Here is a 72,089-nt window from a genome sequence, read left to right on the forward strand (position 1 = left end):
AAAATTGTCCCCTTAGCGTTTCGTGGGATGTGTTATGGACGAGAATTCGACTGAGTCAGAATGGGGAGTCTTGCTCGTTGTCTGCTGTGACCTGCTGCAGAAAGTGCATCACTGGGGTGGACCTTAGCAGGAAAGATGACAGGCTTGGCGAACACAATTAATAGAAGATAGGCTGGGATATATGTCTCAGTTGGAAGAGGCTCAGTGGTGATTTCAATCACGACGGTCTTGCGGTTGAATCGACGTTGGTTGAACCCTGAGTGCGATATTATTTACGTTAATAAATTTGTCAATCGGCGATAGAGGAGACTTAGGCTTTCCGGGAAGCTGTGACCGATTGTTAAGATCAATAGCTAAGAAAGCTGGTTTCAGTCTTTCCATTGAAATGTTGACTTCGCGACCATTGGGATTGGCTCTGTAGATTGGAGTTAAAATACGCTTAAGGGTATCACCTCGTGTGACACCGAGTTTTTAAGCATTTCGTAAGAATTTTTTAGGGAAAAACAAGAAAGATAGAACTTTGAATTGTTTTATGGCTTTGACCTACAATAACTTTGCTAACAAAAGTAGGATTTCCACCATGCTATTTCATATTGAACCGCGTATTAGAGCAAAATTTTACGGATCTAAAATCAGCTTAAGTGGGGTTCGCAGTATATTTCCAAATTTTAATAAGATACTATTATTTACTTTATTTGAGCAGATATAGTAACGGAGAGTTTTTCGGAGCCTAGAAACCATGTACGTGGATGACCCTTTTTTCCGATTTTTCGATTCACTGGCATTGCGGTGTCCATTGCGGGAAAATAAAGATCGGGTGGACTATTTGCGAAATAAGGCGAAGGGCAGTTCCAACCCGCTGTTTTAAATGTTGGGCTTACGGACATACAGCAGGGGTTTGCGAAGGGCGGGACGGAAACACTTTGTGTTACAAGTGTGACGAACCCGAGCACAAAGGAGTGGTATTGTTTATGGCAGGTCTAGAGGAACTAATGGAATAGCGTGGGATAATGCCTGCCTTTTGGGTTAGATACGTTGATGATATACAATCCGCTGTTTAATGAATTGCTAGAAAAAATCAACCAGCTCCACAAAAATATAATATTCACCATGGAGACTGATCAAATAGGAGAAATACCATTGTTGGACATCAAAATAATTAGAAACGGGGAAACTTTCGAGTTCGATATATATTAAGGAAGCCATTCGTATCAGTATAAATTCGCGGTTTTCCACAGCATGATACATAAAATGTTAAACATCCCCCTAATCAGATCAAGATATATTAAAGAACTGGCTTATCTAAAAGACAAAGCGAGAAAGAACGGATATAACACCGACATTATGGACGCAAAAATAAGGAAGGAACAGGCTGTCAATATCAGTAAACAATTGACGATCAACGACGACACAACAGTGAGATCGAGCATTAAATACACCTATAATTAGACCGGAAACTTTTCCTTTTAATGGTGCCATTTGCTTGGGGTATTGGAAAATCGTTTCCACACTCAAAGTTGCCTATTGTGCATATTCAGGGACTATTTAAAGGACCGTGCCCAGCTCTACGAGACCAGGGATCGACAATGCAGATTGAAAGTAACATCGAGGGCGGCTCAGGGATCTATCCTTGATACAAACCTTTGGAACGTCTTATACGACAGTCTTCTACGACTTGAAATGCCTTATAAATCGCATCTGGTCGGATAAGCACGGTGGAGCAAGCTCAGAGCACAATGGGAATGGTAATGCGGCAAGAAGCAGATGGATGGCTAAACATGGATAGTTATACTGATAAGGAGAGGGGTCCCACAGTTCTCCGTAATCAAGTTGGTGAAACCATAATGTCGAAGTCAACGTGCCAACGAAATACCTCGACATCATGATAAAGACGTAAACGAGCTTCTAGCAGATACACAATCAAGAATGTTTGCAATTTACTGACTGATATCCATTGTTAGAGGTCCCCTATCCAACAGGTGTTGCCTGCTGATGAGTGCGGGTTAGCCCGTCCATTTTTATGGTTTCGAAGTACGGCCTGGTTGCCTCAGTAAAGAAATGTGCCGCAAGCTCATAACGCAGGTACAAAGACGAGGAGCTCTGCATGTTGTGTCCATGTGTCCGTCACACCGTCTCGGAGCTAGCAGTGAAGGTGATAGCGGTAGTTATTCCAATCACTCTCCAAACTACCGAGCGGAGTACGCCTCAGAAAAGGCGGGGGGAATAAGGATGTAATGAATTATGAGTGCCAAGCAGAAGATGGGAATGCCATCGCCATCTCTTTTCGATGGAAGAGTGTCCTGCACCTCCAGATACCTTAGTAGATGCCATTGCGCGAAACCAAGTAGCACCTTACACTCAAGGCATTTTTAAGTCGAAAAAGAAGGAAATGGATAGGCGAGATGCAAGGGAGGCTCCCTAAATCTCCAGAGTTTGGCTCCTGTACTGAATAGCGAAGTGAGGGTGGAAGTGGTCCAGATTTTGAAGTTTTATTATTTAATGTAAATGTTGTGTTCATGTAGGTACAAATTGAAGGAAATGTTATTGATTATATGTACACCAAATTTCAACTCAATCGGACAATTAGTTGTAGTGACCGCGGCTGCGCGACGGGAGCGGAATTTCATTCGGCTCTTTCTTAATTAATTTGCTTAAACAATGCATTTAATAGTGTGCAATTGCCTTAATGTTCGCCGCAGATTGCACATTATTCAATGCATACGAGCGAATTGATCTTGACAGGAGGCGAATGATTTGCCGCATCTGCAGGCGCATGCGCATGTTGCCGCAACATTGCCGAGTGAGAAAGGCTATGTAGCGGGAATAGAAGCGGTGCACGAAAAGACAGCGAGGATGTTGCTGGGGAGAAGAGTTTTGGCGGCAAGGGGATTTGGTTTTTGGTGCTGAGTGAGGACGGAGGAAAAAAAGAGGAGCGGTTTTTTGTTTTCTGGCTGGAGAATCGAGGAAGAGGAAAAAGGAATTGAAAAAGTCTTGGAGAGGAGGAAGAGGAAACGTTGAATTGGAAAAGTCTTGGAGAAGAGGAAGAGGAACGCAAATGATTTTTAAACGAAGGTTCAGGAACGCAAGTGATTTTTAAACGAAGGTTCAGTGAATAAGTTCAAATTGTTGACAAATCGTTCAATCGTTAACAAATAATAAAGGCACAGTGATTTAGAGAAAATAAAATAAAAAGTAGAAAAACAATTGAAAGGACAGATAATCGAAATATCAAATGAATAAAGTTAATATTTAGCGGCAGAAGTAGAGTGTCAGAATTCCCGCGCTGTGTATAAGCCAACCCAAACACATAAAAAGTGAAGTACGAAATTATAGATAGAAAGTGAATTAACGTTAGTTTTTTTTTAAGGACTATATATCTTGTAATGATTAATATTTTGAATTTAAAAACAAAAAAATAGGTACACCAGCCGCCAACCGAGCTCGGCGTGACGACCTGGGTGAGTCATTGTTTGGATTTTCTTTTTTTTTATTTTCTTTTTATTTTTATTTATTTTTCATTTGTTTTATTATTTTCTTCTTTGTATTTGAACAATTGTTTATTTTTATTTTCATTTTTGTTGTTATGATTAATATTATAGAATTTGATAAATAATGATTGCATAATCTGAAGTAGTTTGAGGACTTCCTCCCCTTAGTTCCTCCTTGCTCCCGCGGAATTCCTATAGAAGGGACATCCTCTAAACGAATCACTGGCCGGAGGATGTCGAGGAAGGGTGCGAACCTCAGAGGCCGCGCCTCGTACAAGATCTGAGGCGGAAGAGACGGCAATCGAGACGGTGATCCGTCGTGGATCTTCCCCTCCTTGATCGCAGCACTCGGGTCCGGAGACTTACGGCTCCACGCGCGCGGTCGAGCCGGTTTTTTTTTATTTTCCAATTTATTTCGCGTTCTGTTTGTCCATCGATAGGCCGTCGCGAAATCCTTGTAAAATCGAATTTAAAAATCCGGTGCGGACCCACGCATCGGAAAAGGCACGTTGTTTTAAGTAATGAAGCGTGAGGGATCAAAGCGCTCAAAGGAACCCCCCCCCCATTCCCGAGCCTGGCTAGCACAGAGGCGTGCAAGAACGTGTCGACCGAGCACTTTGATAGAGTTTCAATCTTTGTAGGCAGACCTTCACGGTCAATTTTGCCAATTTGTTTAGCTTTTTGGGATAGCTCTGCCCTCTAGGTCGTTATCGGCCACTCAGGATGATCGAACTGATCTCCTATTCCACACTTATCATTACATAGTTTTATATATACCAATTACGAAAATGTGGTTTCAAGAAAAAACGCGATTGAAAATAAAGTAGTGAATCACCTAACCATCGGCTCTATAAAAAATAAAGATTGTATACATATATATAATGACAGCCCCCGTGTCGTAGTTTGTAGACTGCATATATATACCGGTAAGCCAAAAGAGATTAGGAGGGTCTTCGCAATGTTAAGCGCGCGTATACCTGCGGTAGCCGAACGGTTTTTCCGGTTTATCGTATTTTAAGTCTAAGGGTCCACGCTAATTTTTAAAGCAAAAAATACAAAACCCATTTTTTTTAGGTTGTACATGTATTTCCCCTTTAAGAGAGGAAGTCCCCATACATGCAAAAGGAGGTTGTGCAAGTTTTGTTTGATCAAATGTAGTCATGTGTATCAAATGAAAGTACTTTTCAACGGTGACTGCTCAGTTCTGACATTTAATACACAAGAGCGGAAGGTGGGGGTTGGAAAGTGATCATTTCTTCCACGAACCCATTCTCAGAACTTACACAGCCGTAAAATTTGAAAAAAATCACATAGCTGGCTCCGAAGTAACTTCCATATGGATATCTGTTGAAATAAAGTTAATAATAGTATATTACAATAATGTTTAGTATTTAGTGTTGGCCGACCATAAAAGACAATGAACGGCGTCTTGCGGTAATGGAGACGAAGATGCTACGTTGGACTAGTGGCGTCACACGTTTAGATCACATCCGAAATGAGGATATCCGTGATCGTTATGGGGTTGCACCGATCGTGGAAAAGTTGCGAGAGAAGCGTCTTCGATGGTATGGTCACGCAATTCGTGCAAACGAGAATTCACTTGCAAAGATTGGTCTGAACATCGAAGTCGATGGTAAACGACCAAAAGGCAGACCTAAGCAACGGTGGCTTGATACGCTGGATGGGGATTTTAAAGCCTCGAGATTGCACCCAGATCAGGCATTCGATAGAGCCAAATGGCGAAGCCGATCACGACGAGCCGACCCCGCTTGTAAACGGGACAAAGGCTGAAGAAAAAGAAGAAAAAGACAATAATGTTTAGTATTCGACTCTAAACATCCTGTAAATTCATCTTAGAATCAGGACAATTTGCAGTAATATAGACTTAAAAAATATTGACTATAATATAAGGCATGAACCAACCAAATTGGTGGAAACCGCACTGTTACTAACAAAGTTATAATAGGTCAAATTTGTCGCTTTAGTGCAAATTCTAAAATTGCTAATTTCAGTACCCCGCGAAAGTGAACATTTTTTATAATATATGCGTATTCATTACGTGCTAAGTACTAATGGGACAAATATCCACTCAAACGTTTTTATATAAATTGATTGATTCGACGCGATATAACGGGGAATACTATGTTTTATATATGATTTGGTGTCGTACTTAGTGTCGGCTCGAGTACTTTAACAGCGAAGGGACATTTTGAATTAGTGGCTGAATCTATGGTAATGTTCAGGTGACTCAGAAGCAATCGGGATATCATCAACATGTTTTGGAGGGGCTGCAGTGTGAAGCCATTTAGCTGAGATTCACCCGAGCTCCACAGTAGTGTAGCAAAACTCACCACGACTCGAAACTCACCCGCATGAGAAGCTCGCCTACATATTAGTAGCAGGATAACAGCCATGTTCATTCTACAGTCAGCCGTAATTGTATTTTAACAAATAAATGATAACCAATTACAATCATTGAAGCTTGCGGAACTTGTAACAGCAAAAGGAGAAACTGTTGAAGAAAAACCAGCAACTCCGGAGGAAAATTCACAACGTCAAGATGTTGCAACAACAAACGGAGGAAACAAGTGCACTGCAGAAGCATCCAAAGACTCCTATTCACCACCCTGCGAACAAAAATACATTCCAGCAGAGGTTCCGGTACTACCCCCAGAGTTCCCCATGCCCCACATCCGAACCACAAAATAAGTCAGCTAAAATAGCTGAGCCATCGAAAGAAAAAAACAGGCACACTTCGAAGGAGTTGCCACAACTCTAAAGTTCTAAGGTTTTGTGTAAAACAACACCTTATTAAAATCGGTTCAATGTCTGTCTGTGCGTCTGTCCGTCTGCCCGTCTGTTTGTTGCACGCGATTTACTCGGAACTGCTGAACCGATTGCCACGAAATTTGGTGAGAGCATGTGTGACCCTTTACATGCCATTTTGGGTTGAGTTTGAGGGGTGCTCCTCCACATGCATATTTTCACAGAATATTGTCACTTGGAGAATCAAATGAAAGGGCTCGATTGGTACTTTTCGAAACTGATCTTATTTCTGATATTGGGGGAAACATAGGGGAGATAGGGCTCAAAATGTGTGCACTAAAAAGTAAACAGATCTCGTTCTCAGAACTAACCCAACCCAAAAATCTGAAAGAAATTACAGTGATGCAACTATATGTAATCTAGGCCCGGAAATACATCCCATTTCGGTATCTGCACAAATAAAGTTAACAACAGTATATTACCATGTTTTAGAAATTTACCAGAACCCCCTTAAATTCATCCCGGAGGTACAAAATTTGACACCAGCATAGGCACATAATTCTGAAAAGTTTTAATCCAACCATTATTACCAAAGTTATAGAAGGTCAAAGTTCAGTTTCAGGTAAATTTTGTGGCACCCTAAGAAGTGTATGACGTCATCATCATATAAAGTGAACTTATATGAACGATGGGGTTCATGGGGAGGTTTTAGTTTTCCTTTTTTTAGTTATTTGCATATTAATTACTCGAGGTAGACGTATGTCTATGCATGTGCTAATAAAGCTTGCGAGTAGTAAACAATATAATAGAATAATAGACATGTGTGTACCTGGTTACGGACGGTTATTAATTCACATACATAACGTACATATGTATACTTTTGTGCACGGTTTAAATTAGAAATGCGTGAACATGCGTCAAATCAACTTAGATGCACACATATGTATATATTGCGCATCGTCATGCGGTAATATACATAATAGAATGCACAGTATTTATGTCGTTAATATATATGAACATGTCATGGCAAAATATGACGGAATATTCTGTGTTCTTACCTATGTACGAACAGAAAATGGATTGCTGGTGGATCTACAGATCCTGTAACCTCGCTCAGGTCTTCAGGAAAATTTACCACCTGCGCTACTGTCAGTCTTTCTATCTTTTTTGTGGAAGTAGCCGACCTTGCATTCGTGGGCTCCTTAAAAAATGCAGCAACGTAATATCAAAAGTAATCTCTCGCAGCCAACTAAGGACAATGTACCGCACCACATCCGCATTACCGGTTCCCCTATCTTCTCGAATGTGTGTCCATTACCACCACAGAAGCTCGCTGTTTCTAGGGAAAAACTTAACATACTTTTAAAGCAAGGTATTTGCAAACCATCAAATAGCTGCTAGACTTCTCCACTACACATGGTCTCAAAGCCCAACGGCGAATTGTGACCATGTGGTGATTACAGACGTCTGAATGCTCAGACCATTCCAGACCGCTACCCCAACGGAACTACAACACCTACAATCGTCAGCTATTAGCCGCGTACATGGCAATCAAACACTTCCGATATTCCCTAAAAGGCATTCCATTCACAGTGTTCACGGACCATAAGCCTCAGGCATGGGACACTAAAGGCCGCTATAATCGCACATGATGACTCTTCGTGATCGCAAGTCCTGCCTTTCGTTCAATTTGGTTTACCTACAGCCGGACTCTCTAGCGACCAAACTAAAATCACCCTCCCATACCGTCATTCTTCGACAAAGGCTAACGCCCGCAAGGGTCCACACGTCTGCACACACTTCTAGGTTCGCGCGGTTGCTTCCCGGAAGCCCCTGCAGCCACAATTTAAGAGCCAACTTACCTCTCTTCGATGGTGATTTGTATCTGTCTCTCCGGAAACCAAGTCCGTTACCAAGACCGTTAGTGAGTTTCCAATCGGGGATAACTGACTGTATTCGAACGGAGCCTCATTTATAACCGATCGCCACAGTGAGTAAGCCCGACAGTGTTACGTGGGACTATGGTACGGTGCACCTCCTAACGCTCATGAGAACTAAATGAGTACACCAATGAATATTAAAAAAAAAACTAATAACAAACAAGCGGGACCCCGTACCACAAAGCTGGCCCACCAGGCAGAGGCACACTTCTGAAACGCTGAGAGCCAGGAGATTACACCCGAATAGGGTGAAGTTATAGTGCCAAGCAGTGGAGCCAAGGTTAGCATTGGCCTATTGTGAGGGCTACAACTAGCAAAGGCCACTGCTTAAAAGCAGGGAAAAGCAAAAGCACGTTTTAGATCAAGCCCCCGTGGTGCAGGCGCTAAATCAAGAGGCTTTAAGAAGACTTAGGATAGATCTAAGCCATCACTATCGGAACCCAGAAAGAGCGGGGCAGCGGAGATAAGCCTGCATGAGGGGATTAGTCCCGAAAAGGGCAAAACTGCACCCAAAAGAGGTGGGGGCGGATCCCAAGCAGGTCAAGGTTGAAAGCAAGAGTCAGGAAGCCCACCATTAGTTATGCTAATGCGCTCAAGAGTATTCAGCCGACCATACTGCCAAAAACATTGCCGGAGGAAATACTATCCGTGAGATTTGCAAGGAAGGGAGTGCGAAGCTTCACCGGGAAACGCTTTCCACCAGGTCATATACTGGTAGACACGCAACGGAAGACACTGCGGAATGGCTTATGACTATATTCCCTAACTTCTCACTCCAGAAATGGACAGAATAACAGTGTTTCTTTCTAAATCCCCGGCGCTTAAGACGGAGGATTTGAAGGGCCTCTTAATTGCTCAGAATGATGATTTCCATATGCCACTATTGAGAGTCTTCAGAAGCAAGGTGGAGTACAAAGGTATACTCCTCACAATCGGGATAGATGACCGCTCCCTAGTGATAATCAAACGATGAAACCAACATACCTATTGCCAAATGTGCACTGGAAAAATCCGAGGAAAGATTCTTAGTATTAGACATCGGATGGAAAACCCATCGAGATTCCCAAAGGAATCTAGGAGGCCGAAGAGGCTGAAAGGACTGGATCAAGCAGTGCTGCCCAGTGAAGAGGAGAAAGCTTGACGACCTAGACCTGGAGCTTCTGCAGGAGCTTCACCTGCAGTGATCAAAAAGGCAATCTCCAAGGCCAAGATTAGAATAGTGTTGGCTCAAGAATCTTGGGTATACCGGAGCAATCTCCAAGGTCAAGATTGGAGTAGTGCTGGCTCAAGAATCCTGGGTGTACTGGAGGTAGATTCGTGGTCTGCAAGGAGAAAGTATGCAGGTAATTTAGAACTCCTCTTGCAATAAACAAAGAGCTCGAATAATTTTTAAACGTGATTAAAATATAATGTCTTTTAGAGTTCCTGACCGGATACCTTGTAGCTCTCCAAGTTATTCTGGAAGCTGAGACACTGAGCTACTTCCCTGGAGACGACATCCGGATCCCACCGAAACTAGTCGCTAAACTGATGAAGTTATGTTAGAGAAGGACGCTACCACTTCTCTTCGGCTGCAATGCCAACCCCCATCACGAAATCTGGTAAATCAGTAACACTAATCGAAGAGGTGAGTAACTTCTTGCGTTTTTTGTTGGCAATCAATCTGAAACATATAACATGGGGAACACTCCAACATTCGTGACCAGCACTAGACAGTAGGTAGTAGACATAACACTCTGACGAATGGGTTGATCGAAAATTGGAAGGTGAGAGCGATGGGAAGAAAGGATGAGCCCTCTATGTCGGATCACAAAATAATCAGATTCAACATTAAGGGCAACTCCGAAATAAAAAAAAAATAATAAGGAACCCTAGGAGAACGGATTGGGACTCCTATGCAACGCACCTAAGCAACAACATAGCTTAGCTACAAAGGGTTGGTGGCATCACCAGTGAACTAGAACTAGAAGCAGTGGTGGAAGATCTCAATAAAGTCGTCTTTGACCCGTATGAGACCACCTCTCCGGCTAAAATAGTTAAGTCATCAACGGATATACCCTGGTGGAACAGGAACCCAACCCAAATAAGAACAGAGATCCGAAAACTCTTCAACCGCTTAAAACAAATTGGAGACTATTCGAGGTAGAAAACTGCACCGACTGCTTATAGCAACACGTCGATCGAAGCAAAACGGAACACCTTCAACGAATTCTGTGAAGGGATCGAACAAAACACAGAAGTAACCAGGCTTTACAAAGTTGCAACAAAACCTCATTACATTCGAGTAGATGTCTCTCTGTCCGTCTGTCAGTCACCCGATTTATTCGATTGCCGCGAAATTTGGTGAGAACGTGTGGTCTTTTGAATCCTTTTACATATAACCACTGACGCCACTTTGTGTTAAGTTTAAGGAGGGCTCCCCATACATGCGAAAGGAGGGTGTAAATTTTTTTTTTTTTCATAGAATGTGGCGATGTGCAGTATCAGATAATTTTTATGGACGAAGTAAATCGAGAATAGGTATACAATTAATTTATATGCATGCATTGTAGTGACCGAGGTTTCCCGACGGGAGCGGAATCTCATTCGCCTCTTTCTGAATTAATTTGCTCAAATAATTGCATTCCATAATTTGCAATTACCCTAATGTTCGCCGCAGATTGCACATTATTGAATGTATTCGGGCGAATTGATCTTGACAGATTTGCCGCATCCGTGGGCTCATGTGCATGTTGCTGCAACATGAACTCTCGGAGTTCAAGGCGAGCGCAGCGGGGACCGGTTCCTGGGCGGACAGTGCGATCCGGACCGGTTAATGAGGTCTCAGAATTGATCAGCTGAATTCGGCGGAGGAGATGATTCATATCTTGGAGAGTGGAGGATATCGATTTTTCTTCCGGTGAAACATTGCTGCGTGAGGAGGAGTTGATTTGTGGCTTGGAGAGAGAGTGAGCAATCGAGGCAGAGTCATCTTTTCTTTTTGTGGTTACAGGAAGATTTCGCTCTCGTCTTTGGAGGGTGAGGACCTGATATAAAGTCGCTAAAAGAGTCGACGTTAAGATCTGACGAAGAAAGTGAAATAGACGAATGACTGGAGAACTGATTGGAATAAATTCATGAGTAGGAGATCCGATAAACTTTTGAAATTGAGTGGAAAATGAAGTGTGAATTATTTGAAGAAGTCGTCCTAATAGATTACATAGAATGACAGCAAATGATAAGTTCATAAGTTAATCATTCAATTGATTCGGGAGTTAACTCTAAACGATAGTAAAATTATTTGAGTCAAACGGGTGCATTCGGTACTATCTTTCGACAAGAAGGATTATTGGTGCCGGAGTTGGAAAGAGTTAGAGGTAACTTGGAAGCTAACAAATTTGGGCTTTGGACAAGGGGATTTTAAAAAAAATTCACGTTGGTACCAAAGGAAAAAATTTTCAGGCAACCTGTTGGCAGGGTTCATTACTAACCGTACGCAACGCGACGCATTGAAAACCGGCTCCAGAAGAAATCACGAACGCTTAAAGTGATTTTGGAGAGAAAATTCGGTCGAGTTGTAGTGTCTCGAGGAAAATCGACCGTCCAGCACGACGGCCTAAATTGTTAAATTTCGAAATAATCTTTTGGAATTTCAACGGAAAACTGATTAGAAGCAACGAAATCAAGAATAAATGATTACTTCCTCAATAGAAAAGAAATTTAAGAAGATTTGAAAATTTATTCGGTATTTGTGTCATCCAATGTTTGCTCAAACTGATTTCCACTTTAAAAGAAAATCTGAGCATGAAATGTTGATGTTCAATTATCAGTCGGGCTAATGAAATGATATTATTTCCAAAACCAGAGACCAAGTGTTATCTAGGGTTGAAAATCACAACCGATAACAGCTACGATGATGAAATCCGCGCACGGTTGTTGTCAGCCAATAGAGCTATTTCAGCTTACAAAGACTGTTCCGCTCGAAACGTCTCACCATAGCGTCAAAGCTCTTACTGTACAAGACAATGATCTTGCCAGTCCTCATGTATTCCTCGGAGACTTCTTAGTAAGAAAAATTGCGAACCCTTGGCCGCGTTCGAGAAAAGACCCCTCCGAAAAATGTTTGACCCCCTACATGAGGATGGACGATTCCATAGCCTACATAACGACGAAAACTATGAGCGATACCATGACCGTCCGGTTGTGGATAGGTTACTCAATAGGTTACGGTGGACGGGTCACTTAATCCGTATGGATGAGGATGATCCCACCCGGAAAGTCTATAAGGGCAATATCTATGGTAGAAAAAGAAGACGAGGCAGACCTTGCCTAAGATGGAGCGATGGCGTAAGTCAGGACGCCAGAGAGCTTTTAAGGATATCGAATTGGCGGACCTCGGCGCAAAACCGGGATGTCTGGAGTTGCTTATTAAGGAAGGCCTAGATCGAATACCGTTTGTTGCGCCGTTGATGATGATGATGATAGAAGAGAAGTTGATAACAGGGTTAGCTAAAAAAGTAACAAATCCACATTATGGTATTATTCTGTTAAGGGAAAGTCGCACCGCGTCCTTGAAGAACTATTAGTGTATTAGGTATTAGACCCCCCCATCCTAAGAACTCAAATCATAAAAAAATTTACCTGGCTGCATTAAACTAAGTTAACTAAATTAAAATCAGTAGAACATATCTATCTAACCCCTAATTAGCACTCAATTTATCTTAGTTTCTCTACAACAGAACATACTACAGTCGTAGTCTTGAAGCAAAAAGGAAAACAGATCAATTCAGTATTTCGGAAATGAATAAAATTATTTGTAAAATAAAACATTTGGTTTTGTTTGTCAGTCCGGAATCAATATCTAGGGACACACTCAAGCATTTATCACTCTTTGGAAAACATCCTTCAAAGAAATACTCCATGAACATTACTCTCGAACGCAACTCACTTGTTCGCCAGCTAATAAGCGACTGATGGATGGCCATAAGCCAATGTTTACAAACTGAAGAGCATAATCTGCATTTGAAGAAAAACACATTCGAAAAAAGTTTCCCGCCCCATAGGCCCTACACCCTACAAAAGCTCTCATTGCCACCCACAGTATCAAGCCACCCCCAAAGCAAAGACCTTTCACTGTCCTTTCACAGAATTTCGTCGTCAGAGTCGAGAAAACCACGGAAGGGAACGGTCACATTAAAATTGCAATAAGTTTTTCGCTTTCCGGGATGAATTTTCTTCAAGTTTTCGTTGCAGTTTAGTGTTGACGCTTTAGTTAGAATATTCGCGCTGTTCGTCGCAATTGCAATATGTTTTCGCGCCTTTATTGCCGCTTGATGTCCGTAACGGTTTGCTTTCTGTTGGCGTGCTGTTATGAGTCGGTTAAATCACCTTCAATTTCCGGTTATCATTCCACTGGAGAACATAGAAATCTGAGCGGAAAGAGCTTTTTCGAAAATGGTTGGTATATTCGCTTAGCATTGGTTACCGGATAGACTAACACCCGGAGCGGATATTTGCTAAATTTAATTCGAGTTTAATTTCGAATTGAAAATTATTTCATAAATCTTGGAGTTGGTTCTATATAAAATTTGAGGTCTATTCATATTATGTGGGAATTTATTTGATATTCATGTTAACATAGTTACCGTTACTAAATTCTGTATACAATACAATAAAACAATGAGACCGCCTTGCCTCTGTCTGCTAGTGCGCGTAGAATATATAGTACCCTTGAAATTTTCTCACTATTTCCGAAAGTATTAGACGCAGATCTGGAAAATGTTTAACAAATTGGGAAGGTAGAAGTGTTGTGTTGTGTACCAAAGGTTCTAAATTTAATACCTTTTGAAGTTCGTCAGTACCTCAGTACCTTTTCTGATTTTTCAGCATTTTTAGTTAAATAGGTACTTTTCAACAAAAAAGTTAATATTTGGGAATATCACGTTTCGCTGAATGACAAAACGATCGAAAAGTTGAACTGGTAACTGCGGCCCACGTTGGGCCCCAACTATGTGAAGATTAGAGTCTAGCGTAGCATCGCCTTTGCACCGATATGGTCACCAAGGCTGTCAACCAACCAAACTCCCCAACAGGTTTGCCAGTCATGCACACCGACTGTAGGAGATAATATGAGGAACCAGACGGCGCGTGATGTAGCTAACCCGAAAGCTGGCCTTTCGGTGAGATAAGGGCCGAGGTTCTTGTGTTTGTCAGGACACAAAGATTTTATTACGCACCTTAACTCAATAGTCGAAAAAACTAAATCCACCCGGGGTAAAATACTCTAATAGAGACGTGAAGTCCTGAGGCGCTTGATACCACCGAAAATTTCAATCCCAAAGGAACTAAACTATCTACACTACACAATCATCTCCGCGACAAATGGCCCCCGTCTTCCTTTCCTCTTTGTGGGGGGGTCAGATGATATGGTCACCCTGCGGCGACCCACCCCAACCTAAACGTTCATCCCCTGCCGCCTCCAATATAACGGCGCGACCCTAATTACTTGAGAGGACTGACGCCTTCCTGGGGAGGGTTAGACCAAAAATAAATCAGGTCAATATATGATTAAACTTAATATTGAAATTCCCTTCTTACATTTTTCTTTTCCCAATTGGAATGATCTACTTATTTTGTATTTTATTATTTTGTATTTTATTTTGTTGTCTGCATACAAAATACTTAATATGCAAATATGGAATTGAGGAAATCAGGGTCTGCAAGTGTGTTAGAGTACTTCATTCAAAACCGTGACGGTACACTACAAGTTTACAGTACCCTGTAGTAGGCAATGTGATCAGTATTGCGCTCGCCAGAGATTATTACCCTGATTTGACTCAGGTACTCCTTTACAACTGAGTCAACTGGTATCCGACGTCAAATCACGACACAAATTGAACTGCCACCAGCGAGATTTGAACCGCGACCTTCCATACGACAGCCCTTCGCTCTAACCTCAGCTATACGGACTATGCTGACCCTAAACAAACAAACATTGCCTATTACCAAATATTATGCTTTTACAAGCACGTATATAAATTCAAGACCATTCGACATCAACAACGGTCTACGACAAGGGGATGCCCTATCATGCGCCCTCTTTAACCTGTCCCTCGAGAAAGTGATCCGTGACGCTGATGTAAATGCAAGAGGTACGATCCTCTTTAAGTCCACCCAACTACTGACGTACAAACTGCCTTCATCCAGATCGAGCAGGCGGCGCGAGATCTTGGGCTGCACATCAATGAAGGCAAGACAAAATATGATATATGGTGGCAACGTCAGCACCGAAAACCAACCTACAACATCAAACCGCACTAGTCAAACAGGAAGAATAAGGATAGGAGAATACAACTTTGAGACAGTTGACAATTTCTCCTATCTAGGGTCGAAAATCACAACCGATAACAGCTACGATGATGAAATCCGCGCACGGTTGTTGTCAGTCAACAGAGCCTATTGCAGCTTACAAAAGCTGTTCCGCTTGAAACGTCTCACCATAGGGTCAAAGCTCCTACTATACACGACTTGCCAGTCCTCATGTATTCCTCGGAAACTTGAGTTCTTAGCAAGGAAAATTGCGAGCTCTTGGCGGGTCACTTAATCCGTATGGATGAGGATGATCCCACCCGGAGAGTCTATAAGGGCAATATCTATGGTACAAAAAAAAGACGAGGCAGACCCTGCCTAAGATGGAGCGATGGAATAGGTCAGGACGCCAGACAGCGTTTAGGGATATCGAATTGGTGGACCTCGGCGCAAAACCGGGATGTCTGGAGTTCTTTATTAAGACAGGCCTAGACCGGATACCGGTTGTTGCGCCGTTGATGATGTACACGGTGCGGCAGCATAACTTCCTTTTTTCAAAACTCAATAAAAACTATTGTATGCATCGGAAAATATTTATTTATTTTTTATAATGTAGGTACATGTCTAAAGTTTTTATTTACATTGTTTTGAAGATCAAATCTGTTAGGTGACGTCCCCCATTCTCCATACATTCCGTAAACCGATTTCTGGCGTTTGTCATGACTCTTGTTAGCATAGCAGGTGTTATGTTGGCAATTTCTTCTTGGATGTTGGTCTTCAAATTGTGTAGGGTTCTTGGACGGTTCACATAAACACGGGATTTCAAAAACCCCATAGAAAAAAATCACAAGGGGACAGATCGGGAGAGCGCCATTCCAAATCGCCTCTAATTGAGATAAGGCGCTCTGGAAAGTGTTCCCTCAAAACAGCCATCGATGCTCTTGAAGTGTGTGCTGTTGCACCGTCTTGTTGGAACCAAGTGTCCCCCAAATCCAAATTTTCTAGCCGTGGGAAAAAAAATTCTGTAGCATGTTTACATACCGGTCCGAATTCACTGTCACTGTAACCTCATTTTCCTCAAAAAACCAGGGACCAATAATTCCAGCTGAGGAAATTGCACACCACACTGTGACTTTGGGTGAATGCAAAGGCTTTTGATGCAATTCTCGAGGGTTGGTGTCAGCCCAGTAGCGCATGTTTTGTTTGTTAACCGACCCACACAAATGAAAATGGGCTTCATCGCTAAAAAAAACAATAGCACCCTCGGGAACGACATCAAGAAGACGCTCACACGCGTTCATCCGAGAATTGAAGTCACGTTCTGAAAGTTCCTGCACTATCGCCATCTTATAGGGATGAAAATGAAGATCATCACGAAGAATTCTTCTCACAGAACGATCGGATAGTCCAAGGGCAGATGCGTATTTGCGCGCAGAACGTCGTGGCGATCGCAACATTGACGCTCCCACTGCTTCAATGTTCTCAGGTGATCTAACGGGCCGAGGGACTCCAGTTCTTCCTTTTGTCGCACTTGCAGTTTGTCTCAATGTAGTGACCCATCTAACAATTGATTTGCGGTCTGGGACGGGAGCCAACGGGGCTAAATTAAAGCGATTCCGAAATGCACGCTGTGTTGCAATAACCGAACATCCGCTTGAAAAGTAAACCTCAACGGCAAAGGCACGTTCCTCACTATTCCAATGCATTATGGCGACTGAACCGTGTCGGGACAAAACTTTACAGTATCCCCTCTTGAACGAGACCACTAGCGCTCCGCTATGACATCAACTAACTGAGTGGCACGCATTTTAAAAAAGGAAGTTATGCTGCCGCACCCTGTATGTGATCGTACTTCTATTTCCAATTGACTTCGTGCACAAAAGTATACATATAGCATTTACCGTACGTATATTGAATACCACTGGTTCGATGTTCAAATACATTTAGCTGAATTAGGCACTATCCAAAAGCTTCATTAACATATGCATATAAATAAATATCTCCAGTAATTGATATTGATATATGAATGATTAAAAAACTAAAATGTCTCGCAGCGACCTCCCACTTACATGAGCTCACTTTGTTGTGGTACTGACGAATTGATAGGTTATAACGACATCATACACGTTTTAGAATGGACAAAATTCACATAAAATATAAAAGTTTCACCTTCCATAGCTTTGTTAATAATAGTTAGATTTCCTTCAGACTTCCCAGAGTTATGCCTTGTGTTATCCCTTATACTACTCCCAAATTGTGCACATCTAGGATGAATTTAACTGGGGTTTGCGGCTAAATTTCTAAAATATGCTAATATACTTTACTATGATTATACTATGATTAACTTTATGTATGCATGGATCGGAACTGAATGTATTTTGAGGCCTTGATTTTGTCTAGATACACCAATGAGTTTTTTTCAGAATTTTCCGTTGGTTAGGTTGTAAAAACGAGACCTGTCACACTTTTTGAGGGTCATATTTTGAGCCCCCACTCCACTACCCGATATCAAATATGAGACCAGTTTCGAAAAGTACTAATTGAGCCCGTTCATTTGATAAACCATATAACCACATTCTGTGAAAAAAATGTCGCACCCTCCTTTCGCATATATTGGAAACCCCCTTAAACTCAAGACCAAATGGCGCCACCGCCGGTTATATGTAAAGGGATTCCCAGACCACACGTTCTCATCAAATTTTGTGATAATCGGTTCAGCCGTTTCCGAAAAAATCGAGTGTAACAGACAGATAGATAGGCAGACAGAAAGAAAGGAAGGGATAACCGGCATATTGCTGGAAGTGGTTTATTCAAATAAACCCCAACCATTGCAGGATCGCTCAGGACTTACTTGAGGAGACCACTTATGAATCTCAGATGGAAATTGCCATCGCAAGTGAACCCTACAGAAACGGTGACGGTGGTGTATGGATCACAGATTGGACTGGTGGAGCAGTGATATGGACGTGCGGTAGCCAACCTATACAATGCGGCATGAGTCAGTCGGCCAGTGGTTTCGTGTAGGCGAAAAAAGCGGTGTGTACGTGTACAGCTTCTACGCTAAATCCGTCTGGAAGCGCCTATAGAATTGTGATGCGTCGGCTGAGAGGTCATCCCCCCAGATCACGTGGCCTACTCTCTTGCTAAAAATCATCCAGGAGTTGTTTCCCCAGCAAGAGAGGGGCATTTACACATTTCAGAAATCCCTAATGTGACGGCAATTTCTGCACAACAAAACTCCGGGCTTGGACGGCATACCGAATAGAGCCACTAAGCTCGCCGTAAAATCCATATCGGACATGTCCGCTGAATTACTCGAAACGTGCATGTCCGAGGGGATATTCCCCATAGCTTAGAAGCGGCAACTGGTATTGCTGATCTGCGGGAATGGGAATGCGGAACGTGGTGGGCGCCACGGTATTCTTATAAGCTACTTATTGCCAGGGTTATTAACTCGATCTTACTTTACGCCATCCATGTTTGAAACCGTATTCCGAAAGAGGGTATGTGATCAGTCGGTGAATCATGCAATTATAGGCAGCAATTTTTTGGGAAAACAAAATTAATTAATTAAACAAAAGGAAGGATTTATTTTGACATCATCATGGTAAAGTTGAGTTCATCAGAGCACCCCCGGAGAGAGAGGAGATAAAGAGAGTATGGAGAAGAAAGAATAACGTCATCTCTGCCTAACATAGTCGAAGATTTCCTGAAATCACGACCCGCTAAAAGGTTATGATGCCTCGTACAAGGGCTATTTTCGTAACAATAATAAGCTTATTGGTGGGGCAATGGGCGCTAGACCAAAAATCACTCTGGAAGACATATATGGGAAACACTTGTCGGAAAGTCACGAGGGCTCTGTTGACTTGTAGATCCATAGCAAGAAAACATTTTTTTGCAGCCCGAAGATACTACTTTGCATATGTACTGCAATAGTAAGACCAATGATTACCTATGGAACGGTAATCTGGGCAGAAAGAACCGAACTCAGCACACAAGCCAGGGAATTACATAAGCTCCAAAGGCTGGCTTGCGTGTGTATGAGTAGGGCAATGAAGACATGCCCAACGGCATCTCTGGAGGTCCTTCTGGGATTAACCCCTCTCCATCTGCACATACAGATGCAGGCAAGGAGGGCAATATTCAGGATGGCCGGTAGTATGAGTGAGGCGGGGAGCTGCCGAAATCGAAGGAAGATTGATATTCTTTCTAGGCGGTATCTCGAATTACTGATACCAAGGGATAACATGGCAACGAGGTTTCACTTCGATAAGAAGTTTGAAATACGTTTGAGTAACAAGGCGAATTAGGAGAGCGTGGCTGCGACATACGGCTTAAATCAGCAACTGATTACTTGGTACACTGACGGATCCTTTACAGTAGAGGGAGCGGGTGCCATTGGTCCAAGGAAAATGTACTTTGAGCCAATGGGCAGGTGCACTAACATATTCCAGGCCGAAATATACGCCATAGATAAATGTGCCTCCTTTAATCTGCAAAACAATTATAGGGGGCAGAACATAGCTATTCTCACCAATAGCCAAGCAGCGATCAAGGCACTTAGGTCCAACCAGGTGAACTCGGCTCGTCCAACAAGGTTTGGATCCATGCCATGCTGAGTTGGAAGGCAACGAGCCACCGGACGAACTAGCCAAGAAGGGAGCAAGGACGCCTTTACACGGGCCAGAGCCCTTCTGTGGAATCGGAAACGGTTTCATGGCTATGAATCTAAGAAATGAAGAGGAACGGTTGAGGGAACTATACTGGGCGGGTCTACCAGGGATGGAGCAGTCCAGAGTGTTCATTTAGGGATACGAACCCATACGCACAAAGAATTGCTTAAACCTCACCGAAAAGAAGATCCGAATCAAAGTGGGAATTTTAAGTGGTCATTGTCGGCTGAACTATCACCTAGGGAAGCTAGGGATATCTACGGACACTGCCTGCAGGTTTTGTGAGAAATATGACAGTGTCCGGCACTTGTGCAAAGTAGGTCGAGGAATCTGGGGGAACACTTAATACCAGATGCAAAGCTGAAAGATCTGGAAGTAGAGAACATACTAAAGTTCCAGACGGTTATAGGCTTGCTTGAAATACTGTAATCAATAGGTACACTTTACCCAGTAAAGGAGGCACAATAGTTCTTTACGGACGCGGTGCGACTTTCCCTTAACAGAATAATAATGGTGGGGCAATCAGTCAGGCAGGCACCTCCCTTGCTCTTCCAACCAAACCCCCTCACTCGCGTGGGTACAAAAGGAGGTGGTCGGGCAAGGAGCAGCCTTTTCTGCAATCACCGTTGCACATCGCAACAATGATTGCCCCACCAATAAGCTTATTAATGTTTCGAAAAGAGGCCCTCTTCAAGGCACCGCAACTTTTACAGAAGAAGTGACTGTTGTGGGTTTTTAGCGGGATAGAAAGGAGTGACTTTTTATTCTTTCTCCCTCCCTCCTTGGCAAGGTTGGAAAATCAAACTTTGACATGATGATATCAAAATATTCCCCATTTGCAACGCCTTAACTTTCTAAGAGGAGGTCTCTGCAGCGATTTTTCAACCACCACGAGTTTTTATCAGACTTGAAGAGGGGAGACCTCCTCCTCCCTCACCATAAAGTTCTCACCCCTTCCAGGGATGGGGCTTAAATTGGGAAATCGACCAGTCATGCACGATAACTGGTAGCCAGTAGAGCTGTTGAAATATCTGAAGAACAAAACTCGCGGCTAAAAACGGGAGAAATTAGAACCTCTATCTCAAGAGGCTTTGGCTATATTGTGTTTGTATTGCCGCACTTTAAGGTTTCTGTAAAAAATGCCTGATATGTACTATTCCACTGGCAAGGTCAATTGACCAGCAATCACTGAACCGCCAAAGCCACTTCTAATTTATATTGTTGAAGAATCCAAACATCTTTTGCAGAATATTTGGAACTGCCAAATGGCAAACATAAACAGGCAGGAGGCTTCGACTGCTGCTCTCACTGCGAGGAAAATTCAAAAATCGTCGCTCATTCAATAGTGGAAATCGACACTAAGGATTACTTTTAAAGAAAACCAAGTCAATGGGAAAAAGTAGCGACATGCGGCTTTTCCTAGCCCACAATATTTATTTTAGATAATCGAAGTATTATTCCCACAAAATTCGAAAGGAGGAAATCATTTCAAGAAAGCCGTAGCATTGTGGAGGTTCAGTTATTGCAGGGGGCGCTATCGAGTTTAAAATTCGGTCGAAGTTAGCCTTCATCAGTGGGGACATTTACGCTAAATATTGGAACAGCAGATATCTAGAAGCCCACCAGATAGGTGAAATTTTTTACCCGATCTCAACGTAACTGAAAATTTTCGGGGGTAGCTGCCTGGAGAATAAGCTGGAAACATCAAGTTGGGGTGAAGTACCCTGAAACCATATTAATAAATTATAGCGCTTCAAAGAGAATGTATGAAAGCGTTTAATATAGGTCAAGGTCAAATAATATTAGAGACGATATAATCTTTTCTTCAGTTATTTTTTTTTCATTATTTCCCTTTTTTTGACACACCTAAAAGCCATGAAATTTTCCCTATAAGTTCAATCATTGAGAAAAGTCTAATTATTTTCAGGTAACCAAGCCTAATTTATAGAACATCGTACCGATCTGTATTCAGTATTTTAGGAGATGACGAAAAATTTTCAAGTGTCTTACCTTTTCTACGTATACGATAAATTCTCGGGATACACTTCTGGCTTCAATGCGCCATTCAGTACCATTCGTTCTCTCAGTTTCAAATCTTGAAGTCTTCAGAGAATCGTTTGCCTTATACCCGCGGCCTGATTCTTGCTTTAGCTGAGCAAACGCAAATTGAATTACCTGAGGATCTCCTCCTCCTTCCCACAACTCGAGAATGTGTGTAGGGTGATCCGCATCCTTCACTCCGCAGGATTGCTGAGCATCAGTAGTACGTTGATATTGCTGTTTTCTGGATCCTGTTAAGGTTGGTTTTATTGTATTTCGTGCTAAGCGCCGCCGACCATACAATAGAATCATGGATGGACCACGTCGAGGTACAGTTAAGCCCTTGACTGCTTAACGTAAGTACCCGTCGTGGAAACTTAATCCTACGGTCCTCTTCAGACACGGATTGATTTTGTGACCACAATCAGAGCCCCGCTGAGACAAGCAACAACCGTACCAGTCTATACCAAGTGTATACCTATACCTAAATCTCTACCGAACTAAGGAGTACGGTACCCGTGTTGAAACGCAACACCACGCCGAGGCCTTCTCGCTTGAGCACAACCACAACCACCATGAAACTCCCACTAGGGGGCCTATCGTAAATAACCGAGTTGTACTCACATACAACGGGAGTTCACCCGAAGTATGAGAGTCCAGGGGCTATCCCGGTTCCCATGGTACCAGTATACCCCTGGTAAGGTTTCGTGCAGACTCGGGGTTGATCGCCGTGATTAGGCCTTTGGAGCATCCACCTACTGCATCACGGCCAGCAAACCAAAGTGAGTACAGCGTCTCCCGGTGCCACCACTATGGAGGTTCTTCTAAACCACTTGGTTTTGGTTTGGCCGACAGGGTTGCCGCTCCGTCTTCCTCACCGCCACCTCTGAGCACCACGTCGAAGTACAACCAAAAACCACGCTTGGCTGAAAACCCTATTTCCTCACGAAGGCCTCCTTGTAGACATGAAAAGCCCTTCTTAGCCCTCATAGCCTTTCTATATCTAATCTCCACTTTAACTCAGATTAGAACAACATTAAAAGAAACGGATAATCTCCGTTCGTTTAGGCGCATGAGGTGGAGTGCGGTTATCGTTATATTGGTGGTAGATAGCAGCTGTAGTAGCTGTTTTGGCTGTATTGTTGCCGAGTCGGCATTTTGCAGCCAGCAGGCACACCTCAAGCTCTAATACCACAAAATCATCATCATATGCGACCACTATCGTTTTATCGATGTCCAATATCCGTATAATTTTATCCACCATTATCAACTAGAGCACAACGGAGATGGCGCCATTCTGTATACGGTCCCAGTTTGGGGAACAGAGCGGCATATTTTATGTAACGTGCGGTTTACAGAAGAACAGCCTTAATAGTGTGTTCTGCCTTCCTGATCATCGCAGATGATGCGGCGTTCGTCATCTCATGATGCCGATTAACATTTTGGCAGCCGAAATGATGAACATATGTAACATCAGAGAGATCTATAATTAGATGGCAACAGCAATGGTTTCACTCAAAAAAGAGTCGCTGTTCCCACGGGGAGATCAATTATAATCTCACCCACTTTTCCACCGCCCATGATGGATACCGGGTATACCTGTATAGCTTTAAAATAATCACTCACTTGATTGTCCAAACTGCGAAGAGGTCCCCGAAAACCCAACGCACATATGCTTCCAATGCCAGCGGTTCGTGGAAGGAAGGAGGAACATAGAGGAAACTGTAGGTGGAATGGTATCACTGGAAAATTAAAACACTTTTCGATGACATGGCAGGCCATCGTATTATTATTATTATTCTGTTAAGGGCAAGTCGCACCGCGTCCTTGAAGAACTATTGTGCCCCTTTTACTGGTTATAGTGTACCCATTGATCATAGTATCTCAAGCAGGCCTATAACCATTAGGAACTTTAGTATGTTCCCTGCTTCCAGATCTTTCAGCTTTGCATCTGGTATTAAGTGTTCTCCCAGATGCCTCGACCTACTTTGCACAAGTGCCGGACACTGTCCCAGGACGTGTATAGAGGTTTCGTCCTCCTCCTCACAGAACCTGCAGGCAGTGTCCGTAGATATCCCTAGCTTCCCTAGGTGATAGTTCAGCCGACAATGACCAGTGAGAATTCCCACTATGATTCGGAGGTTCTTTTTGGTGAGGTTTAAGCAATCCTTTATGCATATGGGTTCGTAACCCCCAATAAGCACCCTGGACTTCTCCATCCCTGGTAGGCCCGCCCAGTATAGTTCCCTCGACCGTTCCTCTTCATTTCTTAGATTCATGGCCATGAAACCGTTTCCGATTTCACAGAAGGGTTCTGGTCCGTGTAAAGGCGTCCCTGCTCCCTTCTTGGCTAGTTCGTTCGCTGCCTCGTTCTCTTCCAACCCAGCATGGCCTGGAACCCAAAATATCCAGACCCTGTTGGACGAGCCGAGTGTATTCAGTTTCTCAAGGCATTCCCATACCAGTTTAGCCATCAAATGCTCAAATGCTGGCAGCATTAAGGATCTCCCTGGGAAACTATTTGCCGTATTCTCTGCAGAACTTCCACACATTAGTGAATGCTGGGAATCTGAAAACTTTTCCTCTGGGTTGACGAAGGAAATTTTGATTAAGATTTTGAAGCTGGGCATTCGCCTTGAATACTGCTACAAATATAATAGTTCAAATAAACCTGGGGCGTATCAAAGAGCAGGGGACGGTTTCCACTGTAGTTTCTCCAGTACCCACCACGTCAACATCCTTCGGATAATTGTAGAGCAGTGCGCTGAGTTTACATCCCCACTACATCTGCCCTTCATCAATTTTGAACAGTTTTAACGTAAAAGGGGTATTCCGAACAAACTAATAGCGGCTAAAACAGATTACCAAGAATAACGACGCATAGGTGAAGTTCACGCGCTCTGCTCCACATAAGAGTTCATGGCAAACAGATATTGCCCTCAGGAACTATTCATTTAGGATTTGGTGCAGTAAATTCAAGAAAAAATCAAAAGATCAGTAACTGCAGATTCTAAAAACGAAACCTAAACTTAGCACTCTCCAATCGAACCCTTTCATTTGACAATAAGTTCAACTGCCTTCCAACTGACGACAAACTCAATCATATGTGGTTTATTCAAATTATTCATAAAATTCATCATCATCAACGGCGCAACAACCGGTATCCGGTCTAGGCCTGCCTTAATAAGGATCTCCAGATATCCCAGTTTTGCGCCGATGTCCACCAATTCGATATCCCTAAAAGCTATTTGGCGTCCTGGCCTACGCCATCGCTCCATCTTAGGCAGGATTTGCCTCGTCTTCTTTTTCTACCATAAATATTGCCCTTATAGACTTTCCGGGCTGGATCATTCTCATCCATACGGATTAAGTGATCCACCCACCGTAACCTATTGAGCCGGATCCACAACTGGACGGTCCTGGTATCGGTCATAGATTTCGTCATTGTGTAGGCTACGGAATCGTCCATCCTCATGTAGGGGGCCAAAAATTCTTCAGAGGATTCTTCTCTCGAACGCAGATAAGAGTTCGCAATTCTTCTTGCTAAGAACCCAAGTCTCCGAGGAATACATGAGGACTGGCAAGATCATTGTCTTGTACAGTAAGAGCTTTGACCCTATGGTGAGACGTTTCGAGCGGAACAGTCTTTGTAAGCTGAAATAGCTCTGTTGGCTGACAACAACCGTGCGCGGATTTCATCATCGTAGCTGTTATCGGTTGTGATTTTCAACCCTAGTTAGGAGAAATTATCAACGGTCTGAAAGTTGTAGTTTCCTATCTTTATTCTTCCCGTTTGACCAGTGCGGTTTGGTGTTGTTGGTCGATTCGTCTTCGGTGCTGACGTTGCCACCATATATTTTGTCTTCCCTTCATTGATGTGCAGCCCAAGATATCGCGCCGCTTGCTCGATCTGGATGAAGGCAGTTTGTACGTCTCGGGTGGTTCTTCCCATGATGTCGATATCGTCAGCATAGGCCAATAGTTGGCTGGAAATTACTTTGAATTATTCATAAAGGTATTTACATAACTAAAGGATGTTTCATTTGGACTTCTTTTTAGATGTGGCTTTTTTATTTGATAATGCGCGGTTTGTGTCAAACCTCCATGTTATTTTTACTCCCTGACAAACTCATCATTGATAGATTAACATGAGCATTCGGGAAAAAGTTTTTTCTTGTGCTTAGAGTATGTACGGTGTGCATCATCGATCCTCCAAAAACCACTGCCAATACCATTCACAAGCTTAAAATCCAGTTTATATTTTTGAATAATATTTAACCCCGCAGACCCACCACATCCTGCAGTGAAAAAAAATATAGCAAGGGTAGATGAGAGTGTTCACATAGACCATGGTTGATTCGGCGCCGATCTCAACAGCTTGACTTGTTCTACTCAACTTGGCGATTTTTGCTTAAGGATCTTGACCTTAAAGCTTAAAAATTTAACTCATTCATGAGCTAAAGTCGCCTGACTTAGGGTTGCGGAATACCTTCAGCGACTGGGCTCTGGATCAGCAGAAAGAAGTCCGTTGTTTTATTGCCGAAAATTCTTCAGTAAGGAGGCGCATTTCTAGCTTAATCGATATGTTAATAAACAGAATTGCCATATTTGAGACGATCAACAACCTGAGAAGTTTCAAGAGCTACCAATACCTCCACAGAAAACAATGATTTGGCTCAGAAATCAGGCATCAGTAATTACTGCTATCGAACCATGAGTTTCAATTTCAACAAAATGGCGCTATTTGCCATAAAGCCACAGTTCAGTCAACGCTTGATTTCACGATTAAACTCGGTAAATTGGCCACCTAGATGATGTGACATCATTCCTTTAGATTATTTTCTCTGGGTTTATGTGAAGTCCCTAATCTTCATCGATAAGCCAACTTTAGTCTAAGCTTTGGAAGCCAGCATCACTTGAGATATCGAGTACTATACTCGAACGCATTGTTCCAATTTGGACCATGAGGATGTATGAAAAATTTCGTCTGGAAATGATTGGATTTTTAGCAGGTATGGCATATCTTAGTCCATACCTTAGTCTTCCAGTAGGCCTGGCAACTGTCCGGCTGTTGCTTCACCGACGAAAATCCAACCGTTTCCTGGTAAAAATTTTCATGCAACGAGTCATGTATGCTTTCATGTAGCCAGTTCTCCGTCTATATCCCACCTTCCACAAAGGACCATAGAGGATCCAGATATAAGTTTAGTGGAAGAAGTTAATGAAGAGAATCGATTTGACCTGAAATGTCAATGATTCAAAGTCACCATTATTATCATTGTATAACGTCAAGTGTTTTTGTTTCATGAATCCATTGAAATAAAAACGCATTTCTGAAGTTCATCCTTCGTAAATGACATAACTGACATTGTATTAAGAAACAGAAATCACTCTTCAAAAATTCCATTTGCAAGTTGATACAATTTTATGCGAATCTGTTTACCTCAATTTTAGATGGTCGCCAGCGTCGAAGTGTCTTTCTCCTGAAGTACAATGCGACAGATAAAATAATTTTCCAAAGTAAGGAAAAGCCAGCAACAAATAAATCGCAACCAATGCAACGACCTCGCTTCTACCTGCCTCGAAGGACATTTCTCCCGCTCGATCCGAAAACATTCATTTGCTACGATCGAAATTCCTATGAATGCGGCAACAAAACCGCTTTGTATCGCGACCGTATCCTGGGCGAATTCCATAAATCTGCAAAAATGATTGTGAATGAACCAAATTTCTACAACGTTGACTACAGGAGAAAATACCATTCAAGATGGGATTTCAGGGAGGCTATGATGGACTACGACGATGGGAGTATGGCGACATGCATGGTAATGAAAGCTAAAGTACGGATTTTAAGAAAACGGGATCCGCCGATGAATAAACTACCGCTTGGGAAGTTTTTTCCAAAGCGGAAACTCTTCAAGATGTTTCAGGAGATAAGAAGTTGCGCCATCGTATCGAGTGCTGGTTCGATGAGGAACTCAAGATTGGGGCACTTTATCGGTAAGTTTTTATTTAGTTAAATTTATTCTTATAAATGTCTAGATTCTATAAAATTGAATCGTCAATATCCAGTTACTAGGGAATATGAGTTTTCGTTAATCAAATAATACAAGTTTAAGTTCTCATGACATCCTTCATACTAACAGCACAATCATTCTCATTCCGACAGGATTCAAATAAACTCTATAATAACATAATATTTCCCTGCAGAACAGGTATTTGTGATTTTCGTTCCATTCCTTGTGAAAACCGCCTAGCCCTTTACATTTCCGGCACAGATAGAATATGTCTTGCGCTCTAGTGCAGGCTCTGGGCATGTAGCCAAACTGCCAGTAAATTAAAGTGGTTGTGAACTGAATTCAGTTGAAGCCCAACTGACTTTATGGACGCCAAGAATGTGTTTCCTCATCACATGACCGAGCAAGGTGTTGTCAGAGCCTACCTCAGCATTCAGATCACCCATCACAATCACAATGTCACCTTTGGGAGACCACTCCTTAACTATGTGTAATTACTCGTAGAAAGCATACTTCTTACTATATTGCAAGTCTCCGTTGTTAATGCACATCACTGGCAATTGTGTCCTTAATCTGGACCGGAATCTTGTAGCCAGATCTCTGCGGTGTGCCAGAAATCGGTTCCCAAGTGAAGAGAGCACGCCTTGCGGCAGCCGTCAGAAACAGCCCGAGCACATTGTCCTTAGTGTCGCAAGATCGAGAGAAGTACTCGCCAGGGTTTCACCATCTTACTTCGCTTACGCCCAGATTGTGCAGTTTATTTCCGCTCAAGTTTCAGAAAGCGAGTTTTCTAGGAACTCTCGCTACCGTCGTCGAGGAGCGTTTTGCAGAGGTAGTAGCCGTGAGTCAGTCCCTATTCGAGGCGTTGTGGAATTTCAGTTTTTACATTTGCAGTTTGCTAGCCCAAAAATGTCTCTTTTAGTCACCACTTAGGACAAGCAGGGAAGATTTTGAGAGTATTCTTAATTCTCAATACACAGCGCCTGACCGATACCGTACAAGCAATCAGATTGACCACTTTGCGATCAACAGTAGATTTATAAGTTGTTTCCTGGATGAGAGAGAGGCACTGAAGTTGGCATCCGAATGGATCACGATATCTGATGGCCGTTTACGTTCGCTTACGTGTTGCGCCCGCTACTTCTCGGAAGGTTGGGAAGCTGTGTCCACCTAAATTCGACCGCTTGTATGATCCATTTGCCACTCTACAATGCGAGAGCTGCCTTGCTGATTGAACAGCATATACACTGAGTAACACACCCCACAATATCAATGAACATTGGAGTGCCATCAAAAATGCTCTTTTATCGAGTGCTGCGCGGCTTGTCGGCTACGTCCTGAGGGAGCATCATAAGATCTGGCTGACTGCTGAACCGTGGCGGCGAATCAATGAACGGAAGGGCAAGCAATACTCTCAAATAGCCGAAGGCCGCTGGGCTCGACGGTCTTGTGTCGCAGCGGGGTTAAATAAATTTCGAATGTTGTTAATGCGAGCAGATAGATGACTCCGCCGGCGCTCTCCGTGGCTTATTCGAACTCGCCACGAGAGGGGGAAACCAACGTAAAAATGCCGTTGGTTTGTAACAAACGGACCTTGGGAAAATTGATCGGTCTCTTCTGCCTCGACTCTCGACACGGGAACACATGTTTTCTTTTTGTGCGCCCTATTAAACTAGAAGTGTGAAAATTTTGATCAAATAAATAAAGTTTTTTAATCTAATCTGCAGTGTTAGTTAGCGCAGGGGCAACAATTCCTAGTGCGCATATCTTGTGGGTCAAGAGTATTCTCTAAAGTCACCCAGCAGAGTTATTTACCGCTGTACCTGCAGCTACTGCTGGCTGGTTTCAGCTCCGGAAAAGTGCATTGACCACATCAACACCATCCAGATTATTTTGGAACAGTACGGGATGTTCAGATCTTGAACAGATAGTGTATCTGGAATATTCTACGCAGGAGGGGTATTCCGCCATTATCAGAACGACATATGATGATGTAAGATGTCAGGTGCTGCGCCGAGGTAAAATCTCGGAGGATTTGGAGGTCCAAAGCGGGGAGATCCAGAGAACGTGGTGGTGCTCAGTGGAACATGGAATCTTTCCTCAGACACCTCGACTATGCTGACGACATCCGATTGCTCTCTCACCGGATCATGGACCTTGGTAAAGTTGGACTGAAGATAAATATCAACAAATCCAAGATTCTCAATCTGACTGACCGTATCTGCATTAATGGGCAGAGAATCGAAGGTATCGATCTATTTGTATATCTAAGAAGCAAGGTTTTTGCCGACGGTGGCACCGAACTAGATTTTGTCATCAGCAGCGCTAGATTCGCTTTCGCTGTTTTATTTAGCATTTGGAAATGTGGTAATCTCTACTCCAACATCGAGTTCAGACTGTTCTGTGTTAGTTTTCTTTCTGTGTTGCTATATGGGTTTAGCAAATGGAAAGTGAACTCTACTGTTACTCAAAAACTCGAAGCTTTCTTCAATACTTGTCTGCGGAATATCATCGGGGTACGCTCCGTATAAAACAGGGGCGATAAATCCTTCCCCAGAAGCGTTGAAATATTACCGCGTCGAAAGACACCGCTTCCAAATAAGCGACATCGAAACGTGCCGCGTCAAAACTGCCTGCTCTATGCCACTGAACTACGCATCCCACTAATCTGTCAAATTCTATGTAAGCAAATAGAAGTCATAATGTCCAAGGCATATTTAATGAAAGGGATGTGAATATTCAATTCAGAAAGAGTAAAGAGAAGTCTGCTTGTCTGCCCGCCTGTCTATTTGTCACACGCACTTTTCTCGGAAACGGCTATATTTTGCTAGAAATCGCCGTGTGGGGTATCAAACGAAATAGCTTGATTATTACTCGTACTTTATGAAACAGACCTTAGAATCAACATTGGTTGCAAAGTATTGTAGGGCCGTGAGGGTTCAGAAAGTACAAATATGAAGCGAAACAGAACTAATTCTCATAAAACATTAAACTGGAAAATTCGAAAGAAATCATAAAGGTGCCTCTAAGAAAATCTTTACCCGCAAATACATTTCATACCGATCTTTGTTCAAATAAATTTTAAATACTTTCCAAAGATCCCTCCATCTTAGGACTACAAAAGTTTGCAGGTACGTAAAGTATAACATAGGACATAATGTTGAGTTTGGAGGGAGTGCTACTTTTATTATCAAAGGATCGAGCCTTCTTTTGACCCACTATGTAACACATACACATCAACGATATCCTGCCTGACACCATCATTATTGGCTATCCGGCATCGATATCTTGCCGATGGTTCTATGAAAGATGTTGGCGGTCGACTTCTCACCCATAATCACGATCAACTGGAGAGATGGAAAGTACACTCCACCACGGTTCTTAACTGTATCACATCCGATGAAATTCTTCTTCTTCCTCTTGGGATGAAACGCCATGCGTACACAGACTGTTGTAGCTGAAATGGTGTGCGAATACGGACTGTTCCTCCAAGCAGAAAAAAAATGATTTCGGCCATCAATGCACTCAAACGGAGTCAAGCCACTGGGCATTTCGGAGAAAATAATAGCCATTATCAGAACGACATATGATGGTGGAAAGTGCCACGTGCTGCATCGAGGTAAAATCTCGGAGAGTTTTAAGGTCCAAAGTGGAGTCCGCCAGGATTGCACCCTGTCATCAATATTATTTTTTTCTTGTTGTCAGTGACGGTTTTCATGCTGCCTTGTTCGGAGGACGTGGAGACATTCAATAGACTATGACATCTTTCCTCAATAACCAGCCAGAAGAAGAAAGTAAGACAACTCATTGAGGGCATGGTACGTGGGTGATAAGAAACACTCCCAGTTTCTAAGCGATCTACAGTGTCTCAGCAGTATAGCATTCCCAGAATCGCCGGTGCGAAGTCTATTGATAAAATACCTACCATATGCTTTTTAACCGTTCATGGTGACACTACAAACTGCAGCCGACTTATCTGACAATGTCTACACGAAACTTTCTTCGACGTCAGGTATATCAACAGAAATCTATTTAACGCAGTTAGTCCAACAATTGTCAATTTAACTCACAGAGCTGCGAACGAACATACGCGGCATTAAACAACAGTTTCGCTTCGTGAATTCATCCAGACGGGAATGTTAACATTTTCAGTTCAGGTCGCGCACACAGTGCAGTCTCAAAAATCCTCGCCATCATCTCGAAACAATACCAAGAAACTATCGCGAACCGGTCAAACTCCCCGAAAACCGGTCAAACTCCCGTTCAATGACATTCGGCTGACAAACTAGATTTGCTAATTTTTACCAGGGGGAACTGCAGTCATTTCATTTCATAGCAACCCCGCAAACCTACAGCTTGCGTCCCGACACGGCTGAATCATCGTAATTTCCTTACATGAAATCACTGGCAGGAGAGTGCTGTGGCGGCGCTAATTACTTCCAGAAACTTATCTGGAGTGAGAAAGCTGGGAATCATCTAGTTTAACTACGTTTCTTTTCTACCGAAATGATCTATTTCCTGAAAACCATCTAATTCTCGACCAACCCAGTCCAAAAACAACAACACTGTCAACAGGTTACAGATACAAAACAAGTCGGGAAACCGGAAGCTAGACGCTTCAGGTATGACAGGTTTTGTGTATTTCTTTTATAAAGAGATTTGGGTGTGCATTTGTCCCATTAGCATGTAGCACGTAAAAGATGCATATATTATGTGAAAATAGATACTTTCAAGTGATATTGACATTCATTGTCTGGAGTTTACAGAGGAGCGACAGAGTTGACCTAGTATAACTTTGTTAGTAATAGTGCGATTTTCACCAAATTTGGCAGAATCATGCTCTATACTGTAGCCAACATTTCTGCAAAATTTTGTGATTCTGGGGTGAACTTAAGGGGGGTTTTCCTGTTAATTACTAAAAATTAGAGTAATTACTATTATTAACTTTATTTGGACAGGTATCGATATGGAGGGTATTTCGGAGCCTAGGCACCATATAGTGGCAGCCCCCTGATTTTTTTCGGATTTTTCGGTTGGGTAGTTCCTGAGAATGGGTTCGTTAAAAAAATGACCACTTTCAACCCCTCGCACTCCCCACCTTTTCAGCAAATGTCAAAACTATGACCGACTTCGAAAAGTGCTAATCGAGACCTTTAATTTGATACCCCACATGACTATATTTGATGAAAAAAAAATTTAGACCCCCCTTTTGCATGTATGGGGACCCCCCTTAAATTCATCGTAAAAGCATGTAACTCACTATATGCGTGAGCGTTCACAGTTCCCACCTTTCTGCCAAATTTGGTGTCAATCGCTATAACCGTCTCCGAGAAAAATGCGTGTGACGGACAGACAGACAGACAGACGGACAGACAGACAGACAGTAAACCGATTTTGTTTACACAAAACCTTAAAAAGTAAATTTATATAGAAAACGGAATGGAATATAAAACTTTGACCTTCTATAACTTTGTTAGTAATAGTTGGATTCCCTTCAAACTTTCCAGAATTATGACTTATGGTACCACTTATACTGATGCCATTTAAGAGGCATTTTTGGGTAAATTTCTAAAATATAGTAATGTGTTATTAATAACTTTATTTGTGCAGATATCGTAATTAGTGGGGCATCACATTTTGAGCCCTCACCCCCTTGTGTTTCACCGAATATAAAAAAAGAAAATCATTTTCGAAAAGTACTAATTGTGCTCTTTCATTTCATAAACTACATGACGATATTCTTTGGGAGCATAAATGGTTGCCCTTTTCGCATATACCCCTCTTAAAACTAACACAAAATGATGCCACTCGTTGCACATGTAGCATCTCACAGACCACATACTCTAACCAAATGAATACAGCATTCATGACATACAATCTGGAAAGGAACGGTAAAATTAATAGTAGTTCAATATCTCGTTCAACAATAAACCCCCTCTAAAGATTTTATATTGGATTGAGGTTAGGCGATTTAGCAGGCCGTTCCATTACGAAGTCCAAAAATTTTCTGCCGATATATTTTGGGTCACTGTCCTGCTAATGGCCCCATTTAAGAGGCATTTTATACTTATTATATGAAGAGATGACCGTGTGCAAGATATCTGCATAGACATTTTGATCCAGGGTGCTATCCAATATATTGGGCCAACACCATAGTGGAAAAGTCGGCCTATATCCAACATCACAAGATCACAAGGAAAATCTTGCTTGACTGACTTGCTAAAGGCAATAAGCCACGCGAGCCATCTACGGTTTGCAAATTGGGCATAACATGGTTTGGTCGGGGATGCCGAATTTTGTCGCATCTAGGGCACAGAAAACCCGCACAATGCTGACCGACTCGTTATTCGAAAAAATTAAAGCTGAAGCCTTGGACAAAATTTGGTTTCAACAGGACAGCGCTGCCTGTCATACAACGAAAGCCACAATCGAACGTTGATGTGAATTGGTCACCAAGAAACTGTTATTTGACACCATTGGACTATTTACTTTGGGAAACGGTGAAAGATAAATGTTAACTTAAAAACAGTTCAAGGTCTCAAGACCGAGATAACGCTGAGATTACGATCGAAACAATTAAAAATTGTATGGACCGAATGCGATACTGTCAAGTCAACCTTCCCGGTTTTGACCGATGATATTCTGGGAGTATGCGGCTATCCTGCCTAGGGGATAGCGGAGAATATCTTATAGATGGTACTCAGCAACGTGATACCTCTATAATTGCTGCACTGCGTGGTATCTCCCTTTCCATGTATGCGACAGATAATGCCTCGTTGCCAGTCATCAGGCATTGATTCACTGAGCCACACCTTGAGCATCAGTTGTATATTTTTTATAACAAATTGAAATCCCAATTTTTAAATGAGCCACCCTGTATAAGTTGCATTAAATCAACGATTTTTGTTCGAAAACTTAACGATATTTTTTACGCCCAAAGACGATAACGAAGAAGAATAAGGATAGGAGAATACAACTTTGAGACCATTGACAATTTCTCCTATCTAGGGTCGAAAATCACAACCGATAACAGCTACGATGATGAAATCCGCGCACGGTTGTTGTCAGCCAACAGAGCTATTTCAGCTTAAAAAGACTGTTCCGCTTGAAACGTCTCACCATAGGGTCAAAGCTTTTACTTTACTTGCCAGTCCTCATGTATTCCTCGGAAACTTGGGTTCTTAGCAAGAAGAATTGCGAACTCTTGGCTGCGTTCGAGAGAAAAATCCTCCGAAGAATTTTTGGCCCCCTACATGAGGATGGACGATTCCGTAGCCTACACAATGACGAAATCTATGAGCGATACCATGACCGTCCGGTTGTGGATAAAATGCGGCTCAATAGGTTACGGTGGGCGGGTCACTTAATCCGTATGGATGAGGATGATCCCACCCGGAAAGTCTATAAGGGCAATATCTGTGGTAGAAAAAGAAGACAAGGCAGACCTTGCCTAAGATGACGCGATGGCGTAGGTCAGGACGCCAGACAGCTTTTATGGATATCGAATTAGTGGACTTCGGCGCAAAACCGGAATGTCGGGAGTTCCTTATTAAGGCAAGCCTTGACCGGATACCGGTTGTTGCGCCGTTGATGATGATGATGATCAAAGACGATAAAACTCTTTTTTGGACCACGAATTTCAATTGTTGTGAGGTTTTGTGTAAAACAATACCTTATTGAAATTGATTCACTGTCTGTCTGTCTGTCTGTCACATTCACTTTTCTTAAAGAAGGCTAAACCAGTCCAGGTAAATATATAGGAACTATAAAATCCCACGTATATCGTGACTAAATTTAGAAATTTAGTTTAAAGGGGATACCCCACACATGCAAAGGGAGGATTTAAAATTTTTTTTACTGGATATAGGAATGTGTGGTATCAAGTGAAAGGTCTCAAATAGTATCTTGCGAAACTGATGCTGGCGTGAATTGTAAAGTGCGCAATTAAGAAGTCAAAATGTGCACACTCAAAGTGAGACAGAACTTTTTTTATTCAACCTTTGTCCTGATCACAAGCGGGATCGGCTCGCCGGGATCGGTTTCGCCATTGGGTTCTATTCAATGCCTGATCTGCGGTTATATGAAATCTAGATCTAAAAACATGCCCCATTTCGATATCTGCTCAAATAATATATAATATTTATTATTACAAACTCCTAGAAATTGGCAAAGAAAGCCCTTAAGTTCATCCTGGGAGTAGTAAATAGCATAGAAGACAATATTGCGCATGCGTATGGCAAGTTTCATTCAAATCCCACTATTAGTGTCAAACTTATCAATTTCTTGCGATTTTCCTGCATCTCAAGCCATGCAAATAAGATGCTGACATCATAAATAACATGAATAATTGACATTCGACTGAAATATTGAAATTTCATTCATGAAGAATCTACTTCTCCTCAGCCCTTTTTAAGGTTTAAAATCGGCTTTCTGTCTTTCGGCCCGTCTGCCTCTCTTTTGGTGTCTGTCACACGAATTTTCCTTCGAAACAATTATAATGATTGACACCAAATTTGGTGGAAAAGTGGAAGCTGTGAACGAAAAGTGATCATTTTTTCAGGGACCCCTTCTCAGAAACTACACAACCGGAAAATCTGAAACTGGTGACTAGGCTTCGAAATACCCTCCATAACGATATATGTTCAAATAAAATTAATAATAGTGTGTTACTATAATTTTTAGTTATTGACTGCAAAACGTCTTTAACGCGAAATTGCAACAGTGCAGGCTGCAACATAGGACATGATCTTGCCAAATTTGGTATATGAATCTTTGTGAATCGCCTACGCAGACCAAGTAATTTAGACGCTGATTCCGTGATGAAGCTCCTTTCTTCTTTTTCTTCAGCCTTTGTCCCGTTCACAAGCGGGGTCGGCTCGTCGTGATCGGCTTCGCCATTTGGCTCTATCGAATGCCTGATCTGGGTGCAATCTCGAGGCTTTCAAATCCCCATCCAGCGTATCAAGCCACCGTTGCTTAGGTCTGCCTTTTGGTCGTTTACCATCGACTTCGATATTCAGACCAATCTTTGCAAGTGAATTCTCGTTTGCACGAATTACGTGACCATACCATCGAAGACGCCTCTCTCCCAACTTTTCCACGATCGGTGCAACCCCATAACGATCGCGGATATCCTCAATTCGGATGTGATCTAAACGTGTGACGCCACTAGTCCAACGTAGCATCTTCGTCTCCATTACCGCAAGACCCGAGGTATTTAAATCGCTCAGTTCTGGGCAGATCACTGCCGCTGACAGTGATTGTGCCTGTTTCATGGGGATCGGTCGTCAAAAATTCAGTTTTTTTTAAATTCAATCTGAGACCGTGTTGCATGAGGCGATCATTCCATTTTTGGACAAGTTGCTCGAGATCATTTTTGCTATCAGATGCTAGGAAAACATCATCTGCATAAAACAGTGGGTAGGGCGCTGGACGTTGGATATCCCGTGTGACGGTGTCCATAACAAGGACAAAGAGGAGTGGTGAGAGGGCACTTCCTTGATGAACACCAACAGAGACACGAAGCGGTTTTGATACACCCGCCATACTTCGAACTTTACTTTTCGGATCGTGGTAGAGCAATTGAACCCAGCGCACGAGTTCTTCTGGCACGAAGTGTTGTCGTAAAGCATACCAGATGAGTTCGTGTGGTACACGGTTAAACGCTTTCTCTAGATCCAGAAAGGCAATGTAAAGAGGGTGATGCTTCTCACGGTGTTTCTCCATGAGTAACCGCGCAGCGTGTATTGCGTCAGTAGTTCCGCAGTTCTTGAACAAACCCCGCTTGATTCACGGTTATTTCAAGGATTTCGCGAATACGGTTGTCAAGAATGCGTTCAAAAATCTTCATGGTATGGGAAAGTAACCGGATCGGACGGTAATTTGAACATTCTGCTGGACTACCTTTCTTTTTCCATATTGGAACAGTGGTACTTTCTTGCCAGTCAGATGGTGTTCTTCCTTCCTGAATAACCCGGTTAACGATTTCACTGAGCCACAGTGTTGGGTCCCAGCTCTTCGCTTTCCAGAGCTCAGATGCGATGTCATCAGGTCCTGTTGCTTTCCCCGATTTCATTTGTTTTATTGCCTCCTTGACTTCAGTTGCACTGACTGGTGGAACTGCTCCAAATGTCGGCAGTGATTGTGGAAGTGGAGGATGAGCAAATTCTTCAGTTGAAATTTGCTCGAAGTATTCTCGGCATCTATCCGTTGCGGCTCGACGGTTGGTAAGCAAAGTACCGTTCTTGTCATTAACACAACAGAAGTGTTCGATATCCTGTGTGCGTTCATCACGGCTTTTAGCAAGTCGATACAGATCTCTCTCGCCATCCCGAGTGTCCAGTTTATCGTAAAGATTTTTGAAATGGTTCGCTCGGGTGACAGCGACCGCTTTCTTTGCTTCCCGGTTGGCATTTTTATAAATTTGCCAATTAGCAGGCGTTTTATCGTCGAGAAATTTGCGGTAGAGGCGTTTTTTTTCACGGACCTTCATTTCAACATCATTATTCCAAACCCAAGTATCTCGGTTAATGTACCGCTTACCCGGCTTGGTGACCCCGAGGATTGCAGAGGCCGCTTTGTGGATCGTGTCTTTCATTTGGTTCCATGATTCTTCCACATTCGTAATGGTTGCCAATCGTATGAGTGAGACCGTTTCTTCTTTCTTCTCACCAAATCGCCACCATTTAGGGCGCGGTGGGCCAGTGCGTTCCTCACGCTGTTTTATCGGTGACTTAATTCGCAGGACGGCAATCAACGGCCGATGTTGAGGTGCGATGGTCTCATAGGGAACGACTTTGCAATCAGTGACAGTGGTAAAATGTTGGCGTCTTATGAGAATATAGTCGATTTGCGTTTTATTGTTCCCACTATAAAATGTAGGAAGATGAGACACTCGTTTGATGAACCATGTATTCATCAGTACAAGGTCATGGGTGTCCGCAAAATCGATTATACGCTCGCCACCTTCATTGCGCGCTCCGAATCCCTTTCCCCCATGGCACCTGTTACCGTCTGCCTTTTCACCCACATGACCATTAAGGTCGCCGGCACGTGACAAGTCTTTTCATCGAGAAGTTGCCAGAAGGCATCTTTCTCGTCATCAGGTCGACCTGTCTGTGGTGCATACGTGGTGAAGAAGTGAATAGTGCGATCAGCTGATATAATGGTGAGCTTCATCAGCCGATCATCAAATCGTTCGACTTCTTTAATGGCATCACGGAAACCCTCTGAGATGGCAATGCCAACACCATATTGAGTGTGTGGGTTACCAAAATAGAGAAGTTTGTAGCCATTTTTACCGCGTTCGCGTTCAATGTCGCAGCTTTTGACACCAGACCATCGGGTTTCTTGCAGAGCGCAGATATCAATGCGCCTTTTTCGAAGGGCTCTTGCGAGTTCCTCGGTCTTTCCAGTTAGGGTACCAACATTAAGCGTGCAGACACGTATTTGTTTTGTTCGTTGTGTGCGGACTAACTTGCTTACGTCCTGACGCCGTCCATGCGTCAAGAACCCTTGCCCATTTCTCAACAGAAGCGGGGCCTGTCCTGCGCGTCGACTGAGGTGGACGCCCTAGCATTTCTCCAAGGCTTTTGACTCAATCCGATCATCATATTTGTAAGGACATTCTATGCATTTTCTTGGTCGACCCGTCGCGAGGCCTGTCACCAAGAGAGATCAGGTAGGGTTTAGCATAGTAGAATAACTCCAACTATACTCTATTTATCTCTTTCCCTGATCTCAGCATTTTATTTTTGTTTTACTGAGGATAGTACAGAGTACGTTGCCTCAAACCCTCCTCCTTTACCTGGGCTTGGGACCAGCATACTATGTTAAAAGCATGGCGGAGTTCGTGATGAAGCTCCTTTGAGACCCAGAATCTATCAGAGCTCTCACAGCCACAAATTCGCCCGAAATACTCTGCACACCAACGCGAGTTGTTCCGAGTAGCACTGTTTCACCCTGGATTCCATCCCCAGTCAACAACGCTTGGGTAATTGGGGTGAACGGTTTAGCATCGATTGTCAATGTTTTTGAACTGGTTATGATTCCACTGTTATATAATAAAGAATGGAACATTTTTTAACATGTCCGGCAGCTGCCACTCGAGAAGCATTGATTGACACCATGCCTCTTTCTCAAACAGTTAAAACACACGTTTTGTTTCCTTGCTTCATTTTTTCTCTTGTTACTTGCCCATTTCTCTGAACTTGTCGCATTGATTCACGTAGCGGTCCGTAGAAATTTTCAAGGGATCTTCAATGCCTCGAGTGTCTTGAACCAATTCGTCAAGAACTCCATAAACGTTTTCAACTTGGGTAACTCTGCGTTAGCACCCAACGGTGACTCCCATAATCGTCGAGATTGTTGGTCCCATTTTTGAGTTGTTTCGAAAATGGCCAACAAGTCCCGATCTTCAGTATTGACCCCGGTTCATATTAGCAATAAACTCTGTAGTGGCGTCCATCACCCGTTTGATAGAGGAAGCGGAATCTTCCTTTACCATTTGGCAAGTTGTGGAGCTTGTGTAAGTAATCCCTTGTCATGGCTCATTTTTTATCATATCGCAATATGTGCCTTGCTGTCTCGTAATTTTCATTATTCACATCGAGATTTTGAATGACTCTTACGGCATCACCTTGAACATGCGTTTTCAAATACTGCATCTTTTCAACCACAGACAGCGTCTCGTTGCAGTGAATCAGTGAATTGAACACACACCACTGACTGTACTTCCCATCAAACTTCGGGATAGTCAATCTTTCAAACTGCACCCGGTTCGTCGCTGATGAACCTCTGCTGTCCGTGGGTCCTGTGGTGCGCTGATATGCCACCAAGCCCGACTTGAAACGAGTGAACAAAACTAAATACATTTCTCTCTCTCGTACCCCTCCAAGTAGGACTTCTGTTTACTGGAATCCCCTTAAAGGTCGCCCAGGATTGCTCCATATTGTTGTTCAGGCAGGCCTGATACAGTTCCTCCAGTCATTGAGTCCTGACTTGGAAATAGCCAAGGGAATACCTCTCCCTGCTGTCCTCCAGATGATTTCGGCTCAGTCTGTTCAGGCTGCCGAAGTTATCCCTCCTTGGTCATCTTGGAGTTACAAAGGTACTGACGAATAGATACTTTAAGCTCTCTAGCACCCAAGTCTTGCCACTCTTTTGCACCAAATTGATTTGTTCAATTTATACGATGGAAAATATTGAGCGCAGAGATTGCGGTAAAGAACAATTTCTCCAACTCGTTCAGTATCCGGCTCGACGGAAAAAATACTTAAATACATAAATTTTGCTTACGCGGTAAGTTACTTATTTGCCTAGGTAAATCGAACAGTTCGATGTCCCGCGTCCAATCAATTTGCCACGCAATGCATTATTTTTTATACATGGTCGTTGCCATTCACCAGAAATGCGTTCGAATGAATATTCGTCCTTTTTTAGCTATGGATCCCTACGGACAATGGCACTGAAGACGACGGACAAATACTGCCATCACCAAGTATAGGAGAAACAGTCGGTGCAATTCATCGGCTTAAAAATCATAAGTCGCCAGGAGCCGATGGAATTACAGCCGAATTGGTTAAATATGGAGGCGATCAGTTACACCAAGTGGTTCATCAACTTGTGCTCAAGTTATGGGACAGCGAATCAATGCCTGACGATTGGCAACGAGGCATTATCTGTCTCATACATAAAAAGAGAGATATCATACAGTGCAGAAATTATAGAGGTATAACGTTGATGAGTATCATTTATAACATATTCTCCGCTATCTCGCTAGACCGGACTCCCCATACGCCCAGAACATCATTGGCCCATACCAAAGAGGCTTCACTCCAGGCAAATCAACAACAGAGCAGATTTTCTCTCTGCGGCAAGCGATGGAAAAACTGTTGGAATATGGGCAACAGTTGCACCATCTATTCATCGACTTTAAAGCCGCCTATGATAGCATAGCCTGTACACGCCATGAGAGAATTCGGTATCCCGACGAAATTAATAAGACTGACTAGGCTGACCCTGACCAATGTGCGAGGCCAGATAAAAGCAGCAGGATCACTCTCAAGACCATTCGACATAAACAACCGTCTACGGGGAGGGAGGGGATGCCCTATCATACGTCCTCTTTAACCTGCCCCTCGAGAAAGTGATCCGTGATGCGGAGGTAAATGCAAGAGGTACGATCCTCTTTAAATCCACCCAACTACTGGCCTATGCTGACGATATCGACATCATGGGAAGAACAACCCGAGACGTATAAACTGCCTTCATCCAGATCGAGCAGGCGGCGCGAGATCTTGAGCTGCACATCAATGAAAAGAAGACAAATATATGGTGGCAACGTCAGCACCGAAGACGAATCAACCAACAACATCAAACCGCACCGGTCAAACACGAAGAAGAATAAGTATAGGAGAATACAACTTTGAGACCGTTGATAATTTCTCCTATCTAGGGTAGAAAATCACAACCGATAACAGTTACGATGAGGAAATCCGCGCACGGTTGTTGTCAGCCAACAGAGCCAATTTCAGCTTACAAAAACTGTTCCGCTCGAAACGTCAAAGCTCTTACTGTACAAGGCAATGATAAAATCCGGCTCAATAGGTTACGGTGGGCGGGTCACTTAATCCGTATGGATGAGGATGATCCCACCCGGAAAGTCTATAAGGGAAATATCTATTGTAGAAAAAGAAGACGAGGCAGACCTTGCCTAAGATGGAACGATGGCGTAGGTTAGGACGCCAGACAGCTTTTAGGGATATCGAATTGGTGGACCTCGGCGCAAAACCGGGATGTCTGGAGTTCCTTATTAAGGCAGGCCTAGACCGGATACCGGTTGTTGATGATGATGATACAATGGATGCAAAATATTGTGTTACTCTTTGAACATTTATAAGAGATTTGTAGTATACAATATTATATTTATCATTCCTTAACTCTTTACACTACATCAACCTTAATAAAATTATCTTAATTCTATACAAGGGGAATATAATGTATAATGTCAAACTGCTATTTTTTTACCGCCACTGTAAGTGCTAAATCATCATGAATTACCCAGGTATTTATTGAGGATTGCAGTGTCGAATCTGCAAACCCCCCTGAGACGCATATTACCATTCAACGCGCATGCTCAAGTAACAAACAAACCGATACCTAGATGTCTCTATCGCCTCCTTCTGACGAAGGATCTGGTCAATCCTCGCGAATTATGGTTAGCTGGTCTACCAAAATCGTTCATTAAATAAGGCCTATTATGAATTATGACCAAACCAGATAACCATAGTGACACCAATTTGTTGCAAAATTTCCGATGAGACAATTCCCAAAACAATAATATATTCAAACCGCAATGATGACCAGTATCCATTCATTTTTATTCTCTGGATTTTAAGATTAAAATTAATTTATTTCCTTGAATTTTTGCCCCCCGACATTATATATTTATTATAGGAACACATAAATCAAAGTTTGACTTTTTTGGCCGCTAAACCATTACAATTAGACTATTGTCATCCACGCTGGAAACAATAGTAATTGTAATAGTGCGAAAATCCAAAAACTCTAAACTCTTTGCAACCACATCACGTACAGACTGTTTAAAAATCGGGTCTTTTTCGGAATTAAATCAGTTTCTAATTCCTGGCATTATTTTCTGGAATTGCATGAATGGATTGGAAAAATTAGAGCAAAAGGAGATGATGATGATTCGACATGCCTCCCTGGCCGTCGACATCTGGAAAACATCGGTGTTGGTAGGTTGAAAGATGAATCATTTCAAAAATCAGAATTCACCATAAGCCAGTGTTAGTAATGTTTGGATACTTCAGAAAACCTACTTGTTCTGTTTTTCGGGGTTTAGTTTTTAGTCATTCAAGTCGTGGATCCGTGCCAAATATATCAGAACGAAAATAAGAAATCATTTCAATTGATTACATTCTAGAATTAGCAAATCATAATATTTGGACGAAATCCAGTTTATATTTACATTTCATGTTTATCAAATAATCATAGTAAGTGTTTTCGTTACTACTCAATGATAAATAATATCAAGCGGCGCTTCTATTGGATTTTTGTTATCCGAAGTGTTTTTCTCAAAACATAAGAACTTATAAACAATTTTCTTGATTTCCCGCACTAAACACAATAATATTGCGTCTGATGCTGAAAAACCATGATATAAATTTATTCTGAAAATCAACATGCCACCGCTCCACCACAAATCACAGATTTCCATGACTAATTTTCCGACTTGGCAGTAATTCGAAGAAAAGTATCAAAGCCCAGACATGTTGCCCGCCCGGTTTAATCATTTCCGCCTACTATGCATATGTTTCTGGATTTTAGAAAAGAAAATTTTCTCTGCGCATTGAAAACTCACACAGCATTGGAAATGTGCTCAAGCAGAATACATTCTAATTCGATTCCGTGTTCTCTACATGATTTTATTTTCCAGATCTTCATGACATTGTGATGCGATTCAATAATGCGCCCGTTGAAGGATTCGAGGAAGATGTTGGCACTAAAACGACAATACGCGTTGTCAATTCTCAGGTAAGATCATTGTAACAATAAAATAAAACACAAGCAAAAAGCCTAGAACTCATAACATTCCAAACGCGAAACAAAGGAGGCGATAAAATAATGTATCTGTTTACTTATGGCGAATTTTCATTACCTTCAATTGTATCTGAGGATGTGTGAGTGTTTTATTGCAAAATTTCCAACTTTTCAATTTTATTCTGTAGTTTTCTCTTATTTTCTGTAAATTTTATGAATAAAATAATAAAGAATTCTGTTTTCGCGATATTTTCATCGTGATTTTGCTCCGCGCATTATAGAACAATAAAGTGATGCCTTGAGAAAGCTAATTTAAATGCCTGGGAGCACACTAGATAATTTTTCGAATTACAGCTCTTGATAAGGTGGAACTTGGATCTACTCATACGTGCCGATGCCACTATCGGTACTGCGGGGTGGTCGTAAAAGTCCAAATAAAATTACAAAATATTAGTCTTTTTTCCAGAAAAACATTACAAAAAATGAAAACAATACAACATTTTTATAGAGTAAGACGTTCACAGGAATGCGTCTTTAATTGAAGCCGTAAATCTGACTTTACGATGTCAGCGTTCTGCAGTCATGTTTTGAATGAAATTTGGTGCAGGTGTTGTTACTTTCTTGATGTTTCAAACTAAAAGATATATTATCGCCTCCGCTTCACAGGAATTTCATAATTCTTGCTGTCGCGAAATTTAGGTATGAGAAAATTAGATTTCGACTAGTCTCAGACCTTCAGAATAAAAGGCGAATTCCAGTCACGCATTCACCAAGAATTCGATCGCTTCTCAGATAACTTTTCAATTGAATAAATATATTGTCATAAAAATCTACAAACTAAGGATAAATTCCGACGGATCTGAAAAATAAAAGTTATAACAAGCTTAAATGAAACTAAAAGTTTTCATTGCCAGTCTAACTCGCATACCCCTTTAAGCACAACAAAGTATTACCGGAGTCTTGACCCCTTAGTCTGTATTGAATTTTAATCCACTTCCCTTCCGTATTTTTCCCACAGGTAGTTAGCAAAGCAGAATTCAACTTCGTAAACTCGCCCATTTTCCAAAATATCACTATCGCCGCTTGGGACCCGGGCAAATATAACGTTACTCTCAAAGATTGGCTGGAAAATGCCGACTTCAATCTGTTCGTGAATTACGAGAAATTTCGTAAAAGATATCCAAAATCGAATGCATATTTGATCGATCCCCAGTCAATTTGGAAGCTCTGGGATCAGTTACAAGGTTTCACAAGAACACCAATTCGCTGCAATCCACCCAGCTCAGGATTCATTGGTAACACCAGAACAAGAGTATTTGTAGAAAAAGAATGTAATTACTAAAATCATTTCAGGCCTTGCGCTATTACTGCCACATTGCCCATATGTCGATTTTATCGAATACGTACCATCGACTCGGCTGAATGGAAGGTGTCATTATTACAGTGACGAGGTGAGTAATTGAACTACTTAAGCGTACAAGGGACTTTACCTTGTGAATCACCCGCTTCAGCGGAGACTTACGTCTGACCAATGTAAATTATAGCTGAACTATTGAATTTAAAATGTAACAATTGGAAATAGTCTTCCGCTAAGTAAAGAAATTTTATGATAGGTATGTAGGTGCGTAATGGGAACTTGGTTTTCCAGCTTATGACGGCGATTCCCATCGGCTGAGCTGACTTCTACGTCTCAACAAGAGTTATATGAACATATGTTACCAATGAAAGTTTCGTGGGGAATGAGTCTCATTATGCAAAACGATTCTTCTTGGTGATGCCAGAAACGTAATACCTGTAAAAATAAAATGTGTTGTATATCGTCAAAACACAATTCAAATTCTAGCGTTAACAGACTTTGGTGCTGAATTTTTATAAACTAAAGTGTTGGGACCATCATAATTTCAATCAATCTTGGATGATTATTAGAAAACGGACACCGAATAATTCGACGGAGTATGATCTCTTGACGTAATGGCTTCAAATCTTGTATTTATTGAAACAATTTTTTTGACGTACATCCGAAAAATATATCCAGCAAAGGGTATACGAAATATTGAATTATTTACAGCGGCATCCGAACGCCTCCCACGAGAGAACAATAATGTGAAAATCGTGCAAAAAATCAAATCACTATTCTGAAAGTCGACGCAATATAACGCTGAGAAATGTCTGGCATAAAATAAACACAGGCGTCTTGGTCCACGAAACAAGCACTTACGTGCCTCTTATGGGGTAGAACTATTTGCTCACATTTTTATTACTTTGAAACTTATCCTTATTATGCAGGCATATATGACCCGTAAAGAAGCAATTCTTGGCGAAAAAGGTGATAGTACCTCAGTTTAACAATGAAATAATGCAAAAACTCATAGAACCATTCCATAAATTACGGTATGGCTTGAAAGTACCCGGTCATTGCTCCAATTTTTATCAACTCTCCCGAAAGGTCTTCCCTAGTTCATCTGCGCCCAACAAGCTCATTTTACTGCGTTCGCCAGTGCTGGGAATCTGGTTTCCACTACGTGAAATTTTCCGCAAGGCAGCCGTTGTACTTTAATTTACTGTAGGCCGGGTAGTAGAGACAAAAACTAATTAAATCAGGTGGTGCCTTTATTATACTTTTACTCAAAAAAGTCTCTATTGCCAGGCCTGCTGACAGATTCGCGACAGGCCGACCAAGCAAATGCATTAAATGTCGTTAAAACAAAACGATCGGATTGAGTCGTAAGCCTCGGGAAAATGCTAGGACGTTCACTTCAGTCGTTGCGACAGAACGGGCTCCGGTCAGGTCGAGAAATGTGCAAGGGTTCCTGGCCCATGGATGACATTAGGACATAAGTAAATTTGTCAAAAAAAATCAAATACGTGTCTGCACGGTAAATATTGCCACCCTGGTGCTTGTTTCAAGAAGGGGCCTTCCAGTTTGTTCAAGTTCATCCAATGTATGAGGTTTCTCTATTTACTTTCTTGATTTTGAATCGCAAGCAATATGCTATTACTTCGCGAAACTGAGATGTGTGCTGTCTTGTTGAGAGACCAATTCTTTTCTCCTTTCTCCAAACAATCCTGATTATATATGAAACTCGATTATTTTTATTATTTGTGTGTTGGACTATGCAAAAACCGCGCTATATCTAATCCCGATCCGATTGTTGCCGCCAGTTAAATCCATTATTGGTTTCATCTTGATATCACCTCAGGGAAGCCCACAATGCAGTGGCTTGTTTGGTAGGAATTCCCCTTGTTTAGTAGTTGAATCATCCGCATAAAACCCATTGGTTAATGTCCTCCGTGCTAGTAAAAATTCCTTTCGTTCATCCCCTGCAAGTTGAAGTAAGGTCCTTGTTGCATATGGCGCTGCTGCAGTGGCATATATGACTGTTTTTTGGAGTATACCCCTTGGTTAGATCCTTGGAATTTTTCTCCATAAAATTCACTTCTTCCTTATCGATCTGCCTGTACATCTTTTCCACGTCGGTTGTCACGACGGCTATTTGACGATTTTCCAGATGTTGATGTATGATGAAAACAACCCGAAATTTGGTTGATGAACTTTCTTATTTCATTACTCGACGGACACTCTCTTTACAGGCTTAGCAGTAAGTTCCGATTTTGTCTGCTCCAACACCAAATGCATGCAAATTTAGGACTCCTCAAAATAATACATTACTCACATTTTTCTGGTTCTTTAAGTTTTGTCAAGTAACAACCGAGGAGGGCACCCTTCGAAAAAGGCACAATGATACAAGAAACCAAATGCTCCGGTGCCAAAAGCTGCGACATAGAACGCGACCGCAGTAAAAATTACTATAAACTGTATTTTGGTATCCCTCACGTTCCATTAAACAAGTCGAACGATTTGATGACCGCCTGATGAAGCTCACCATTATGTCAGCTGATCGCACTATTCACTTCTTCACCGCATACGTACCACAGAAAGGTCGACCTGATGCAGAAAATGAAGGCTTCTAGCAAGTTCTCCTTGCAAAAACCTGTAACGTGCCCGCTGATGAACATGTCATTATTGCAAGCAACCTTAATGGTCATGGCGGTGAAAAGGCATATGGTAACAGGTGCCATGGATGATAAGAATTTGGAGCGCGCAATGAGGCTGACGAGCGTATAGTCGATTTTGCGGACATCCATGACCTTGTAATTATGAATACATATTTTATCAAACCATTGTCTCGTATGCCTCATAAGGCACTGACCGCAAAGCCACTCCCTATAGGACCATCGCACATCAACAATGACCGTTGATTGCCGCCTTGCGAATGAAACAACCAATACAACAGCATGAGGAACACCGGCCCTCCACGCATTAAATGGTGGCGCTTTCATGAGAAGAAAGAAGAAATGATCTCACCTACGTGCTTAACAGCCATTGCGAATGTGGAAGAATCGTGGAGCCAAGTTAATGAGACGATCCGCAATGCGGCCTATGCAACCCTCGCGGTCATCAAGCCAAGTAACCGGTTCATAAACTGGCATACTTGCCTTTGGAATGAGGATGTTGAAATAAAGGTCCATGAAAAGAAGCGCTTCTGCCACAAGTTTCTCAACGATAAAACGAATATTTCGAGTAGATTTCAATGGAAAAATTTGTTCATCCTCCACTTCCATAAGCATTACCGACATTTGGAGCCACTCCACCTGTCAGAGCCACTGAAGTCGAGAAAGCAATAAAACGAATGAAATTGGACTTGACCTGCCAACGTAGAGCTCTGAAAAGCAAAGAGCTGGGATCCAACACTGAAGCTCAGTGAATTCTTCAATCCAGATATTCAGGAAGGTAGAGACCATCTGACTGGCAAGAAAGCACCACAGTGCCAATATTGAAAAAGAAAGGATCCAGTTGCTGACCCATACTAAGAAGATTTTTGAACGCATTCTTGACAACCGCATTCGCAAAATTCTTCTTCCTGGCGTCTCATAGCATAAATGATCCCGAGCAATTTGTCCAAAAAAGGAAATCACCTCATGCAGCAAGGTTTCAGATTGAATCTGAATAAAACTGAATTTTTGGCAACCGATCCCCATGAAATAAGCACCATCACTGTAAATGACAGTGACCTGCCCAGAACTGAGCGATTTAACTAACTTGGGTCAATACTAGCAACCAATGGAAAATTGCGTTATGAAATTACTGCACGGATTAGCGCATCCTGAATGAAGTGGCATTCCACAACTGGTGTTCTTTATGATCGACCTATCAACGAAAGTCTTAAACCTAAAATTTACCGGAATGTCGCCCGCCCTCTCACCCTCGGTAGTTCTGAATGTTAGCCGACTGTAAAAGACAATGAATGGCGTCTTCGGTAATGGAGGCGAAGATGTTACGTTGGAATAGAGAAGTGTTTTCGTTGGCCATGTAATTCGCGCAAAAGAAAATTCACTCGCCAAGATTGGCTTGAACATCGTGGAGACCAACAGGGCGAACGAAACAACGATGGCTCAATACCCTGGAAGATGATTTCAAGGCCTGATTCCGATTCTCGGATCCCCATCTCTTTGTAGAAGATATGAAGTTACGTTAAAACGAAGAGAAAACTGATACGAGCCACTGATAGCTCAAAAACAGAACAGGGTTCTGGAGCTGGAGTCTACCTCCCGATTAAAAACGAAAAGTTAGCTTTTCCCCTGGAACAATATGCAACGATCTTTCAGGTTGAAATGCATGTGATCCTAAGGGCGGAAAACTGGGTGATTAATGAGCGGCAGGCGTGTCGTGACCTGTAATGATAGTCAAGCTGCATTGAGGACGTTGAGCAGTCCTTCGATCACTTCGTTCAGAAATGTAAAAAGCGTTTGAACTCTGTTTTTAGATTTAATACGGTGAAACTACTCTAGGTACCCGGCCATCATGGTGTAGAGCGAAGTTAAACCTCGGATGCTTTAGCAAAAAAGTAATATTTGCTAATTCTGCTGTCAAAAACTGGAAAGAAGCTGCCCATATTGACAGGTGGCAAAGTCATACTGCTGCTTAATACGAACTGTCAGAAAGCAGGAAGACTTACAAGAGTATTGTAGGCATTCTGATTGGCCATACTACTAAATTGGAAATACAATATGTTCAGAATAGGGATGATGATGATATGTGTCCATCCTTTGATGAGGAAGCGGGATCCACGGAACATTTTATATTAGAATGTCCCGCATCAGACATCAGATTTTTGGTCATCAGTAAGGGAAACCCTGCCATATATAAACGAATGCGGGATATTCCGTTAGATGGGTTCTTTGTGCTCAGAGGGTTTGCCTCTCTCCCACCTCATGCACACCCACACACACAATTTCGAGAAATTTCAAAGAAATAAACCTTATTAACAAAATTATAGAAGCTCAAATTTTTGCATTTCACCTAAATTTATCGCAATCTAAAACATGTATGACGCAATCATCTTAGAAAATGAACCTATATGAACAGCGCATTTGAATATATCAAACAATATTTTGAATTTTTAGCTATAAACAAGTGGAAAAATGTAAAAAGGAAATTTCTTGCATAAGATGAACACAAAATCTTAATACCCGAAGCGTCTAGCTTTCGGTATTCCGACTTGTTTTGTTTGCCGTGGACACGATAACTCAAGAACGATTTATCCGAAATGAGAATTCCAAAATATTTGCATTAGTATATTGGGTTGTCTAGTCGCTAAACGAAAGATTTGGGCAAACGCAAACTTTTAAAAAAATGCAGACAGTTTTAACAAAATGTTTACTTTTTCAAGAAGAAAAAGAAATAATAATTTAAACGATTTGAAAATCATTCGTTCCGTAACTTGATATTATCATAAAGTTAATAATTAACTTATTTATTTATATCCTAAGGCCTATTCTAAGGCCATACAGTATTCCTTCTATAGACTCCAAAGCATGACTTTGATGTTACTTATAAGCCGTTCTAGCTTCCCTTATGGGTGCAACTACATGCAGTATATCCAGCGATGAAGGTTTAAAAGTATCTACACACCTACGGTAGAGGTAAAGAAGCGAAGTGACGCCTTATATATATGATTGCCATTCATTCCCTGGTGGGGTATAGCGCGTCAACTACACCTACACACCATCGTTCGCAGTTACCAGAATTGCTTTTCAACCCCCACCGCGACTTTCTGAGCAACTCGCATTCCTCCTCTACTGTTTTGCGCCAAGTGCCCCTGAAGCGACCCATAAAATGTGGGCTATTTACTGCCACTTCCGCCTTCCGATCACAGTGTGTAGCAGTGGCAGGCCTGTACGCCAATCGTCTGAGATAGTATCAGTCCAGCATAGTCAGATGACACAACGCAGACAGGTATTGACGAAAGATTGGAGCTTTTGGATAACAGTGGTGTTCACTTTCCATGTACTACTCCCATATAAAAACGCACAAAGAACATTAGCGCAGAACAGTCTTAACTTGATCTTGAGTCGAGCTCTACCTGCATCTCTTTCCAAATCCAGAGCCATTTTACCAAGGTACATGATCTGGTAAGGGAGCAAACAGATGTCATCGGCGTAGTCGAGGTGGCTGAAGAAAGAAGTCATAGTTCACTGAACTCCTCCTCGTCTCTCGAACAAGGCTCCGATACCAGGAAAAAATTATATCGGTAGCAAGATGCAGTCCTGGCGGATCACGCTTTCAGCCTCAAAATCCTGCGACATTTTACCTGGGTATAGTACTTGACATTGTTACCCATCATACGCCGCTTTGGTAATCGCTATTAGATTCTCTAGAATGTCCCTTCTGCGTGAACCACTCCAGATACCTTCCCTGTTCAAGGTACCGAAAGCTTTCTCGAAATCAATGAAGGGCTTGTGCATCGAAACTCCATGCACTGTTCCAAATTGATCCACAGAGTGTTGATATGGTCAATGCAGTAGGATCCGGAGCGGAAACCAGCCTGCTCTCTCTCGATCAAGCCTTTGAGATGTTCTTTGATGCTGAATTCTTTTAGCTATTATCTTTGCATCGGCAGGGAGCACGCAGGTACCCCTCCAATTGGCACACTCAAAACAAGTCCCCTTCTGTGGGATCTTAACGATCATCTCTTCTTCCACGCTCTGAGAAAGGTCTCGGATTCCCAAAATTTCCGTTCGAGTGGAAGGAGCATATCTGCAGCAGGTACAGCGATAAATACCTCTGCTGGGAGACCGTCAATCCCAGCGGTTTTACTATATTTGAGTGCATTGATGGTCGAAATGATTTCTCCTCTTCTAAACCGCCTGAACAGTCCATATCCGCATACTACACAGACTCCACAAGAAGAGAAACTTCACAGGATGTGTTATAGTTAAGAACCCTGGTGAAGTATCCTTTCCATCTCTTCAGTTGTTCATCATTGTGTAGCATCCGAGAAAAGAGCATTTTTGCCGTGTTACTCAGTACATCTGCATTCGAGCAGCAGGATAACTCTCCCACTGTTGAGCGACAGTTGGGTCGTACAAGCGGTCGATGTTGAACTTTGGGCTTCGCAGCTCCCCAACCCTGCGAGAAGCTGCGGATACACCACGCAAGCGAACGTAAGCGACCATACCACCATCTTACTTCGGTTAGGCCCAAAATCTCCACTTTATTATATATCGCTGAATTCTCACTCAAGTTGGAGAAAGCGAGCATTCTGAGGACTATCACTACCGTTGTCGAGGAGTATAAAATTTGCAGGTTGATAGTCTAGAACTTTCTATCCCTTTTAGTTGCCTCTTAGGGTGAGGAGGGAAGACTTTGAGTGTAGTCTTAAGCCCCAACTGATAGGACGAAAATAACTCAATGCTCCAATCGTTATGAATAAGAACATTCTTGACTTCTTAAGGAATATGTAATATTTTTTTTTTCGATTTTCTGGTCATCACAACTGTATATAACCCCTTAAAAAGCTTCAAAATGTTAAAAGGTTAGGAAGGTTTTAGAATATTGTACCATTTTCGCTGTTATAATTGCACTTTTCTATCTCCGAAACTATAATAGGACTCCTAACAAAAACCAGAATAGCAAATAGAGTTTATGAGGCGCAACGCAAAAAGAATATCGAAAGATTCATAGTGCTGAATACAATTGAAAAAACCTCTTAAATCGAAGATTTCGTCATGGAATGACTTCTGAAAAAAAGGTAAAGACATTTAATAATGGAAAAGTACTAACTTTTCGAAATATTTGCTATGTTAGTAACGTATCAGCGAATCACAATTTTACATGACTCACCAAGGAGGAAAGTATATTAACCTTCAGTACTTATCCTCCCACGAGCCAAGAAAAGAATAAGGACAATAACAAGCCACATTCGTCACTTGGCGAAATTTCACTTTCTCCGATCGAGCGCGTACGTTTTTCACAAAAAAAATCTTACTAGCCAAGAACTAGTCAGCCTGGGAAACCGCAAGCCAAATGGAAGTTATAGTGAAAGAATGAATGACTCAAATCTCATCTATTCAATACTTTTGAAGTGTTTCATACCAGATGCAGGAGGACATCGGTAGGGTCGCTGTCTGCGCTGTAATCTAGAAAAAATTTCAAATCGTTTCATCTTTAGCCACAAAGAATGACGCCAATGATTCATCTTTATGTCTGCCGGAAGATCTCCAGATATTATAATAAACAGTTTATTCATATATTTTGCTGAATAACTGTTTTAAGTCAAGATACTTCATTGAGATTTCATTTTCAATTTCATCTTCTCTAAAGTATCGTACTTGAGTTTGAATAAGTACATAGAGTGGTAATTTTGATCCGAATAAAAAAGGTCTTTGATCTGTTTGGCTTTTCGGGGACCATAGCAGCAGAAGTGCTTTCGAGAATACATTTTTCTAATTTGATTTCATTAACTACAATTTCCACCATAATGCATCAGCAGTTCTGCGCAGTTACGCAAATTTCTTTTAAGATATTTTCACTGAATTTAAAATACATTAGCGAATAAAAATAGTTCCATTTTCGGCCTCTCTTGACCCTCTACAAACACCTACGTATAAATTTCTAAACAGGGTCTGGATTCGAAAACATAAATCAACTTCAGATCTTTGCTATTGTTCTATACTTTATTGGTTCAATCGCATCTGCTGCTTTTATAGACTCATTGACTCTCTAATGATGGTAGATAAAAGCCTACATTTAGGTTGACCCCCATTAAAAGAATGTTCCGCTTTATGGTTCCCCCGTTTTGTAGCATGGCTTTTTCCCAGTAATCTCTTCAGGTGAATTCAACCTAACGATTTTTGTCACATTTCTGCCGGAAGCGAATTTATGATTGCAAAGAGGAGTACGAAAAAATTCGCATTTAATTAGAAAAGCGAAATTTTAATTGGAGGTTGAACATGAAGACAAGTTTTCCGCAAAAAAGATTTAATTCGACATTGAAAATTGACCTGCGAGTAAAAATCACCACAACGGAACCATATCGCGATCATCGAGTTGACGAATTGTGGTTCTAAGTTCTTGGTCAGTTGGGACTGAATCAATTTGCAATGCTGGCTTGATTACGGAATCTTTGATTGATGCAATTTTCTCCAATGAAATGCATTGTGCCGTTGGTGTAAGATGATTAACCAAATGACTCAAATCAACCATCCCAAGAAAAGTTATTCATTGCAAAATTTTGTGATTATTGAATATGATCTATTGGAAACTCTTACGTTAATTTACATAAATATGTATCTGATTACGTCTGAATAATAATGATCTTTCTCTACAGATCAACTCAGCATGCACGTTTGGCGCTTGGCATCCACTTGCAGCCGAGAAATTGATGACATTGAAAATGAATGTTGCCGATGACTACGCTACATTTCAAAATGGTATTATTCGAATAAGACGACCAGAACCGAAATCATGTTCATAAATTTTAATAATTATTAATCGTGATTAATCGTTTTATGACAATGTAAGTGTGTATGTACGTAATTGAATCCGAATTTAGAATATATTAATAAATATCCTCAATTTGAAGCATGACGTATTTGGTGAATCGAAATGCATTCTTAATTAATACATCAATTGAATATTCTTCTCTGGATTTATGTCTTCATTCTGTGTCTAAAAACTGACGAAATTCGGCGATGAACAATTAAACATATGCGTTGCATATGTGAATGGGATTGCTCACTGAGGAACCACAACTACTTAGTTAACTGAAAGGCAAAATCGAGAATGGCAAAGTGTTGGCTCTACGCTCCATAGGTTTTGGATCATGAGGATATTGAAGGATCAAATTATTAAAATCGATGAGATGTCAAGCCTGACTGAAAAATTATAACAAGTGCATTACAAATGAATCAAAGGTAATTCCATCGGAATCAGATGTAAAGAGTATCTGGAAAATAGTTGCAATTAATGAAATATGCTGAACGAGAGAGGCTAAATAATTTAGTGAATTTGTAGCAAATCAGCGGTCATTCAGTTCGACGATTCATTAAAGCTAATACCACTTCCTCCCTCCTCTCTCCCCGTTCTCTGCCTAAACCGATGTGTCCCATCGACCGGTTAGTTGCGTGAGCTCCCATTCTCTCATGGTTCTCACAGCTCATCATCATCATCAACGGCGCAACAACCGTATGCGATATAGGCCTACCTTAATAAGGAGCTCCAAATATATATATAGATACTCCTAAAAGCTGTTTGGTGTTCTAGGTTTTCCACCCTTTCTACTTCTTTTGCTACCAAAGATGTTACCCGTATACACTTTCCGGGCTGGATCATCCTCATCCATATGGATTAAGGTTGCCAGCGCAACCTATTCAGCCGGATTTTATCCCCAACCGGGCGATCGTGGTGTCGCTCAGAAATTTCGTCGTTACTTAGGCTACAGAATCGTCCATCCTCATGTAGGAGTTAAAAAATTCTTTGGCCATATTCAAACAATTTTTCCATCACTTCCCGCACAGGGAAAATCTGATCTATTGCTGATTTGCCTGGAATGAAGCCTCTTTACTATGGGCCGCTGTTGTTGTGGGCGTATAGGAGTATTCGGCCTAGCAAAATAGCGGAGAATATCTTATCGATTTTACTCAGCAACGTGATGCCTCTATAATTTCTGCACTGCATTATATCCCTAATTTATCTAAGCCCAAGATAATGTCATATTCGGACATTAATTCGCTGTCTTGAGTATCAGTTGATGAACCGCTTGGTGTAGTTAGTTGCCTCAGTTCATCAAAGTATTCATCGCTCCAATATGCCCATAAGGTCGGAAAGCAGATTTGGGTCTTTGCCTTGCTAAGATAAGCACTGAAGTGCATAAGGCTTCATCTTGCTGATTTATGGGTAAAATTTCCGCTTCTGGTACGGTTACTCCCTACACTTTTCGAGTTCAAAGACTTACTAGTTCTCCTAGGCTTTCTGCTTCTGTCTGTAAAGTCACTGCTACACTCAACGAAGTTCGTGTTCTTTTAGAGCACAGCATTGCCAGGTATGCCGTTCCGTTGCAAGCTTAGATTCATTGTCGAACCAATTTGATTAAAACTGGTCCCGTCTGGTGAGGCCCATGTATATTTGTAGATTTCTTTCAGGGAAAACCAGGTACTTCCAACAACCATTTCGTGCGATACTGGTTGTTGAATAATCCGCAGTGCGGAGACGACGTATCGCGTGAACAGGGGCTCCGTCCCTACTTGCCTATTAAAATCTTCAAAAATGATTTTGATATCTTACCTAACTTCGGAGGTTTGTTCTACTGACCTGTCGAAGGTGTCCTTCTACGGCTCTGCAGTCGGGGGGCATGAACGTTAATGAGATTTATGTTTCGAAATTTGCCTCTCAAACGCAGGGGAGGAGGGGAGACACATGGATTACTGGATTGCCCCTATAATATATTGTATAGTGGCTTTAATCCAGGAAGCGGTTCCCTGTCCAACGAATCTCTTGTAACGCTATTACATTAGCCTTATGTTAGGATATGGTATCGGATAATTGCTTGGCTGCTCCTTTTCTGTACTGGGAGCGCATGTTAGTCCGATTTCGTTGCCGAGTTCACCGTTGTGTTGTCAATCCAATCCGAGGCTTCTTTCGTGGCTCGGTAACTTTGGTTTTCCGTGCAGGGTTGTCAGCCCTATCCTATCTCCAACCTGGAAGACCAGTTGGTACAATTTATCTTGGTTTTTCCAAGGGAGACTTGCTTTCATACTTTACCGGATGTAGGTCCTCCGGCAGTGTTTGGATTCCGTTTTTTGAAAGGTCAACACCGTTCCGTATCACATTTTTGGCAGCCAACGTTTTGATTCATCCGTGTGTCACAGTTCCATCGATTCTTCGCTAATAAACGACTTTGAAATATAAGCAGTATTTGGGCAGGGTTTGCTATATCATTACGTTGGTGATTCTGCTATGCCCATATGCCATCTGCCATATGCTCTCCGACTGAAGCTTGTTCGCTACACGTCCCTTCTCCCCTTTTACTAAGGGATTTAAAGATGGCAATAGCCGCAGGGACTGCCGAGTAAAGTTGGGTGTATTATTCATAAGACTCGTAATATAAAGGCAAGAGAGTCCACAGAGAGAGTCAACATTGGTCATTAAAAACAGTTCTCCACATGTAAGCATAGCCTTCACCACAGCTTAATATATCCAATATACCATTTGTGGTTTCAAACTCCATGTCTTATCTACGGCCCTTTTTGTGGCAAAAAATACTCGGCTGTCCTTGTTAGTCGCTTTCCTTAAAATGGGATCTATTCACTGCCACTTCCGCCTTTTAATCAGCACATCTACCGGTAACTGGCCTCTACGCTGATTTGGGTGATCATTCTAGACTTTCTCAGACAAGAATCCACCGATGACAGGCTTGAAGCTTAGCTTGGTGCCATCACATCACATCACATTGGCATGAAAAACCTCAACTAGAACTTAGTGTTGACGTATCTGTAGGTCCAAATTTCAGACAAAATACAGATGGCACCAAAATCGGTGTCTACATTGCTAGAAATAAAACTATCAAGGTAAGTGAATTAATTGACAGTGTCAGAATGCAACCTTGCGGACTCCGCATTGAAATTCAAATTCCTCAGAAATTTTGCTTCGATACAGCACATGACATTTCGTGCCATAATATTTTGCTCCGATATAGGTATTAGCTTCTCCGAAATGCCTATTCTGCGTAAAGCATTTCACATGCATTCCCTGTTGACGCTGTCGAATTGATGATGAGCAGGTGAAGTGCAGATTTTAACTCCGGACACTGATTCAAAATGGTGTTACTGTGCTAAATGCAGCAAGATTTGAAGCGTAAACCTACAAGCTCCCTTCCTCTGCAATGCATTCCAGGATTATTTTAACTATTCTCTTTTTAATGGCAGTAAGCACGCCTCTCTAGTCGTTGCACACAAAACGGATTACCGCCATTTCCTTCTTCCACTCATTGCAAAAAAACAAAACAAGAGTTGCGAGTGGGAACAGCAGCTCTGGAGAGGTAGAAAGGGCAGCAATGAACAGTTCCGCGAATATATCGTTGTCCTGCTTGATGACATTGTCGGCCGAGATAATTTTCCATTTGTTTGGAAAAGTAGTTCTTATCCGCTTATTATTGTGGCTGACCATTTCATCCAGAAGAGATGGAACTTCACCAGATGGGATACTGTTGAAAGCCGTGAGAAAATGTTTGCTCCACCTTTTAATCTACTCGTCGTCGTGGATCAGGAGTCGACCATTAGGGCCCCTGACAGGACCATCGAGAAATTTGAAAACACCAGGAAGTTCTTTCGTGCTGCGGCATATGGTGGTGAAATAGTACTTCTTTGCGGTAGCTTCTATACTTCCTTCACTAAGATAATAAATTTCCTCTTGTCACAGCGCATGTTACGCTTCACTTCCCGAGACTATCCGTGACACCGGAGCTCAAGAAAGGCGAGTACGCGATGGAGTATTTGTGACATTGGAGGTGCGTTTTACTGTGCGCCCTTCCAACAGCTCTGAGATACCACCAGAGAGCATGGAGTCGATGAAACTTTAATCAAGTAGATCTATGCTATACCAACGCGGAAGCTGCTGTGTACTGAAGCGGCTATTCATCCCTACCTAGCAACGGAAGCAACGAAAGGCTGCGCTTAAGGAGGTGCAATATCGCCACTTCTGTGGAGCATGTTGATCGGCTCCGGAAAATGTAAATTTCAAAGTCTACCAGTATAGGCTCAAACTAATGCGTATAACGTGGCTATGCTAGTTCTTTGTCAATAATGGAACAGCGTGTAGAAAAATAAAACGAACCTTCGATTCGATTAACAGTTGGTGCCTCAGACATAGACTTTCAGTAAATCTAAATAACATCACAATAGAATCGTTTAAAAAAAGGAAGAAACTAAATGGTCCTCGCCTTCCAGAGATGAGATGTACAACTTTCACCTGAATGCATGCGATACTAAGGGTTGTAACCTGGATGATGGACGAGCGGTTGATGGGCAGGCGTATCGTATGCATTGACGACGGTGAGCAGTCCGTTGGACACTTCAAAAATCGTTCAGGAATGTAAAAACCGTTTAAATCCTGTTCCAAGATTTGAAACGGTGTAGCCGAACATCCTGGTGTAGAGGGAAATGGAATCTTGTATGCTTTACCAAAGGAAAGTTAAATTTCCCCCATGAATCAGTACCATTGGCTAATTTTTCTATCAAAAACTGGGAAGGAGCTTCCCATAATGCCAAGTGGTGAAGCCTTAATGCTGTTAAATACATAACATTTTTTCTCCCAGAGGAAACGTACTGCAAAATTGATCTGGTCGAAGAGCAGGATCACTTGCAGAAATATAGTGGGTATTCTGACTGGCCAGAATTCACTAGCTATGCATATGTTCAGAATTAGTATCCTTTAAGATTATACGTCTCCATCCTGTAATGAGAAAGCGGAATACACGAAACGTTTCCTACCTGAATGCCCCGCCTATTTTTCGTACTTATGTACTCCAAGTGCAGCAGAAAACATCACATCCATTAACGGAAATCCTGTCAAACATAAAGAATCCAGGATATTTCGGTGGACGTAAGAATGTAGTACAATGGACCATTAAGGTCTGAGTGCTTAGAGGCTTTGCCTGTCCCCCACCTCAAACACACATACAAAATCTACATCGCCACAGCGGGGCTAACACCAGTACCGAGTTCGGTACTGGGCCCCTTACTGTGCAAAGTCATGTATATTTGAGCGCTTACTTTCCCTCCCCGTCCCAGTGGAGGCTACGATTGTAGGCTGTAAAACAACCAGAGGACATGGAGGTTTACGCGGCGGAGACGTTGAGAGCGGTAAATACCTGGCTGGAAAAAGCTGGATTGACCGACGCGGATGAGAAAATGGAACCAGTCTTAACACCGAACGGTTGGAAAAAACACCGTAAAGGGAGATATATGATCTCTAAGCCAGCTATCAAGTACCTGGGGATGATAATTGACACCCAACTGCATTTTAGTGGGGTATTTATACCAAAAGGTAGCTAGTGCTACCACCACCCTTACAAGAACGTTGCCGAATGTCGGTGGACTGAAGCAATGAAGAAGATTGTTTTTAGCCTGAGTGGTGCTATCCACTCTGCTCTACGCGTCACCTGTGTGGGCGGAAGCCCTCTCAAACTCTCAAAGACGGAAGCACGGGAATTCCGACTTATCGGCCAGTGGCTTTAAGGGCTTACAGTGCTATTAGCAACACATCAAATGAGGCAGTACCGATGATGGCGCGCATGATCTCAGTCGACATTCTGGCGAATGAAATAAGTATACCATACCATGCCACCGCACTGAACGCAGGAATGCGGTAAGGTCACAATCTCTGGCAACGCAAATGGGAGGAGTCTTCGAAGGGACAGTGGACGCACGGGCTCATTCCCACTATTAGGGTACGGTTTGGGCAGGAACACGAAGAAACCAACTACTGCGTTGCCCAGTTCATCACTGGACACAATTGCTGCTACAGACAGTATCAACATCGCTTTGGGTTGGCTGATTCGCCGAATTATCCTGCATGTAGTGGCGCGCCCAAGGTCTGCAATGGAAAGAAGCCAGGGCTGAGCTCTGAAAAGGAATGTGAGTTGGAAGAGTATAGTTGCCAAGATTCTGACATCAAAGGAGTACTAGCTTACGGTTTCCTCCGCAAGTATAAAAATGCATAATGAACTGGTGATGAAAGGAAGGAGAAGAAAAGCTCAAAAAACGAGATTCGTGAGTGCCTAAAGGGAAAACCACCCCCCCCCCCCGAAGTAATACCTGAATGGTCGTCTCGTGGGGCTGCGGGTGGAGAATCCCACACCTACCCCTTCTAACTCGTTGCCACAGGGAGGGGAGATTAAGGATGCGGAGTCGTGACAGATAGTCAACCCGTGGAAGGTTCTTTTTATAAAAGAGGATCCGGGTGAATTTGCGTGATACAACTTCTAGAATGCGGAAGGGGGACGAAACCACACAGCAATACTCAAGGATGTTTCTGACAGGAGAATTGAAGAGTCTTAAGGAGGGCTTAATTGAGGTAAAATCACAGGAGGAATGTAGGATAAAACCAGACATTTTGGAAGTTCTATTGATGATCTTAACGAAGTCGGAATTGAAACGAAATTTGTCGTCGAATATTGCACCCAGATCTTGGAAGGAGATCAGTAGTGAAACGGGTTGTCCACTAAGAGAATAGGAAAATTATGTTGGGGAAGGTTTAAGCGAAAAGCACATTCAGTGGCATTTGCTGACATTTAGTGTCAGCTTGTTGAACGAACACTAACGGACCAAATTTTTAGGGTTGGACTGCAAGAGAGCACCGGCCAGCGGAAACGAAACAGAGGCAAATGATTTAAGGTCGTCTGCGTAAAGCAAACACGAGCAGGTGAGAATGAAGGTGAGGTCATTGATAAAAAGCAGTAAGAGTAGGGGGCCAAGTATAGAGCCCTGAGGGACGCCACAGGAAGGAGAGAAGAAACGAGATGAGCAATCATGAAAAGAAACTTTGCAAGAACGGTTTGAGAGACAGGAGGAAAGCCTGACTGAGGGAGGGAAGTTGAGTAATGAGAGTTTAGAGAGGAAAATATTATGGTCAACGGTATCAAAGGCTTTGGAGAAATCAGTATAAATAGCATGTACCTCCTGTCGTAAATCAAAGCGTTTAGCAACGAAGTTGACAATGAGGCGACCGAAGTGGGCGATCAACTAGTCGTTGACGTATCTTTCCAGGATTCTGGAACTAGAGGAAAAAAGAGAAATGGGCGGTGTTCACAGCAAGAGATGAGTCTCCGCCCTTGAGGCTGGGGATGATAAGGGCCTCTTTCTAGAGATGAGGAAAATAACACTCTTCTAGAGTTTTGTTATAGATTATACTCAGTGAGAAGGAAATGTGTTCTCTACAGTTAAGAAGGATGAGGTTAGGAACCCCATCAGGCCAGGTCCGACATTGGGGTCAAGATTACTCATGAAGAACTCAACCAAGGAAGGCGTAAGGAGAGGAGTAGCCAAAAATTCGGAGCAATCAGTAGTTAGAAGAGGCGTAGAGGGTGGAGGGGTCGAGAAGGAGAACACTGAAGAGAAGTAGGTACAGAGACAGTCGCAGGATTGTTGTAGGGAGTTGGCAGTTGAGTCAGCAAAACTGAGAGAAGAAGGGCAAGATTGAGGGGAATTTCGACAATTGCGAGTGTGAGACAATTTCGAGGGCAATTTCGACGCTCAATAAGTACCTCTTATGCGCTATTTTAACCATTGACTTCACAGTAGAGCGCATAGCCTTCCACAGTGCATGTTTCAGGCGAATGTTATTAAGAATTTCCGTTGTGAACCAAGTTGGGTACGAACATAGGCAACCAAGGGAGGAAAGGACATAACAGAAGAGGAGATCGGATAGGATATTGTAAAAGGTGTTTAGAACTTGATCGCACGTTGAGTTGCTTGAAAGACGCTCAAGCTGAGTTCAGACCGTCAAAGTTGGCCTTGCGAAAGTTTAACTTAGTAAGTTTACGCTCGGTATTGAGCTTCGAACGAGGGAGCTCCGCTTCAAATTCAAGTGCGGGGTGGTGAGCGTCAGTTTTTACATACGGGACATGGAAGGAAATAAAGCGAGGGAGCGAGATTGGAAAGGAAAAAATCGAGAGTGCGGCCCAAATTCAGGACTGAGCAAGTGTTCATAAAGGAAGAAAGTAGAAGGGAAGAATGGGAGAGGTTGTTGGATGGAATTGGAAGGCGAAGATGATTAGGCCAGTGGAGCATGGGGAGGTTAAAATCTCTGCAAAGGAAGAAAGGGGAGGGAAGGGAATCTGACAGTAACGAGTTCGCATAAACTGTCAAACAACTCTTCATACAGGTGAGAAAGGCAACCACAGGGGACATATTCACAAGATACAATAAACGGGACGAAGTTGGCGGGGAGAGACGAATAGCAACACAGTAAAAAGGAAAGCCAGCGGAGGAGAAGATGAATTCGGCAGGGAGTGTATCTTTTATTGCAATTAGAAACCCACCGCCGGTGAACTTTCGAGATGCACCCCGGTCCCTGTCACAGCGGAAAGTGGAGTACCCTTCGGGGAACTCCGAGTTTAATATGGTATCGTCCAGCCAACTTTCGGAGATACAGATGGCATGGTGTTGTTGAGCCAGCGCCGATAAATTGAAGGCCCCTAGCTTCTACATAATATCTTACATCAGCTTGCACATTTGAAATGAAGTGAATTACTATCTACTCGTATATGTATCATAGTTGGAATTTATGAAGTCAAAAGTCGATCAATCAACGCTATTTTTTCATTCAATTGAGAGTATAAATAAAGACTCATAAACGCATGTACGTACACTCATTTGTACATATGTAAACAAAGTTTGTGAAAACCCCTAGAAAACATAACCCTGAACTTAAAGGGTAAACAGAAGATACACAATATAAATCACCATTCCAGCAGGCCTATGAATAATCCGCATATCCAAAAGTAAATTTTTAAAATAAATCTTATCATTCAAAAACTTGGCTTTGTCACCTTAACGACATCCACGAATGTGTGCAGAGAGAAAAACAATGGAAATTGCCGATAGCTCTATATGTATCGATGGAGACAATTATTGTTAATATTTAAACAAACCAACAACCTAACGGGAGGTGTGGCTCATCGCGCAAGGTTTAGCAAATATAAATTTACTTGGAAATTCAATTCCAAAAGAAAATAACAGTAACGCACTGGGAACAAGGGAGTTCGGTTAAATCATCGAAATTGAAACAACCTTGCAGAATGCCGCACTATCAATGAAGAGGTGGATACTTGATGGTGGTTTAACCCTTTGCTATAAAGTTTCGTGAGCATTGGTTCCGAAAACTTCGCGGCTTAATAATTACTAAACACATACAAGTAATGTATACATACGAGTGTATAGTGCTCTAAAAAGGGATATCGGTAGATTAAATTTTTTAAATTACTTCTTTAACAATTAAGTGCATGATATCCTAGAACTACATTGAAGGGAATGTCATATGTCGACAGCCATCATGCCAGTCAAAGTATAACTGGAGTCCAGAATATCATAAGGAAAACTTAGGCAAAGCAATGCCAAATCTACCAAAGAGGCATTCCCGTACAGATTATTAAGTGCCATCAATGATTATCTGGCTAGTGAACTCCAGCCAATGTACAGTGCGGAGTACACTAACACTATCTCAAACAAAGAGGTCAGCGCAGGCTACGGACAGTGATCGGAAAACGAGAGTGGCAGTAGATATGTCATACAGTAAGAAGGGGTCAGAATTGCATTGCTGGTGATGCTATGCCAAGGAATCCGCTCTCTCAAAATGGCGAACGGCACTTGGTGCAGAATATCTCGGGAAAGGACCTGGGAAAAATAAAAACAGGAAAAACTACAAACAAGACATCAACAGCGCCAATGCGCCACAAAAACATATTTCAATAGGTAACCATAAGTAACGTAAAACTAAATAGAGTACCTTCAATTAATAGTAAGCCTATCATGATAAAGAAATTCAAAGAAACAAATAAACAAGCCGGAATACCGGAAGCTGGTGCTTCGGGTATAAAGGTTTTGTGTTTATCTTATGTGAGAAACTTTCGTCGCTCATTTTTCCATTCAAATATGGCTAAAATTTTACGATATTTTTTTCTTCTTCTTTTTCAAGCTATAAAATATATAACATATATACAGTATGTACATTGGGCATCGCTAGTTTAAGGCACAAATATATATACCTGAATTCTATGTGGAGTAATTGATATTGATATATACATAAATGATTAAAAAACGAAATGTTTCCTTAAGACCACTCATTCATATGAGCTCACTTTGTTGTGGTATTGACGAATTTATATGTAATGATGACGTCATACACGTTTTGGAATGCACAAAATTCACATCAAATGTAAAAGCTTCCGTAACTTTCTTAATAATAAAGTTGGATTTTCTTCAAATTTCCCAGCCTTAGGTTATCCCTTATAGCACTGCCAAATTATGTATTTCTGCAATGAATTTAAGGGGGTTTGCGGCTGAATTTCTAAAATATGCTGATATACTATTATTAACTTTATTTGCGCGTATTTCGGAACGGGATGTATTTTGAGGCCTAGATTTCGTTTAGATACATCACTGTGATTTATTTCAAAACCTGTGATAACATCCACCGCATATGTTCAAGATTCGCAAGCAAGAGGTACTCCAGGACCAAGAAATGAACCCATTCAAAAGAAGTTTGTCAACTATGAAATCTACACCACTACCAACGACGGTAAAAGATAAGGTACAGACAAGATCAATAAACGCCAAAAGTGAAGAAGCGTATACAACGAGTAACTCTGTCGGGGCTCATAGCGCCCCATAGTGCCCTCGTTTCGTTTCGATCCGGAGGAATTACCCTTCACCTAGCTTGTGGCAAAAATAATTGAGCTGTCCGAGTTTATCAAGGACGAGTGCAACGTGCACCAAGCCATAAAGAATATTGTGAGGGCTATTAGAGTCCAGATCACAGAAGGAGGAGAAGAATGCTGACGATACGCCGAACCCAGCTGTGCCAACAGTGTCACACGCGACCCTAGTGCCACCTAACCGCACTGCCATGGAATCACGGCGAAATAAACGAGTATGTGAAAAAGAGGGTGATCCTCTAAATAATCAGCAGGCGCCTAAGAGAAAAAAATACGGACAAGCAATTCTGAAAAGCAGCACTAGTAGTTCAGAAGGAGGAAAGTGTACAGCGAATGTAGGAAAGTCGGCTAGCGTTGCGAAGCCCAAGACGAACGAAAACGATGGATAGACTAAAGTTACCAGCAATAAAAAGCGAAAGGAAAAGCAAAAGTGCAAATTCATTCAGAGGCGATTGTTACCTCCAGTAAGGGCAATCAATCCTACGCGGATATACTCAGAAAGGTCAAAACTGATTCCGACCTAAAAGATCTGAGCGGACAGAATCCGAAAAAAGGGGATCTCATGTTCGAGCTGAAAAGATCCAGCATAGGCAAAACTGATGACTTTCGCACTCAAGTCAAAAACTCATTCGGAGAAAACGCCACAGCATGTGCCCAAAAACATGAGATTTGCATACCGTGTAAGGATCAAGTAAAGTAATATCGAAAGGAGAAATTTGTACTGCTCCGATTGATGCAGAAGGTGTGGGGAGAAATGCCATTTTGCCAGGGAGGGCAATAGGGACCCTAAATGCCTATGTTGCGAAATAAAAATGGGGACAGGACAACCGACGTATTGACGGAAGTGGCAAATGTCGAGAATTCAGGAAGGCGCTAACTGCAATGAGAAAATGAAGTTTATTCAATTAAGCCTCAATCATTGCAGGGTCGCTCAGGATTTATCTCAGCAAACCTTCAAATCTGAGATGGAAATTGCCATCATAATTGAACCATATAGAAACCATCACGGTGACACAGTTTCGTGGTCACAGTTTCGACTGGTGGAGCTGACATATGAGCTTACGGTCGACAGGCCATTCAATATACTACAAGTCAGGCAACCAGTGACTTTGTGTGGACGAAATAATGCGGTAGATAATGTTCTCGCTGGGGGACGAAGTCCAAAAGTGATGGCTGATGAGTTCCCCCTACATGAGGATGAACGATTCCGTAGCCTACACAATGACGAAATCTATGAGCGATACCATGACAGTCACGTTGTGGATAAAATCCGGCTCAATAGGTTACGGTGGGCGGGTCACTTAATCCGTATGGATGAGGATGATCCAGCCCGAAAAGTCTATAAAGGCAATATCTATGGCAGAAAAAGAAGACGAGGCAGACCCTGCCTAAGATGGAGCGATGGCGTAGGTCAGGACGCCAGAGAGCTTTGAGGGATATCGAATTAGTGGACCTCGGCGCAAAACCGGGATGTCTGGAGTTCCTTATTAAGGCAGGCCTAGACCGCATACCGGTTGTTGCGCCGTTGATGATGATGATGATGATTTCAGTGCTGGGCCCTTGAGTTAGATAGCAGAGAATCAAATGCAAGGGAGCGCAGGCATTGTTTTGGCTAACGAAGGTGCTGTAAACACTTCTCGGAGAGGGGGGCTAGGCTCGGCTGTCGACCTGACCTTTGTCAGCCTTGCACCGGTGCATGGTTTATCCTGGGGCGTCAGCAAACGCTACACCCACAGTGATCACCAAGCAGTTTACTTTGAGGGATGTGTCGAGCCACAGGGCGAGGACCTATTATGCCTGAAACCGAGAAACATTTCAGGTTGGTCTGCAAAAGCTTTGGATGAGGAAACCTTCATAGAGGTGTGGTTAGATCAACATGATGTAGCAAGCACCTCTACAGAAAGAATCAATCGATCACCAAATCCATAGTAGAGTGCTTATAGAATCGTGACGGGACATTTCCGCAGATAACGTGTCCTACCCTCTTGCTGAAAATCATTCAGGGGTTATTCCCCAGCAAGATGAGGGCATCGACACATTCCAAAAACCCCTGAATGTGAAGGAAATTCGGCCAGTCACCAAAGAAGAGCTGCTGGAGATCTGCGATAGAATAGGCGACAATAAAGCGCCGGGCCTGGACGGAGTAACGAATATGACCTTTAAGGCTGCCGTAACATCCACCCATCCATCTTTGAAACCTGGACATGAAAATGGATTCAATTCGGCCAATTGAAATCTAATACGGAAATCCCCAGCGAAGGTTGATATCCCCTCAGTATGTTTGTGACAAATCATCCACTGCAAGTATGGCCCTGGCAGGGATGATGCCGAATGTGGGAGGACCATGTTATACCTTTAGGTTTCTTATAGCCGGGGTGGTGACCCCACTCTGCGACGCGAGTTTGGAGGGAGGCATTGCGGATGTCAGTTAACGTTAACAAACCAAGTGGAATCAATAGGATGACAGCCCTGGGGTTATGCCCTTCCTTTAGGACTATCTCAGATGATGTAGCATTGGTTTTCTCAGGTATGAAATGCCGAACTTATGCAATGCGAAGCCAATTTTTCCCTTATCGCAAATGAAGAACGCTGAGAGGAAGCGATCCATAAATAGTTGGAAAAAGCGATGGAAACGATAGGAAAAAGGTCGGTGGTTTCACAGGCTTATCCCTGCCATCAAGGAGTGCTTGGAGAGACGACACGGTGAAATTAACAATAATCTCACCCAATTTCTCACGGGGCACGGAGGATATCGCAATTACCCTCACAGGTTTAAACTGGAGACCTCACCCGACTGTCCTAATTGCGATAGAGTCCCAGAGGACCCAGAACATGTATTTTTCAACTTCTGCACAGACAGGCAGACATCGAATCGATTCTAATAAGGTTATGTTTCACACCAAAAAAATGTTTGGGAGTTGATCAAATTACTGTACCCAGTTGGCTTTCGCCAGTCACGAAAGCAAAACACTTCAGAAAAATTGAAAAATGAAGGACCAATTCGCTAGTTTGAAAATGTAGACAGGGTCCTTGGCATTCCAGTCTCTCACATCAGAACCCAAACCGTCCATAAAACCTAAGATACTCGTACTTATTATGAATGTGAGACATTAAAGGGTCTACCATCTGGCTGGATGAGTGAAAAGAAATTCAATTATACACGCCTCTTTTGTCACCAACAAAGCTAATATTATTACATGGTATAACCCTTACTATCATTTATGACAAGAGCTTTTTCGAATACAGTTTTCCGGATATGTGGAAGGAAGCTCGTATCATCCCCTTACACAATAAATCGGAACACCAGAAGCTGGACGCTTCGGGTACAAAAGTTGTGTGTTCATCTTGCGTAAAAAATTTCCTATGCACGTTTTTCTATTCGTACTTAGCTAAAAATTTTAATTATTCCTTGATATATCCAACTCTACCGTTCTTATGGGTTCACTTTATATAGTGCTACCCTCAAGTAGGTCTGAGATTGCGATAAATTCACATGAAATACAATAATAATACACCCCCCTCCCCTTTCGCATGTATGGGAAACCCGCTTAAACTTAACAACAAATGGCTGGCGGATAGGGACATATACCTATTGATGTGTAACTATATGTTTATGCACTTTCTTTTCTTTCTGATGGATAACTTGATCATCGTGTCATTAAGTATTTTAAACTCGGAGAAAGATAGTGTTCAAACGTAGTACCACCTTTCATGTATGGCACTGTCTTAATTCCAGGTAATTCTTGACAATTTTGTTCTCGTGGCCAAAGGAAGAAGTGCTTGGACCTCTGATGTGCAACATCATGTACATCGATTTGCTAAAGCTTCCGCTCCCCCAGCGCTAGTTGTGGTCGCAAAACATCTGGAAGATGCTGAGTTGTATGTTACTTACGCGAAACAATCAATGGTCTTAAAGGTTGGCTAGAGCGTTCTGGTCAGACACTTGCGGAAGAAAAAACAGAAGAGGTCCTCATCACCAAACGTCGTAAGACAAATTATTCCCGCAATCAAATTGGGGATTATGTTATTACTTCCAGGCCGGCCATCAAATACTTGGGAGTGATAATAGAAGCTCGATTATAAGCAATGCGTGCGGCAAAAGAACGTCCCCTACTCGACCTGATCGTGATCGTTTGGTTTTTCTTAACCTGGCACCTCTGCAATCCAGAAGAACCTTAATCGATTCAAACTTTGTTATGGCTTGATGGACAGTTCTGTAGCATCCGGAAGTCAATGCCGTGATACATCACACAATATTAGAAACCTTAATGTTTTTGAGGTCTAATTCGCAGAGTTCTTTTACATTTCAACATCTCCTTGCCCAAAATATTATGTAATTATAACCGTTTTCAGCTTGATAATCAGACTTCATCCCCACCCACTCACAAAAAACGTCAGTATTTCGAGATCGCAGTGTATGTTGCTGTTTTTAAAGTACCACGGACCGCCAGTAATCGCCCTTAGTGTTCGGACTTGATCCCTTTGCAGTATTTCAAAGTTCGATGTTTGCGCGGAATCCTATAGCATACGTCCATATGGCAATTCGCTATGGAAACTTATAGTCAAGTTTAAGACTGTTGTTCTTATGTAAAAACCAGTAAGCCTTCCTGAACTGGATCAGCATTTTGCGCCTTTTTTGTTTCTATGTATTTCTATGTGTTTCCGCCGCGTCAGTGTTCTATCTAGATGGTCCCCTAGGGTAGGTAACTTCATTTTATTGTGGAACAGATACCCCGTTTAGTTTCACTGCTGGTGAGCGCAGGTCTACTGTACAGAAGTTATAGCACCGGGCAAATGACCTTATGGTAGTATCCGAGGTGCATATTTCCGTCGTAGATATGATTAAGCTCGATACACGATACATTAGACAATTCTTGTAACATTTTGGTCGTTACTAAGCCGTTTCCTGGACCTTTAAAGAGTTGAGTTTATCTCGCATAAATCGCACCATCTTAGTAAACTTAAAATAAATAAGTTTCCGTGAAACAGACTGACAAAATGGTTCGTCATTCAGAACGACTCGCCATCCTCTTCCGGGTTCCGTTGAAATACGTTCGCAAGGTGTTCTCGAAATGCAGGTGTTTCTCATAAGTCCTTGCGTTATATATTGTATACTAGTAGTAAACTGTTTCATCGTTTGAACAAGTTGCATCATAATATTTTCTTATTTTCCAGCTCCAGCTGGGTTTGACTCCTTTAGCAATGCTAGCAAAAGTCTGTCCTTGTTCGACAGCAGGAGGAGGTTGCTGGGAATTCGGTATGATTGAATGTAAATTATTATTGGCTGCAATTAGTTTCGGCCTAAGTGGCTGAAAGAAGTTTCGCCGTTGAAGTAAGTAAGCGGGATAGCCCCTAAAATTGGTTATGTTGTTGTTTCCACAGTTACTGCATTTCTTCATATTGAGGTTTTTTATTCGCTTGACAGTCTTTAGTCCTATGTTAACCGTCTCAAATGCGGCAGATACTTGGCACTGAGCAATACATTTCCGTGTGACCAAATTCTTGGCAGTTGTGACATTGTAGGGGACCGTTTCGTTTA

At 42.2% G+C, this 72,089-nt stretch overlaps 1 protein-coding gene across 1 annotated transcript; it reads left to right on the forward strand.

Moving 5' to 3' along the window:
• The first annotated feature begins 13,346 nt into the window (after window positions 1–13,346).
• On the forward strand, window positions 13,347–55,712 carry LOC119661184 (beta-galactoside alpha-2,6-sialyltransferase 2). The gene is made up of 6 exons (XM_038070402.1): window positions 13,347–13,630; window positions 27,652–28,197; window positions 44,674–44,771; window positions 45,796–46,072; window positions 46,131–46,228; window positions 55,448–55,712. The coding sequence occupies exons 1-6, from the start codon at window positions 13,480–13,482 to the stop codon at window positions 55,592–55,594; spliced, it is 1,317 nt and encodes a 438-aa protein (XP_037926330.1). The 5' UTR covers window positions 13,347–13,479; the 3' UTR covers window positions 55,595–55,712.
• The last annotated feature ends 16,377 nt before the right edge of the window (window positions 55,713–72,089 follow it).

Source organism: Hermetia illucens, chromosome 1 (genome assembly GCF_905115235.1).
Source record: "Hermetia illucens chromosome 1, iHerIll2.2.curated.20191125, whole genome shotgun sequence".
NCBI lineage: Eukaryota > Metazoa > Arthropoda > Insecta > Diptera > Stratiomyidae > Hermetia > Hermetia illucens.

What these genes read in the sequence shown, in the direction of transcription:
- LOC119661184 (XM_038070402.1), top strand. Translation starts at nt 13,480, where the DNA reads ATGTTTTCGCGCCTTTATTGCCGCTTGATGTCCGTAACGGTTTGCTTT. An exon ending in AAAGAGCTTTTTCGAAAATG is followed by an intron (nt 13,631 to 27,651) that starts GTTGGTATATTC and finishes CCTCAATTTTAG; the next exon opens with ATGGTCGCCAGCGTCGAAGT. An exon ending in TACGCGTTGTCAATTCTCAG is followed by an intron (nt 44,772 to 45,795) that starts GTAAGATCATTG and finishes TTTTTCCCACAG; the next exon opens with GTAGTTAGCAAAGCAGAATT.